Here is a 70,565-nt window from a genome sequence, read left to right as displayed (position 1 = left end):
CTGGGCGGTTTGCCCCTGATGCCAGACCGCAGGGAATTCTGGACACAGCCCGGCCTGTGGCTAAGGGTACCCCCCTCCCCCAGGGTGGGCAGGCAAGGAGAATAGGAGGTGCCGTGTCTGTGGGGGCTGAGAGGAAGCTCCTAGGCCAGCGCAGGGGCTGGAGAGAATTTCTTAGCAGAAGTGATATCAAAACCAGGACCTCTTGATAGAACATGTAGGGGCTGGAGAGATGACTCTGGTCACGAGCACTGTGGCTCTTTCAGAGGACCCAGGTTCAGTTCCCAGCACTCACACGGAGGCTCACAACCATCTGTAACTACAGTTCCAGGGGCCCTGACAACATCTTCTGTCATCCCTCAGCACCAGACACACATGTGGTATGCACACATACACGCAGGCAAAACGCCCATACACATAAAAATAAACTGTAGAGACTAAAAATGTTTAAGATAGCATATGTGAAGGGTGTGTGTGCAAATGGCCTCTCAGACTTGTAGCCATCCACGCACGGGTGTCTCTGCCTGCACCTTGATGAACCATTCAAGTCATTTCAGGGAGAAGCTGGGCCGGACTGGAGCTCCCATCTCCCTGAGCCTCCTTCTTGCCACCCTGACCTGGTACTCGGGGCGGACGTCCAAGGACAGTGGCCACAGCGAGCAAGGCGGTGAGCATGAGCAGCAGGAGCAGCAGGAAGAGCGAGAGGCAGGCTCCGCGGCGTGAGCAGCAGAGGGGTCCACAGCCTGCGGAGGGAAGTCAATGAAGAGGTGCAGGGACCCCCAGGATGCCCCCCGGCCCTGCAGGCAACCCTCCCTTGCCAGGGAGCACTTAGGAGGCATTCCTAAGCCCCCCATGACACCCTCTGGTTCTGTCTGTCCTCCCCACCACCAAGTGCCGTCAGGGGCTAGCCGCTGCTCCGCAGTGACTCTCTCTCCTTCCTGTCCTTCCTAGCCTATCCTCGTGACCAGGCCGATAGGAAAACAGACATCTCTGCACCCAGCCTGTACCATGAAAGAAATGACCATGGGCTCCATGCAGCCGTTATTTCTATTTCTCACATAAGTCCTTTATTTCCGTGGGCGACAAACTGAGGCTGAAGGAAGCAAAGGCCCCAGTCACCGTGTTCGGGCTGAGGCATGATACCTGCTTGCTGCCAGAACCTGGACCCTTGCCTCACTCCCAGCTTACCATCTGCTTTGAAGCTGCTTAGAGTTCCTGCTCTAACAGCTCCCAGCTGGGCCACACAGCAAGCCACTCACTTTTTCTGAGCCTCAGTTTCCTTGAGTTCTAAGTGGGAACCATGACGGTTGCCGTAGTTTGCTAGGGGCTGGTTTACTGAATGCTTATCCTAAAGCAGCAGGTGCTAAGTGTGAGCTAAGCATTTATTGGGGTCTCCCATGTGTCAAGCTCTCTCTGGGCATTGTGGAAACAGCAGTAACGGAAGCAGCTGGCAGATGTCTCATACTCTAGAATCCTACTTGCCTCCCCTAATTCTTCTTGCTGTTGTTGTTTTAATCTGTTCTGTGTTGTTTTCAAGACAGGGTCTCACTATACAGCTCTGACTGTCCTGGAACTCACTATGTAGACCAGGCTGGCCTTGAACTCACAGAGATCTGCCTGCCTTCAACCTGCAAATGCTGGGATTAAGGGTGTGCACCGCCATGCCTGGCTTACTTACCCTGATTCTTGCTTGCTTGCAAAATGAAGCAAAGCAGCTTTATTGGAGACCTCCAGGGTGCCTTGCTCTGTGGAAGGCATGGAAGGAGTTTCCCCTGCCCTCAGTTCACAGCTACGCTTGGAGGGCCAGACACAGTCAAGTAGGAAGGGGTGGGGACTCTGTCCCCTGTGCCAGGCCACAGAAGGGCAGGGGCAGGTTTGCTTCATCCCTTTGGTCAGGCTCTGAGGCAGCCATAGCTCTCACTGGTACTATGTGTGTGTGTGTGCAAACTAGATGCACAGAAAACAAGGGAAGGATCCTGATTCGGGTCATTTAATTATGACACATTTCTAGTCACCTGCCAGCAAGACCTGTGCCTGCAGTATCAAATGAAAAGTGGCTGGGGATGTATGGACAGGGCTCTAAGCAGCTCCGGGGGGCACAGGGGTCTCAGAAAACCAGTTGATTTATAGGGGTAGGGCAGTGTCCTCAGGGAGCTGGCCTTCCAGGCAGAGGTTATGGGAGGAAAGGTCTGGGGGCTGGCTGGTGAGGATGAAGGCGCGTGGGTGGGGGTTGGTAGAGGGGACAAAGGCAGGCCTACAGGACACAGGGTTCACATCTAAAACCTATAATCCTGTAGCCCTAGCTGCTGGCTCCTTGTGGTCAGAATGCATAGGGTAAACTTGGGTCACTAGGGAGACTTGAAACTGGGCAGCAGAGACTTCTGGCCTGCCAAGTGGCAGCTCCTCAAATATTTGTGCAGGATCTCTTGTGTATAAGGTGGGGTTGCAGGCAAGGCTGGAGCAGTGGGCAGGGCTCTGGGCCAGAAGATGACCGAGTTAAAGTCAGAAACTCCTTAGCTGCTGCCCACTCGAAACAAAGAAGAAAAGCCACACCTACTCCCAGCCTCGCAGATTGACATCTTGGGAGACAGCCACCAGCACGGGGCACGGAAGGCCCCGAAGCTTAGCAACCAGGGGCCTCCTCTCCAATGCAATGCCTTATTACCGTGACCTGATTACCCAACCTCTCTTAGCTTCAGCTGCTTCTGACATCCCACCCGCCCAGCGCTGTCCCGAAACCGGGGTCTGCAGCTCCGGGCATCTGAGGGTTAATCCTTTAGAGCAATTCTTGGCATCTACCTGTTTCCTCCTTGATCAACTGTGGGCCAAGAAGGGGCCCAGGGAGACATTCAGTGAGCCTGTGCTCCTTCCTCATCTTGTGGAGGCCCTGGCTGCTGAGGAGGTAGGGGAGCGTTAACAGGTACGCGTGTGTGTCCTGACCGCATCTGAGCTCAACAGAACCGCCCAGACCAGACATGGGGTCCAAGAGGCTGATCCGGAGGCCCTTGGTGTTACAGGTTCAGTGTGGTGGCCCAGCAGGTAGAAGTCACATAGTAGGCATTCAAAAAATGCTGGTAGCTGGAGAGAATGAACCGTTCTACCCAGCCAGTGGCTGTCAGCGTGGCCGGCCAGGAAGCTGGGGGCAGGTATCCCCACCCACATTGGGGCAGAAGGGCTGTGGTAACCTTGGGCTCAGCTTCAAGGTAGTTCACGTGGGGGCGGGGAGGAGGGAGAGCTCAGCCCCCAGCCTCACCTCTACCTCTGTCCTTACCTTCTCCTCCAGGGTGGGTTTTCCTTCCAGCAGCACCGCTGCTCTCTGCATCTCCCTGTCCAAGAGACCAGAAGCAGGCTGGGCAAACCTCTGGTCTCTCCCGGCCCAGACTTACCCTGCCTGTTTCAACTTTCAACTGCCCAGTCGGGTGGCTTCTGCCCAAAACCTTTCAAATTAACTCAGGCAGGTCTTCCTGCCGACAATGCTCAAACACCCCTGGGCTTCTGTCTACCACCCAGCACTCCTGTTTCTCACTCGAGTCCCCAGGGCAGATGAATGTGGCTGGAGGTGCCAGGGTACCCCTCCCCAGAGCCCTTTCCACTCGAAGGATGCTCCCCTAGGTCAGGAGCAGTTCTTCAGCAGCTTTTACCTGGGGGGAGACCTTGTTCATGGCTCCAACACTCATGTCCAGGAATCGGGGTGGCGTGGAGAGAGCTCAGTTTAGAGTCCTCTGTCTTGTCACTAAGGGTAACTGGGGGAGGGAGGGACAGCACAAGGCTTTGCCAGGACTGTGCCCTCCCCTGGGGCACTCCCCTCCCAGGCTGGCCTCCCCAGTGAGGAAGACAGGGGGTACCTGCTCCTACCAAGGCCTTTCCCTAGATGCAGTTGGACAGTGACAACTTGGGGTCGGAACCCTCATCCCATTCCACCAATGACAAGCTGCTGTTTCTGAAAGGGAGAAAGCGCCTTGTGCCTCAGGTCGCCTCAGGTCCCACTGTGAGTGGGAGAAATGAGCCCGGGCCTCCGCACACTTTTCTCTTCTGCACCAATGGACTGCGGGATCTCAAGGCCCTCGGCTGTAGGAAACTCAAAGCTGAAAGGCCATGAGTACTTGGTTCAGTGGCCAAAAGGCGATGCTCCTTTTCTCACCGAGATGATCTAGATCAGAAGAATAAGCGTTTCTGAGGGCCAGCAGGATAGCTGAATGGATCAAGGACCTCTATCCCTGACTGAATGTGAAGGTGCAAAGAGAGAACTCACCCCACAAAGCTGTTGTGACTCCACACACACCCAAACATCTGCATACATTAATAATACAAAAGAAGGCATAAGCATTTCCCGCTAAAGCTAGAATGTAAATAGATCCCTGAATTGCCAAAAACATGCTGTCCATTTTTAACTTTTTTTGAGATGGTGCCTGTATGTGAGTGAGTTGCTTTCCAGAATATCTTCCATCCTAGCATGGAGCAGATTACTTTGCAATCTTGTCCACGGAAGAAGGCCCTGGAAGCAGAAGTGGCTCCTCTGAGGCCCAGCCCAAGGGTGGTACCCGCCTCCAGGTGTTCATGAGTTCCCATCAGGGATTCCCTGCTGGCCATTTCTCCTCCAGTAGGAAATAAGTGACAAAGCATGGGGCAGGAAGCTAAGCTGGGGTTCTCACAGGGCCTTCCCTTCACATGCATGAAGATGCAGGGGTGCTTGAGCGTAGGTTCTTCAGAACTGGGCCCTCTGACAAGACTAGGGGACAGTGGGGCTCAACGGGAAGGCTCCTGGACATGCTGCTATAGAGGGAAGGTGAAAAGGGAAGGCTCCTCTCAGTGAGGGGGCCCGCACGGGACTCTGTAAGGCATTCGGGGACACTGGTGAGGATGCAGCTCTACAGTACTCACCTGAGGGAATGGAGCACTTACCCCATCCTGCCAGCCATGGGTTGAAGCTGTTGCCAACTGTCTATCCCTAGCTCCACTGGCCTGTGGTAGGCGAAGGGGAGCCAATGGCACTTGCAAACCAGGCTGATAAGCCCCCCAAAAAGAAAGGCTGAAGGGGATGAACATAAACAAAAGATGCTTCATTTCTTTTTTTTGTGCCAGCTATAGTCAAGCAGTAGAGATTACGTGGAACATGATTTCAGAAGGATGCTGAGGTCAGCGTCTATGATTGATTAGTAATGCCTGCCATGGATGTCAGAGTGGAGGGTAGAGTACATTCCTGGGCCAACACATGCCCTTTAGCCTCTGGCTTTCAGGGACTCCTGTTTAGTGTCCCTTTGTTTGTATGTAGCATGTATGTATGTATGTAGTGTGTATATGTGCAATATGTATGTGTGTATGTCTGTATGTATTGGTGTTACTCTCGCTTTTATTTATTTTTTTTATTTTTATAACAAGGATGATTTCATATTCGCGGCAATCCTCCTGCCTCTGCCTCCCAAGTCCTGTGAGGACTATGACGGGCATGAGTTACCACCTCAGCTTTGGTGTTCTTTTATAGGAGCACTCATCTTGTTCAGCGCCTCCTCTTGGACTCCTTCAGTGCAGGTAGGGCTGTGTCACATCTCTCCAGGGCTCTGCCGTGACCAGGAACCCGTGAAGAAAGGGCAGCAGGGTCCTACATATCATTTTAGTACATGTGCTTGCACATGCCCCTACCTAGAGTCCTCCTGTAGGCGGCTGTGAAGTCTTGGGCACTGGTAAGCTGTGTGATGGACCAGGCTGCACTGGGCAAACAGTCCGTGAGAAACCCTCTCCTCAGCCCTGGAAAACCCCGCGGTCTTCTGACACCAGCTGGTCCGGTTCCTCCTTGCATGGTATCATTTCCCAAGCACTGGCTTTTGCCACCTGCTGTGCGGCAAGCTTTCTCTAAGTTAACCCCCACCACAGGAAACAGGCCATCCCTTCTCCATCCCTTCTCCATTTTCCCAACGAGGAAACTGAGGTCTAGAGGCATTATGCTGCTTGCTCAAGGCTCTCATCTGAAAGGACAGAGCTCAGATGGCAACCTGGCTGGCTGAAAAACATCCTTATTCTCCCACCCACAGGCAGGCCTCACTTCAGACCACAGACCAGAGCCTGCTGGTTCTCTTAAAAATGCACCATGAGGATTTTCTCTAGTGGACTGGACTGCTTGTTTTTGTAGGCTGCTCTATTTTCAGTAAGTGCTCATTTTTTCTTATTTATAGAGCTGTTTTGTAGATTTTGCACATTTTTAAAAATCTTTTTTGAAATGTATTTACCTTTATTTTATGTGCACTGGTGTTTTGCCTTCACATATGTCTATGTGAGAGTGTCAGATCTTGGGAGTTACAGACAGCTGTGAGCTATGCTACCATGTGGGTGCTGGGATTTGAACCTGGGTTCTCGGAAGAGCAGTCAGTGCCCTTAACCACTGAGCCATCTCTCCAGCCCCAGAACATCCTCCCCCACCTCACCCCCATTTTTTGAGACAGAGTTTTTCTGTGTAGCCTTGGTTATCCTGGACTCGCTTTGCAGACTAGATTGCATCGAACTCACATCCATCTGCCTCTTCCTCTTTGAGTGCTGGGATTAAAGGTGTGCATCACCGTGCCTGGCAGAACATAAACTTTGTATATTCCACGCATAATCTCACTTGACAATGGTGCAATTAACCAGGATATAAAAGGCAGGCTTCACCAACAGTTGGGACCCAGAGGCAGGGAGAAGCAGTCTTGTTCCAGCCGGGTCTATTCTTCCCATAGTTGACCTGCAGGCTGTTGGGATAGGCTAGCTGCCAGCCTGGAAATGGGACTCAAGCAGGATGAGTGCAAAAGGAGCAGCAGGATGGAGAGCCCTGCCTTACCCCAGGGCAAACAGGTTAACTGTTACTCAGTCCCAGGGAACAGCTCATCTGTGGTCAGCGAAGCTACGGAAGCTGAACCCTAGGCCAAGTCCACAAACATTGTAGGGATACTTGCCCAGGACCTTCACACTGTTGCTACTGGTTATGGGGGGGGGGGGTTGGGGGCAAGTCAGGAGATTGTCACGGATGTCCATGCTGCTGCAGATGTAGGGTAGGGGCCAGTGGGGTGTGAGATGGATGACCTTGACATTCTATAGCATGATAATCCATCAGAACCTCCATGACTTTGCTGGTCCTGTGGAAACCGGGCAGCTCCTGCTTTGGCTATAGAGTCTCCCCATCTCTCCCTCCTTCCTTCTTTTATGACTATTTGTGTGTGTTAGTGTATGCCAGATGTGTGCTGTGCCTTGGGAGCAGAAAAGAGTGTGAGATTCCCTGGAGTTAGAGGTTGCATGAATGTTGGGAACTGAATGTCTTCTGCAAGGACTAGTGCTCTTAACCAATGAACTCTCTCTCAGCCCCTTTGTTCTTTCTTTTAAAAAATATTAAGCTGGGCGCAATGGTGCACGCCTGTAATCCCAGCACTCAGGGAGGCAGAGGCAGGAGGATCTGTGAATTTGAGGCCAGCCTGGTCTACAAAGTGAGTTCAGGACAGCCAAGGCTACACAGAGAAACCCTGTCTCAAAACGACAACAAATCTTTGTTTGATGTGTTTCAATGTTTTGTTTGCCTGTATGTTTGTCTGTGTACCAAGTGTGTGCCTGGTGCCTGCAAAGGCCAGAAAAGGGATTCTTTTTTTGGAGGTGTGCGACCCACCTTGAACTCATGGTGATCCACCTGCCTCAGCTCCCTAATGGTGAAGTAACAGATACGAGCCACCAGCCTGAACTGAGCAGCCCCACTGTTGGCCTAAGCCCAGTCAAGGGCGAGATGAATTCTGCAGGCTCCCTCTACCTTCCTAAGTGTCTTCCCTGCCCAGGCCAGGCAAGCCTCCCTCCATGGAGCGCATCAGCACTCCTCCCTCCTGGTCTGACTCTTCCTTCATTCCTTAGCTTTGGGCCGCATCTTAAGTTTGCAGAAGCTAGGACAGACCACTGGACCCACTGGCCAGCAGGACAGACCTGGTTTTCCTCCTGACTAACAAGTTATTACCTAAGGAGACAGGCAGCAATCTCTAAGCCTCAGCTGTCTCAATGGAAGAATGGGGTAAGAACTGGTAAGAGTTGTGAGTGGGATGGGGTCCACCCCCTGTGGGTTCCATGCACCTTATGTGTGTCCTGTCAAAGTGATGTTTGTTTTGTGAAAAAAATTCAAGAGCACAAATCCATCTTTTTTAAAACAAAACAAACAAAAAAACAAAACTCTGCTCTATCAAGTTAGCATTTCGCATCAACTCAGGGAGCTTCACAATCTTTTGTTTAGATGCTGCCTCTCTATGGGCCTTGGCAGCGGCCATTGCTGACTTCTTTGATGCCTGCTTAGCCTTTTTTGCTTCCCTGGCAGCCCTTATAGCCTACTCTCGCTGAGATTTCCTAACACCTGGTTTCTGATTCCTCCTGGCCATTATATCAGCAAGAGATGTAGCAGTGATGGCCCGCTGGACTTTGGTTGCATGGCGGGTCTCCTCTTGAGCTCTCCTCGCAGAGGACAGTCCAGTTTATCTGCTGAGGATTCCTTTTGGAAAGGAAAGCGGACTTGCATTTTTTCTGTTAAGAAACTGGAAAACCTTCTTGTCGCTTCTGGCGTAGCGCCACCCATGTCCAGGGAATATCTTGTACCTGCTGGAACTGCCCAGCTCAACCTTCATGGTGATAGCTTGCCGGCCTGCCTAAGGAAAGATGGTGAAGAGCCACAAACCCACTTTTATTTATTTGCTTTTCATTTTTACATCCAGAGAGGGCACGGCATCACACGGATTCCGTGTCCAATGGTCTTCACAGGAAGGCTGCTTCAGAATTTGGCTTGAATCATGCCGCTCTTTCCATGGGCCCGAGTTACTACTCCCCAGATCACTCTGGTTTTGAATGGTTTGCCTTCAGGAGTCACTGTATTGTTTTTTGCTTTATACACGTAAGTGCATCTCTTGCCTAAGTAGAATTCAGTTTCATCTCGGGCATAAACACCAATTTTGGAAGAGCTGTGTGCTCTCTTTGGTTCCAGAAACCTTGCTTGCAGCCAGCAAATATGGCCTTGCACCATTGCTTTCCAGACATATTTGCTTTTTAGAAGTCCTGTTCCCAGTAGGCCTCCATAGGCACCAAGATGGCAGAAAGCAGAGATGTTCCTGAGAACTGGGCTTAGCAGTCTAACTAGGCACTCCCAAGGCCTGGGAGTCTAGAAAAGTGGCCCTATCCCCATCTTGGCATTTATTGCTCCCTCAGGATGCTTTCCATAGCCCTGGGATTGCAGCATTCCTCTCCCCTGAGACAGCTCTGTCAAGTGTGAGACAGAGAGGGTCAGGCCCATCTGCTTTCCTTACAGAGATGTTAAAGGACTCTTCAGCTGCCAAAATAGCTCAGCTGGGAGAGCGTTAGACTGAGGACAGATCCTGTACGTAGACCCAAGTCTGCTGTGAGGGCTGTCAACAAACCAACCCTACTGTGAATTAGCTAAGTAGACACTTGCTTAATTCAGACCCTGCAAATGCGATTCAAGTCCACATGCCTGAGCACTGTGCACCTAAGAGGCGCGGTGCTCCAGGCAGCACCACCCTGAGGAATCATCATCATGAGTGTTTGTTGAGATCTTTCCCTTACAATCGGCTGCTGACTCCTTTCTACCCAAGTCCTCAGTTACTGCTGACACTGAAAACGGTTCGGGCACAGAAAGCACACACAGAAGCGGTAAGTTGATCTAATAACCTGAACTGAGCAAGCAAACAAAAACAACTTACTCTTAACGTATCAGAGAAAATCAGATACCCCTCAGCCGGGGTTAGGTGGTCTTGGTTAGGGAAAAAGTTAAGTCAATGTTCACTAGATTTTAACTGAAGTATAGCAAGCCTGTGACATCATCACAAGTAGAGCCCATATTGTTGCAAACATTACTTTAAAATACTGAGATCGGGCTGGAGTTCAGAGCATTGACTGCTGTCCCAGAGATCCAGAGTTCAATTCCCAGCAACCACATGGTGGCTCACAACCATCTATAATGGGGTGTGATGTCCTCTTCTGCAGATGTATATGCAGATAGAGCACCTAGAGAAACAAAACTTAAGAAAAAAAATCCTGAGATCATAGGAGTGTTCCAACTACCTTTCAGTGTTATTTTGTGTGAATGGATATATATACATTATTATACCAAAGTCTTGAAAATATTTTGAAAAGCATTTAATTAATTTCCTTGCAATTCTTTGTATTTAGTTTCATGCATTTGAAAGCATAGTTCTGAGATGGGGTCCATAGACTTCAGAAGCTCTCCAGAAGGTTTGTTTTCCACAGAACGCCAGCTTTCCACAAAGACAACACAGTTCCCATGCCTCAGCCCTTACTTCAGGCCACACCTTTAACCCAGGCTAGCGCAGAACAACTAGTCAAGGAAAGAAAAAAGAGGAACTGGAGCTGATGGTACCCAAATAGGACTTAGCAGCTGGAAGCCTGGGGGAGGGGCTGAGAGGAGCCAGCCTGCCCAAGACTGAGCTGAAGGCAGCGGTAGACAGACTGGCAATGTGGCTTGAAAACAGCCCAACAGGAAGCAGGTCATGCTTGGATCTGTGCTTCAGTCTTTTGTTTGTTTGGCATCACATAGAGCAGCGGTTCTCACCCTTCCTAATGCTGTGACCCTTTAATACAGTTCCTTATGCTGTGGCGACCTCCCCAACCATAACATTATTTCATTGTAGCTTCCTAACTGCACTTTTGCTACTGTTATAAATATGTAAATATCTGATGTGCAGGGTGTCTGACATGCCACCCCTAAAGGGGTTGTGGCCCACAGGTTGGGAACTGCTGACGTAGATTAGACCACAATGCGGGGTCCCAGGCTTGCAACGACATTGAGGGGAACAAAGTCTAAACAATGTGAGTGAAGAGAACAGGACTGTACCTCACTTAACAAAAACAAGTGCGGAATAAAGTCTACACCTGTAAGTAATCCCAGCTCTTGGGAGGCTGAGGCAGGAAGACCTAGTTCAAGGCTAGAGTGAGGTACACAGACTGTCAGAAGTCCAAGGGCTGGGATATAGCTCTACTCTAGGGCACTTACCTAACATAAGCAAGGCCCTGGGTTGGTCTACAGCACAAAACCAACAATGGGGCTAAGATATGGCTGTCTCTGCATTTGCTCCCATTCCTAGGCTACTCCATACAGCCATCTCAGCATCGTCCAGAGACCCATTCTACAATAAGAGCCTGCGGCTTACCCTCCACTATGCTCAGGGTCAAGATTTAATGAGGTCTTGTTTTCAGAGCTGTGTCGTAGCTCAGCCCGCTGGACACTCCACAGTTCCTGGCTCCTTGTCTCTCAGCGTAAGCCCATTGTCCCTCTGCCTGGAACTTTCCCTGGAGCTTCCGTGGCTTCCCACTTCCCTCCAGCTTGAAGCTGGGCCACGGCTTCCTCCCAGAATCACTGATCCTCCATGCGCTCCCACAGTTCTCCAGGTTCATGTGGGGTTAGACGTTAAATGCCCATTCCATAGGCTCATGTGTTGAGACTTGGCCCCGGCCTTCTGTCTTTCAAATCTGGACACATTATCTTAAAAAAAAATAACTAATTATTTTGTAACCAAAATTTTATAATTTTGGTAATAACCAAAAATTTACCTGCTAAGCTGTTAAGCTGTCAACTGTATTTTCTTTTCTTTTTTCTTTCCTTCTTTCCTTTCTTTCTTTCTTTCTTTCTTTCTTCCTTTCTTTCTTTCCTTTTTCTTTCTTTCTTTCTTTCTTAAAAAAAGAATTATTTCTTATCTATCTATCTAATCTATCTATCTATCTAATCTATCTATCTTATCTATCTATCTAATCTAACTATCTATCTAATCTATCTATCTATCTATCTATCTATCTATCTATCTAATCTATCTATCTAATCTATCTATCTATCTAATCTATCTATCTTATCTATCTATCTATCTTATCTATCTATCTATCTATCTATCTATCTATCATGTATACAGTATTCTGTCTGCATGTACGCCTGCACACCATTAGAGGGCACCAGATCTCACTATAGATGGTTGTGAGCCACATGTGGTTGCTGAATTCAACTCAGGACCTCTGAAAGAGCAACCACTGCTCTTAACCACTGAGCCATCTCTCCAGCCCTGTATTTTCTTTTGAATTAGAGAAACCTGACAACTGAGCCACAGAGTGAGTGAGTGAGTGTGAGGCTTTCTAGTGACAGACTACTACTGCAGCTCTGAGGTCAAGCATGTGGCTTAGCAAAGGCATTTACCACTTCCTTTGTGCTAACACAGAACCATAGTAAGAGCTGAATAGACGGCATCTGATAGCACCCTGTTTTAAGTCTCTATTACTAGGGGCTGGAGAGATGGCTCAGCAGTTTAAAGCACTGGCTGCTCCTCCAGAGGACTGAAGTTTGATTCCCAGCACCCACATGGCCACTTACAAGTGTCTGTAACTTCAGAGATCTGATATCCTCTTTTGACTTCCATGGTGCACCTATAGGTGTACACACAGGCAAAACACCATACATACAAAATAAATACAAAAAAGAAACTAAATCTCTATCACTGATTATAAAGGAAGGGCAGTAATGTTAGTTTCTACCCAGTCAAATCCGTATTTAACCCTACATCACAAGAAACTAAGTCTTACGTTAAAATGACATTTTCTGGGTGCTGGAGAGATGGCTCAGAGGATAAGAGCACTGATTGCTCTTCCCAAAGGTCCTGAGTTCAATTCCCAGCAACCACATGATGGCTCACAACCATCTAAAGATGAAGTCTGGTTCCCTCTTCTGGCATGCAGGTGTACATGCTAACACACATTGCATAAGTAATAAATAAATAAATCTTTAAAAAAAATGACATTTTCTCTAAAGTATCTTGCTGCTATTTTAAAGAGGACAAACATCTTCTTTGGAAAAGTTCTCTCAGCTCTAAGCTCACATTACATGGGAGCTTGGGAGAGACAGCGGCTGAGGGGCTGAAGCACAAGCTTCAAAAGCCCGACAACCTGAGTTTGTCATCTGAGTTTCTGGAACTCCCATGAAAACGCTGAATAACCCGGATGCTCTGCAGCTAGCCTGCCAGGAGCACACAGATCAGCAGGAGAGGAAGAGGGCCTGTCACCTGCTGAGGGAGAACGACTCCTGAACACTGTCCTCTGAACTCTGCACACCTGCTGTGGCATGTAAATGTCCCCCACACCCACAACTCCCCACCACTTTCTCATACATACATACATACATACACACATACACACACACACACACACACACACACACACTTTAAAAATCATATCAAACACCACTCCTGAGAAGGCAACTTCTGCTTTAACCGACCGCAGCCATCAAGCGGCAGGCACACAGCACCTCATGGCTCTTTGCTCCACGAAAGGGTGAGAGGGCAAGAAAATCTGACACTTGAGTTTCAGTACATAATTATTCAAATAAATTTTAATGATTTCAGTTCAATACAACTGAAAATGTAGTGTCATTAAATAACATTTTCTGCTATATTTCAGAGTACAGTTTGGAGGCCATTTCCGGGCAGAAGCATCACATCCTAAGTATTCAGCTTATTAAGTGACATGGCTGACAGTGTCATGGCAGAGGTGGGGGACAATCATCAGCTCATAGAATTTGGCTAAGAGAGGAAAAAAACCAAAAAATCCAATGCAACTAACAAAGTAGCTACACATATTAGTAAAAAAAAACAAAACAAAACAAAACAAAAAAACAAAAAAAACAACCCAATGTCCATCTTAAGTGACTAGAAAAATACAGGTAAAGTCACAGCAAATAGTCTTCACTGAGTTGGGTAACTTTATTTGCATTTCATAGTGATTTCTTAAGGCCTAGATCCAATGAAACCATTTAAAAGCTCTATGAGGAATGGCAACGACACTTTACAAAAGCTCAGATGTCTGAGTGAGCAAGATTCACCTTGGTGGGCAGAGGCCCTGCTTCTTCGTGATCTTCAGTTTGAGATCTAACAACCACAAGAGAAGGAGCTGGGTATCTGCTCAGCTTCTGTTCATTCATAAATTCCAAGTCGCCATAGATACTCAGCTTCTAAAAAAAAAAAAAAAACCAGCACGCACGTTAATTTGGATGCTCAGGAATCTCTCCAACTAAGTTTCCAAGCAACAATTCAATCTCTAGAGCTGCATGGTGGCACACTCCTGGCACTTGGGAGGCAGAAGGAGGCCCATGTAAGCTGCAGGGCAGCCAGGGCCACCCAGTAAGATACAGTCTTAAAACACAAAAAACAAAACAAACAAACAAAAGCAACACACAATTAATCTATGGATATTTGGTTTGAAAATTCTATTCATATCTTTGAGACTGGAGCATGTTTATGGATGAGGCTAGGTCCCCTGCACATGGCCCGAGGGAGTGTTCCCACAAGTCCTATCTTAATCCTTAGAGGAGAAAAAATGAGTACCAGGTAAATACGCTGCAGCTTAAGGGAAGTTTACATGGCCACATCAAGAACTTTAGTTCTGGAGTTTTGATGGATGTCAAGTGACCAGGTCCTCTGTTGGGAAATGATTTGCTGCAGGTGTCTAGATTGTCATGAAGAAAGTGACACCCTCTGTTTAACCATCTCTAAGAGCACAGAATAAATGAAGCATTCTAACACTAGTAGAAAGAGCTTCATAAACATGCAATTCCTCATGTGTTACTTTCAATAAGACACTAAAAAGCAGGAGCTGGTGAGATGGAGACTGGTTAGGAACATTTGCAGCTCTTGGGTTCAGGTCTCAGCACCCACACTGGGCAGCTCCTAACTGCCTTTACGTCCATCAGGAGACCTGAAGCTCTCTTTTGGTTGCTGTGGGTCCTGTATGCACACGGTACACAAGCAGACAAGAGGCACACACACACACATACATGTAAGTAAAATTAAGTAATTTAAAAAAGAGAGTAAAATAAAAGAACGAAAGCAGAAAACTGCATCAATTTACGTGAAGTGTTCACCAAAGAACTTAGAAAAAAGCAGAGAAAAATGTGCCACAGAATTATACAGTCCAAACAAGAGAGAAAGATCAAGTCATCTGAGGGGCTGGAGAGATGACTCAGCAGCTGAGAGAGAATGCTATTGCATAGTGTCAGCTCCCAGCAGCTAGTGCTCACTCACAACCAGCTGTACTCCAATTCCAAGGGACCCAATTCTGCCCTCTGCTGGCCTCCTCGGGCTCCTACACACATGGTGTACTCACACAGGCCTACACAAATGCACGTAAAACACATCTTTAAAAAGTTATCTGAGGACTGGAGAGACAGCTCAGAGGTTAAGAGGACTGGCTGTTCTTCCAAAGGTCCAGAGTTCAATTCCTAGCACCTACATGGTGGCTCACAGCCATCTATAATGAGATCTGGTCCTCTCTTCTGGCATGTCGGCACACACACAGGCAGAACACTGTATACATAATCAATAAATAAATCTTTAAAAAAAAGTTATCTGAATGGGAGGAACTGCTATGTGAGTCACCCCCAGCAAGTACTTCCCAATTGAGTGAGGCTATAGGAGGGCAAAGCATCAAGCACCTGATCAAGAGGTGACCACCTTCCCAGTGTCAAAGCACGTGCGGAGGTCAGCAGCTAAGCAATCAGAGAAACATTACCTAGATTTTCTAAGGCTGCTTATTCATATGCAAACTAATATAATAAAATAAAATAAGACCCACTATGTGAGCCAGGCACAGGGGCTGGAGAGATGATGCAGTGGTTAAAGGCACTAGCTTCTCTTCCAGAGGACCTGGGTTTGATTCCCAGCATTCACCTGGTGGCTAACAACCTTCTGTAACTGGAGTTCCAGGGGATCCAGTCTTCTTCTGGCCTCTGTGGGCACTGCACACACAGGGTATGCATATATACATACAGGCAAAATACCCGTACAGATAAAATTAAAATAAAAAAGGGGTCAGGGATGGTAGTGCTGGCCTGTAATGCTAGCCCTGGGATCTTGTTTCAAAAAGCAAACAACAAGGGGGGAAATCATGCAATAGAATATGGCTTGTCACTAGGTTGACGTACAAGAAAAAAGTCTGCAAATCTTGAAGAACGAACGATATTGAGCTAGTTAGCACCCTCCCAGGAACCTTTACCTGCTGTATCATGTCAATGGCTTACTACTCATTCTGTTCCATTTCTTTACTGCTTTTTTCCTATAGTATTTGAGGACACAGAACTCTCACTTGTTTCAGCTGGATTCGATGTCAATAGAGATTATCCTACATTTAATTATATAAATAACTTCTTTTCTTGAAAACTAAGTTGAATCCGCAAATTACAGCTTTTTCTCTAAACAAACATCTTTTACCTTAACAATTGTTTCTTGAGCCAGTTAAGCCAGTTCAAATTTAATTACCAAGGAACTAAGTAATAATCTCTTTGAGGTTAGCTACCAGAACACAGGAACTCGGAATCAAAGACTGGTTTTGAAGTTTCTAAAACAGTATTTACAGCAATTGATTCACAATTTTAAGTGGTTCCACAGTTGTCTCTCACATTTCAGCTTAGACAGTGGTTCCAGCAGCTCTCTTCAGTCTCAAAGAAGCAGAGAGGGCACTGTGCTCAAGCCAATCAACACATACATCAATGGAGAGGGGAGCCACTGTCCGGGCTTACAAACCTGTGGTTTTCACATGTGCCAACCTCACCTGAGTAAAACCATCACATCTCTCATTCTATTAGCAGGGCGTTATTTCTCTAGTTAAACAAGGCACTTAAAATGGTTATTCACTTGGCTCTGGCTTCAAGTAGCCCAAGGGTTAAAATGACATTTACCTCAGGGGGAACATACTGTTCCACAGCTGTAGCAACAGCTGCACAACAGATCCAAAGCAACACCATCACTGAGAGGACAAGAGTCGTGGTCAAAATCCACCCAGAGTTCCTGTAAAACAACACAACAATCAGTCACACTGCCCTACACACTCATGCACTGTCCTTAAAATTACTTAACAACACAACCTGGTCTCGGTGGCGCACACCTGTAATCCTAGCACTTTGGAAGGCAGAGGCAGGTGGATCTCTGTGAGTTCCAGGACAGCCTGGTCTACAAAGAGACTCTAGGACAGTCAGGGCTTTTTACACAGAGAAACCCAGTCTCGAAAAACTAAAATAAAAACAAATTACTTAACAATACATATTTATTACAAGGATATATTATCTCTAGTTTATGAGGATGACTTGATGCTCTTTCCACTATTTCTAAAATTTCTGTAGCATGACTACATAATTCTTACAATAATAACAAATAATGATGAAATCAGACATACATATTTCCTACTGTGTAGATAAAATTACCTCAAACTGCTGGGCTTGATGACACAAATCTTTGCTCCCAGCACTCCAGAGGCAGAGGCAGAAATAACTCCCAACAAATTACTATTAAGACCATTTTTGTTTTTATTTACTTTTGAGATAGGCTTCATGTAGCCCAGGCCTCATACCTGGTATGTGATAAGGCTGGCCTGGACCTCCTGTCTTCCTCCTTGCTAGGATTGCAAGTTTGGACTACCAAGCCTGAAGAATACATTCTAACTACTAACTTAGAGAACGCAAGCAAGTATCCTATGAATTGAACACAGTGTTTCTTAATTTACAGGTTAATGCAATGCTACTCATTTAAGAAAATACCTCTACAAGTTGAGGTAAATTATGAAAGGATTCATAACAAACTCCCAGGAGTCAGTTTTCTTATAACATTTCAAGGATGTAAAGTAAGTGGATTATCAAGCATTTTGTGACCATTATATTTTCCTTATGATTAGAAAAAAATCTTAAGGTGGGAGAGCAGTTCTTAATTCTCACGTGTCCATTCGTGGCCAAGGACCTATACTATAGGCCACCAACAATCCATTCACTTTTTGCCGCAGCCTAAGGAAATGGCATTCCTGCTACTGTTGTTTTGTCTCCCAATAAAAGAGAGACTGGGCTGTTGGAGACTGGGCTGAGCCTGATCCCAGGAATCTACATGGTGAAAGAAACTTTTCTTCTGACCTGCATATGTGTTCTGTGGCATGCTCATCCATATTCAAACAAATAAAGTATTTTTAAGTTTACTTTAAAAGAAGTAGACTTCCAGAAAGCATACAATTCTCCTTTGATGCTAAAATTCAAATATTCCAATTTTTAAAAGGTAACAGAGTAAGAAATGTTGTTAATAAAAGAGCATTCACTCTCCTTACATGGTGCAGTCCTTTCCTGGAACTAAGGAACTCACTTTCATGAGGGAGGACAGATCTCCTATCTGCACTGCAGCCATTAGTAGAGACAGAAAACTGGGGCTTATCTTCAAGTCAATCTTTTTCCTCAACCTCCACAGCAAAGCAAAGTAGATCCTGTAGATGCTCAACCATCTCCATGACCTCCTGGCTTCCCTGCCCACTGCTTTAATCTGACCCATAATTTCCTGCTCACAGCTCTTCAGCCTGACCCCTTTACCTATTTATTATACACAGGATTCTTCTTGATACTCTATATCAAATATAGGATATAATAATTCATGTTTGTACACAGACACTTCTAGAGAATAAACTTTTCGTTGAAAGTTATTTTCTAAGTAAGACATTACTTCTAAATTGTTAGGCCTTTAGTGAGATGGCTCAACTGGTTAGGATGCTTACTGCCAAGCCCTGATGACTTGCGTTCCCTGGAACTCACACAATGAAGCAGAAAACCAACTCCCACAAGCTGTACAAACACACATGCACACATATACAAAATAGAATTTAAATATTTCACTGTAGTGTCAAACGCAACTAGAAGAATGTATTATGAAACAGAATGGCTTGTAGCTTTATCAAAATGCTTAGTCTAGTACACAATAAAGTAGAAAATAAAATGCTTGGCCCACTATCTTTTACCCTTTCCTTTCTTTTTGTGAGGTGAGGGGAGACAGAGGGCTCATATGGGTACTCTTATGATGAGCAGAAGCATATACACTTTGCTAAAACCCTCTTCACTCCATCTGAACACCTGACAGTCCTTCCTAGGAGGGAGGACATAGGCAGCCATGACTCCTGCCCCCTGTCTCCTGTCCCCCTAAGAATCCCTGGCACAGAGCTGACATCCCCTAGCCATTCTTTTGTTTTGTTTTGTTTTTGTTTTTGTTTTTCAAGACAGGATTTCTCTGGTAGCATTGGCTGTTCTGGAATTTGTAGACCAGCCTGCCTCTGCCTCCCAAGTGCTGGGATCAAAAATGTGCACCACCACACCTGGTTCCCCTGCTCATCTTAATCTATTGTTCTTACATATCTCTTCTGTTTATCTGCCCATGCAGATACAAACCCAATCCTTAAGTAATTCAGATTATACTTTAAAGTTGAGCTTAAGTAATTAATTTATTTTTAGTTTAGTGTGTGGAGGTCAGAGGACACCCTGAGGGTGTTGATTTTTTTTCCTTCCACCATGTGGGGTCCTAGGACTGAACTTAGGTCGTCAGGCTTGGTGTTAACTACTAAGTCATCTCCAGGCCACAGTGGAACTTCACTTAAATGTTTGGGTAAGACACTTCTTAGCACAAATCAAGGAATTCTAACAAGAATGCCTTTGTACTACCTGTTCTGTTTAGGGTCTGTAGAAGGAAGAGGAGGTTGGAGAAGAGGCTGGATAAAAGATAAAGTTACAGTGAGAGAAAAGTGATTTCAGTCCTACTGTGTAGGAGTGTGACCACAGTTAACAGTAATGTGCTGCTTCAAAATGGCAGAGAGAGGATTTCCAATGTGATTTCAAAGAAACAGAGATATCTAAGGTGATATGGATGCTAATTATCCTGTCTGATCATTACATGATACATACACGTATGAAAACAGCACAGCACACCTCATATATTTGTATAAATATGTGTCAGTTTAAAAAATAGTACATGTATTACCTTCATCAGACTAATCATTCAAAAGTACAAGTTGGGAAAAGAAGTTGAGAAAGACTTTTTTTTAACTATTAAACTTCTAATTTAAAAATAACAGAGCAGAATGACTGACATAAACTCGAATTTATCTTTTATGTGTATTAAGAAGAAATACATACAGAGATAGGCATCTTAAAAAGCCATCGCTTTCCTCATCTTCAAGGTAGCTCTTGTGTGCTTGTGAGTTTCTCATCTGCAGGTCTGAAATAAGAAGGCACATGCACATGAATACACACACTGAGCACGAGCCTCTCTCCTAGAGGTGCTCATCTGCAGGTCATTTCTCTGAGTGTAATCTGACACATTCTACGTGTTAAAATGTCTTTGACACATCAAAAATCAAATGAGTATTCTACCATACTGTGAATTTCCTGCCTCACTTTCAAATCTTTGTTTTGTAGCCCAAGGTAACCTCAAACTCACAGCCATCTGCCTGCCTTTGCCTCTCAAATGCTGGGATCCAAGGTGTGTGTTCTCCTGCCTGGCTCAAATGTTTTTGATAATGATGTTTTCTGTTTAACTACATGTGGACTTGAGTAAGAGAATTTGTTTTATTCTATTCGAATGAAAAGAGTGTTATTTTTTCATTTCCACTCAACAATAAAATCAGTAAGTTAATTATATCAATAAGTAAAATAAGTTAGTAGATTTTCAAAGGTAAACTGCTTTAGCCTGATGTCTAATGGTCCTATGATTTAAAATTCATACCTAGAATGGAAATAAGAGAGAACAGAGAACTCACACTTTCCAGGTAGCGCCACTATTCAGCTTATTGGGGAAAAAACCACTGCTTGCTTTGTTAGCTTATATTCAAAGCATGCTTTGAAATCATGTTTAGGACAGTCCAGGCGGTCCCCTTGCTAGCAGCATCACAAGGATGTGGAACTTGTTGGAAATGCAAACCCCCAGATAGATTAGATGACCCCCAGATGACCCAGTGAATTAGAAATCAGAGTAGGCAATTACAACAGATTTGACAGCTAATGTTTATCCATCTACTTAGAATAAAACTTACAGGACATTTTGCTTAAAGACGATTCTCTCAAGTTTGTAGGCTCCTGCTCCAACTGCGGTGCATACTGAATTTCTGGCTTAGACTAAAATGGTAATGAGAGCAAGTAAATCATTTATACCTTAGACACTGTTTTTAGTAACAAGTTCTAGAATACAAAATCTATACTAACAACATTTAAGCCAAAAAATCCAGCAACAGAGAAAACACATTAATTATAATATTTTAATATTACTATCTTGTGAAAATGAATCTCAATTTTAGTTGATCAGAAATAATTCAGCAGCCTACCTAAATTTTTAACAAAATATATATTATGTTATCCTGATTATAATATAATAATATATTTTAACAAAATATATGTTACACAAATGATCTCTTTTCTCATCTGAAACATCCGATTCTCTTAACTCTAAACAGCTGGCACACTACAGGCAAACATTCTACACTTTGTATCCTTGTGCCTCTGGTATCTCTGTGCCTCTGGAAAGGACTTTCTCCATCCAAGTTACAATTGAGTTGACATAAACGAGAGAAAGAGATAACCTCTCAGGCTGGAGAGATGGCTCAGAGGTTAACCAGAGATGGCTCTGGTTGCTCTTCCAGAGTTTCTGAGTTCAATGCCCAGCAGCCACACAGCAAATCAAAACCATCTGGACTGGGATCTGATGCCCTCTTTTGGCATGCGGATATACATGAAGACAGAGCACTCATATACATAAAAAAAAATCAATAACTTGTTTTTCAAAAGGAAAGAGACAACCTCTCCTCCTCTGATGAATCAATAAGGACTCTACCCTTGAGTTATTAACTTATGCATAAATAAAAAGAAAACGCTTGTTTTTTCTTACCATTAAATTAAGTGCAGAGGACCCACACTCAGAAAAATGCTAAAAATCACAAGGTAGCCACACAGTAACCCATTCAACTAGCAAGAATAATTAAAAGCTGTGGCTTACTTCTTGAGAGGAAGCCAGTGTCACAATACAATCTGACGACTGATAAATATGAGGAACTTACTGAATTAAAGAAAATAGGATGTTAGGGTACCATATGGGCATGGAAGCTAAAGTGCCCTGAGTTTCTGCTAACTACTTAAACTGATAGCATGACTTTAAGCAAGCTGGATACTCAGCTTCCTCACCAATAAGCAGGGGTAATACAACTTCACGAAACTGTTTGAAGATTTCAGATGATACAGTTTTGGTTCTCTAGATTCACAGATTTTTTTTCGAGACAGGGTTTGTGTAGCCTTGGCTATCCTGGACTGCTCTTCCAGAGGTCCTGAGTTCAATTCCTGATTCAGACCAGGCTGGCCTCACAGTGATCCGCCTGCCTCTGCCTCCCCAAGTGTGGGATTACTGGCACGCTCCACCACAGCAGGCTATCCATGGGTTCTATGTCCATGCAATTCATAGCCACGATCCAATCACCATGGGGAGAATCTGTACTGAGTATGCACAGGCAGCTCCCTGTTATTGCACGTGCAGGATAACAGGTGTTCATGCAGATTTCACACTGTGTTAGGTATCATAAGCGGTCAGTACTGATGTAAAGTCCCACAGTGCGTGGCCTCTCAGTAGCTGACCGGATCCTCGACGGTAATGCTGTAGTAACATTTCCACCGAGCAATTCTATGGCCAGCTCAGTTTAAGAACACTACATTGTTAAATGACCCATAACTAGAGGGGGGGATTTGTAGGTTATATGCAAATGCAATGTCATTTTATATCAGGGAATTGAGTATCTCCAAATACTGGCATCCTCAGAAGCCTGGAACAATCCCTCACAGGTACTCTAAGATAACTGTATGTAATTTTCTAGATTAGCACCTAGTAACATCTTATCACACAGTCAATTATAACTATATAATTCTTATCTTCTCATCTAAATTTCTTACTTAATCAATTTAGTCACTATAAAACCAAGAGGACCAAATATCCACTGAGCTTGAGGTGAGGCTTTCAAGGTAATTACACTGTGTCCTGCTGCTCAATGTTTCCATGAAGGCCAGTTAAGCAGCACTATCTGACAAAGTACTTAAGTGATTGATTACATGATTCTACGCCAAAACACTCAGGTAAGAAATGTACATTGACTATTGCTGTATTTGGGTCAAGTGTGAGACACAGTTTTCACCTGGAATATAACTATTTTTCCATCATCGGCTTGAAGATAAAAAGTCCATGAAGAGGTTATGAAGCTCTGTGCAGAGTCCATCATGTCACTCCAGAACGACCTCACCAGAGTTAGAGGGAAAAGGAGATGCATTCTTGGCATCAGGGACATGAGCTAAACAAACAAACAAAACCTTTTAAGTAGTAAGAAATGCATTGTTTAAGTACGTGTATGCAAGAGAACAACATAATGAAGATGACTTGAATCTTACTGGAGAGGTTACAGATAATTACACCAACAGTTGCCATCATCAGCATTAGACCAAACTCTGTTGCTCTCCAAGTAGGAGAAATCATGACTTAATAAACATCAAGAGAAAAAAATGTATGCAGAAAATAAAGAGAAATGCTCAGGGGTATTTTTTGTGGTATTAATATGTATAATGGGTTCTATTGACAAGATTTTAATACCAACTGTTATCGTCTTGATCTACCCTAATTCTGACTTAACTTACTAGACAGCACTGACCCCAGAGCACAAGTTTGGGATGCGGACTGCTTAGAATGCTTTGACTTGATGTCAGGAGAGACATTATCAAGAGCAAAGAGAAGCCTTTAGAACAAGAAAATCTGCATCCAACATCCAGCTTTCCCATGTAATAACTATGAAAACCATCATAAATCCACTCCACAAGTATTTATGAAGGTTACAGATTTCTGGTTTTAAAAGACCAGAAATCAGGTGTTTGTTTTTATTTTTGAGATAGGGCACTGCCATGTAGTCTAGGCTAACCTCACTCTTATAATTCTCCAGGCTTAGCATCCTGAAAGCTGAGCATCTTATGCCTACATGCTACATCTATTTTAATCATCAGTGTACATTTGTGTTTAAGAGGACACTTTATATAGGAAAGAGATTAACACAGGGAGCATGCTTATCAAAGGAGGGGAGCATACTATAAGCTGGGGTGAGGGGAGTTGGATTTCACAGAGAAAATCATCCTTCCCTAGAGGCCGAGTCCTGTTCCTGGGGAACCGGAGCAAAAACCAAAAGTGCCACACGAGATTATAAAAATCAACTGTTCTGCACATATAACCAAGATAATGGGAAGTTAAAGAACTAAGTTGTTTAATGGTCCCTCAACATTTGAAATATGTTTACTATTACTTAAGAAAACACAAATTAGAAGAAAAATGATTGCTAATGGGTCTTGAGATCTCATTTTGAGGTGATAGGAATGCATGGAATTAGATAGTGACAATGATTGTGCAGCTGTGATTTATACTAAAATTCACTGAAGAAGTGTGGATTTTTTTTTTAATAATATGTGAATTATTTGTCCAATTAAAAAATCTGTACAAATTCCATGGAGGGCAATTTTGTTCTATTTCTGAAAACTGTAGAAACTTTATCAATTCTAGTCCCATGTTCTTATTTTATAGGTATATTAAAAATGTATAAAATATATAATACTTATAAAAGAAAAATATTAGAAGGCACCTTCATGTTCACGAATAAGAGACTGCTTTAGTTGGGTGTGATAACTCAAGCCTGTAACCCTAAAATCAAGGGAGAGAGAATCAGGAACTTCAAGTCCCCCTGAGCTACTTACCAAGTTCAAGGCCGAGCTAGGCTATGTGAGATCTTGTACCATGATACATCCACATGGAATATCATATAGTGAAAGAAAACCTCTTAGATTAACAGAAATATTTTTGCATATCTTTGTATACATATAAAACACTTCAGTATCAATAACCCTGGTTGTGTAGTGGACGGAGAGCTAATGTTTCAATTTTGAAAATTATTGAAAAATTACTGTCTAAAAATTAACAACTTTTTTTTTTCCTAGAAATTAAAATCCAGCCAACTGTGCTGTAAACAGCTTTAATCCCAGCACTCCAAAGGCAGAGCCAGGTGGATCTCTGTGAGTTAGAGGCCAGCCTTGTCTACAAAATGAGTTCTAGGATAGCCAGAGCTGTTACACAGAGAAACCCTGTCTCAAAAACCTAAACAAACAAAAAGACAGAAATACAAATTAAGATCCTCTCCCCAGAATACAGTTCACGAGGGGTAAAGAACTTTCAGAGCTAACACTGTAGAAGGTCTCAGGAGCTAAAGTGTGAGAACAGTTTGTACTCATACCTATATGTAATTGGGAATTACTGGATTATGCAAGAGAAGGATGAGAAGGGCTCCATTTAGAAAGAACGCTTTCTCCACCCAGTAGAAAGGGAAGAGCTAGAAAGGGTTAAAATGCACAGGCAATCTAGAAGTTAAGTGAGCAACACAGTCGACAAATGATGCTGCTCTGACTCCATGCAGAGAGAGGCAGAAGGGATGGAGAAAGAGACACAAGTATCAATTTCTCCTAGCCAAAACTTTTTTTTTTTCACATGTGAACTAGAGATTATCTTACTGGGCTGTGAAATGAAAAACAAAATAGGATTATGAATGCATTTTAAGAAAGCATTCCATTAACATCTGCAAGCACAGTTTTGATAGATGCAAAATAAAGATAAAAGCTAACAGTAAAACGAGACCACACTGACAACAGCCATGTCACATGACACAAGTCTAAGCACAGAAGCAGGCAGCTGAGAAAGGCAGTATTGTCTCTTACTTGTTCTTGTCTCAATTCAGCAAATGGCAACTGATCCTGGCAGCCAAGATGGCAAGCATATTGCTCATCAGATTGGGAATATGCTTCTGTGCATGCTGAAAAAGAAAAATGCAAATTCTTAGAAAGAGGAGAAGGAGTAGAAAACAAACAGGACAGGAGCCTACTACAGAGGGCCTTTGAAAGACTCTACTATCAAAGCAGTTGCTGAGACTCATAACCAAACCTTGGGCAGAGTGCAGGGAATCATATGAAAGAAGGGGGAGTTAGTATGACCTGGAGAGGACAGGAGCTCCACAAGGACCAAATATATCTGGGCACAGGGGTCTTTTCTGAAACTGATTCTCCAATCAAGGACCATGCATAGATATAACCTAGAACCCCTGCTGGAGGTAGCCCATGGCAGCTTAGTATCCAAGTGGGTTCCCTAGTAAGAGGAACAGGAACTGTTACTGACATGAACTCAATGGCTGGCTCTTTGAGTCCCCCCCACCCTCTGAGGAGAAGCAGCCTTGCTAGGCCACAAAGGAGGATACTGCAGCCAGTCCTGAAGAGAAGAGGAGGAGGACCTCCCCTAACAGTGGACTTAGAGAGGGGCAGGGAGGAGATAAGGGAGGGCAGGTGAGACTGAGAGGGAATGAGAGAGGGGGCTACAGCTGGGATACAAAGTAAATAAACTGTAACTAATATAAAAAAATAAAAATTTAATTAAAAAAAAAGAAAGAAAGAGGAGAAGGGCAGTAAAGAGGAAGGCTGCAGAAGAAAGGGATGTTATAGGATCCCTTTACCTAAGGATGTAAAGATACAAAGACACACCAGTGTCCATGAATTCCCAAACTTGGGAATAGCAGGAAATTCTTTAGTGGAACTCTTTCATCTCTCTTCTATGAGCTCAACATCTTGCAAACAAGCCCATCATTTCGTACCTGGACTCTGGCTATCTGAAGCCATTCTCTAAGGAACCCTCACAAGTAAAGGCTATGGAGTGGGCAGAGCTGGTCTGACGTCTGGGAGATGCCACTGAAAGTTGAAACCCATCATTTACTGGCTGTAGCCCCTAACCTGGGCTGACGGGCTAAACATCTGACCACTGATTTTTCTAGGCCCTATATGAACTAGACAAGTATTCAACCACTGAGCTATCTCTAGCTCTTATTTTTTGAGACAAAGTCTCCCCAAGTTGCCCAGATTGGCTGTAAACTCACTCTGTAACCCAGACAAAGCCTTGAACCTTCCTGCCTCAGCCTCCCAAATAACTGGTATTACAAACCTTTGCTACTAGGCCCAGGTTGATTTCTATAAGTCTGATATGGAAAAACCACCACCTAATTTAAGAGCTTGAACAAAACAATGTATGTTAATATTTATTTAAATATTTGGGCTCAGCCACTTGAGAAACAAAGATATCAACAAAGCAAGGGGTGAGGAGGGGTGGGAATAAAGCAATTATGTTGAATTCTAAGAAAATGGAACCAGCAAGTGTTCTGTAATAAGGAGTTTTAAAGGCTGAAATAGAGCTATAGTTCAGTGGCACAACACTGGCCCAGCATACACTAGGTGCTGAGTTCGATCCTCAGCACTCCCAAGACAGAAGAAACTGAAATGGGCTCTATCAGATACACTTACTTCCTTTAGGTCACTGGCCACATCTTTCTTGTGATGTAACCTTTCACCACTGTAGCCATTTTATTTTCTTCTCAACTCAGGTAAGTACCTGTAACATACTTCTTGGGGGCTCTAGATAAACTGGGCATGACACTATGAATCTACAAGGATGGCCAGTGAGCAGACTGAGCCATAAAAATTAGGTCACGATATCACAGAATAGTGTGCGAGAGTCATGTCAGGGGCATGTGTCCAACTACACTAAGTACACTAAAGAAAAATAACAATACAATTTAGAAGGACAAGATTCCATTACAGTTGTTGACAAAGTTAAATGTTCATTCGGTCCTGATTGTAGGTTTCTTTTATTAAACTCATCTCTTTCACCAAAAGGTAAGAATAGTGGTTAACTGGTGACAGCCTCTGGTTATTTTCACTGGCAGGATTGATAAACGATACTCTACCAAACACTTCAGACTCAAAGGCCTGATTCAGTTAAAAATCTTGGAGCTATGTCAACTAGCCGACTGACTGAAAGGTTCAGGGAAATTGTACCACCCATGAAAAGGTAGCGGTGAGTTATGAGTTGGATAATTACCTCTGCATTTGTCTAAACAGAATGCCTGGTTAAACAAAAGAATCCTCTCCACAGCACAAACTAAACACTGTCTCAATGCAGATGGATTAAAGCCCACGACAATTTTAGCAGCATCTATTCAAACCCTAATTTTATAATTACAATATGGTGGGTGACTAGTATAAACAGGATGTCTGTCATTTTCTAGGAAAAATACATCAAAAGCATAACTCAACTCAAAGAAAGCCCCAATGGTATGCACAGCTGATGTCATTAGCAGAGTATCTTACCAGATTCACATTCCAATTTGGTCCGATTTAAATCAATTCCATCATCCACAAACTGGCAAATTGAAAACAGTCTGCAACCTCTCTGACACGCATATAACTCCTCTTCCTGGGAAGAACAAGAATAAAGAAGATTACCAAAAAATAAGAATTTTCTTTCAGCTGGAAAAAGATCAAGAAGAAAGCAAAGTTACTGTTTATTTTAAACCATACAGTAAGTTTTATACAAAAAAGGAAAAAAGTTTTAGCTCCTAAATTGAATTATTTGGTGACAGACATTCTCTCACATACTAGGCTAGTTTCTAACACTATACAATAAGCCATGACCTTGTACTTTTGTTTTTAAAGAAGTATTTTATTTTTATTTTAAATATATGCAAGTATGTCTGTGTATTACCCACATGCAGCACCCACAGAGGCTAGAAGAGGAACCAGAGTTACAAACACTTGTGAGCCACCACGTGGGTGCTAGGAATTGAACGTGGGTTCTCTGGTAAAGCCGCCAATGCTCTTAATTGCTGAGGCATTTCTTCACTCCTGAGCTTGTATTTTTGATCTTCCTGTCTCTACCTTTGGGATGCTGGGATTTCCTGGGCCACCACAGCTGGCATTTGTGATGCTAGAGATTGAGAACCCAGAGCCTTGTGAGCCACATTCCCCAGTGTCTATTTCCGTATTTTAAAGTGAAAAAAGCCTACTGACTAAACACACCACCCTTTTAGCGTATTCTATGGCCACAATTTATAGGTAGAAAAAGAGAAATAACAACAATCTTTGGAAATGGGAATAACAACAATCAGGATCCTGCACAAAGTAGAAAGGAACCAGGGGTCACTGGCATGCTTTTGCTACATCCAAAGGCATAACCATGAGCTCATTAGCAAAAATATCAGGACCAGCTTCATAGAGCAACAGTAAAACAAATTCTAGAACAACGATGGGGTGAGGTTATCTATACAAATATTCATATGGAAGAATTTTTATATGTTTAAAAGTTGTTATTTTTAAATTTGTGTGTGTGTTCATGTGGGGGGGGAGCCCATGTGAGTACATGTGTATTATGTGCATGCAGGAGTGTGGGAAGGCCAGAAGAGGCCATCAGAACTCTGGTACTGGAGTTAACAGGAGCTTGTGAGCTGCCACATAGTTACAGAACCTGGGTCTTCTGCAAGAGCAATAAGTGCTCTTAACAGCTGAGCCATCCTCCAGCCCCACGGGTTTTTATTTTAATTTTTAATTGGCTTACTTTAACTGAGAATACAAACAATAGCACCACGGTGTCATGTGGGAACAGTTACTGCAATCAGCTAGACCAGAATCAATTTTTCTGGTTAAAAAACAAAAAAGAGGTACTAGTTACTTTACCTATTGAAATCTCAAGTTTTCTCATCATGAAATAAGACAATACTATTCTGGGAGACTGTTAATCTTACCAAAGTGTGTATGACATATGAGGTGATTAATAAATATTAGTAGTAATAATCATAATTTTTATTTTTTATAAATGTCTTAAAGTAGACAATAAAAATTACATTAGCATTCAGAGCTACGTGGGAAAATCAAAATAGGATTTTTGCCTCTGTGGGATAGTTGTTTACACTTAGAAAATCCTAACTGTATAATGAGACTATAAGCAATGAGATCACAAGCTTTTCTCTCCTTTGACGAATACAGTACTTTAAACAAACTAGTGTCTGTAAGAAAGCCCCGTAACTTCTGTGTGATCCACTGTGCACAAACTGGAAGGCATCTAACGAGGAAAGGTGTATATTCCGGTTAGCAACTGTGGAAGACAGCAGTGGGCTGTTGGGGTGATCCTTTTGTGCACTGTATAAAAATGTCTTTGCATTATTCAAATGCTGATTTCTGTACCAGCAGAGACCTGAGAACAGGACAGACTTTGTATTATCAGTCTTTGGCTGCATCATATTTTATAAACACTCCTCCAACACCTTCTAATTAGTTTAGTAAAGAGCTAAACGGCCAACAGCAAAGGCAGGAAAGGGAGGCAGGATTTGCCGCAGAGATAGGAACTTTGGGGAAGAATCAGGAAAGGAGTCACCAGCCAGACATGAAGGAAGAAACAGTGCTGGGACTAAGATTGAGAGGCAATGGGCCACGTGGCAGAACACAGATTAATATAAATGGGTTAATTAAGATAAGAGCTGGTTGGGAACCAGCCTAAGCTAAGGACAAACTTTCAAAATGAATAAATGGTCTCTGGGTCATTATCCCAGAACTGGCAGTCTGAGAGTCCCATTACTACCTGGCACCCAAATATAGTGTGGACTTCTTTTCAGAAGAATAATTAGTAAAGCTAATGTAGCAGCAATAACCTATATGAAGAAACGCCTGTAAGTCTAACGTGAAGTTTTATTACACAACTTTGAAGGGGCACATTCTGTGATCTTGGTTCTGTCTTCATTGCTAAGGTAAAAGCTACATTTCATACATGATCAACAGTTACAGTTTACACTTTGCAACACAGCTAAGAGCTCTCCTGTTTTTGGAACACACACATTTCCTTATGCTGCCCACAGGAAGCAGGAAGAATGAGTTCATTACCATGAACTGTACCAGATGACATTTTATTCAGATATGCTTGCTCTGTATCCCAAGCTGGCCTGGAACTCTTAATCCCCGTCAGGCAGCTCTGAACATTGGGACTGCTCACATGTGCCAATACACCCTGCTCAGATAGGAGTTAAACCAACCCCAACAGACCACCCAGAACCAAAGTCAGAGAACCATATGGCATGCTGAAGAACCCAGTGGGTCAAGATTCAGCCCTGAAAGCTTAGCCTTTATACTTATTCTGTAGAGCCATGGGCAAGTTACTAATCTCTCTGATTCTCAGTGTCCTTTAGGCACACTAGGGGGCCTACAAATCCACATGATGCTGCACTGATAGATACTACATTAATAATATGGTTAATAAACACCCACAATGTGACAGGCCGAGTTAACACTGAATGTATTATACACCCGTAGAGTAGGCTGGAGAGATAGCTTAGCAGTTAGGAGCACTGGCTGCTCTTCCAGGGAACCCAGGCTCAGCTCCTAGCGTCCATATGGCAGCTCACAACTGTCTGTACCTAATTCCAAGGGATCCATACCCTCTTTGGTTTTTGTCAGCACTGCAACTCACAGCGTGTACAAATATGCAGGCTAAACACGCATACACATGAAATTTAAAAAAATCTTTTATTCAAAGCAAAGAATCATATCCTTAGTTCAAGTATTGTGTATTCTACAGAACATAAACCCAAATACGATAAACATTTCATGCTTTTATGTATCCCAAGTGATTGGCAAGCTTCTAGAAAATAGAACACAAGAAAAGAGTGCCTCCTGTCACAATGAGTATCAGCTACGTAACTAAAGGCCCTTTAACAACAACGCTACCTGGATTGCTTCCATATATATTTTCTTACCTTTAGGAAACTGAGCTAAGTCAATCTATCTATCCTTCCTTGCTTTTGCCTTACTTTGTTTGTAGCCCAGGCTGGCCTGAAACTCACAGCAATCCTCCTAACTCAGCTTCCCAAGTGCCGGGCTTATCAGCACGAGCTACATGTCCGGTTTTGAGAATTCTTCCTAAGGAGTACAATTCAAGTGTGCACAAACCTGACTGCACAGTATGAGAAGAAACAGCTACCCATGGCTGTGTTAGGCATTACTCTAAAAGCATGAAATTATCTGCAATCTTCTCACTAGCTCTGCAAGTATGTGGTTTTCCTATAGTTCACAAAATGAAATTCTAAGAGATTAACTGATCAGCGGGATCAGCACTGTTTCTTCCTTCATGTCTGGCTAGTTAACAGTGGAGCCAGAATAGGCTGCTGGCTCACATGATTTGGAAGTGCATACCCTGTAAAAACTGACCGCACTGACTTTAGTTTTGTTTTGACGTCTTATATTCCTTACAGTGAACCCAGACATCACACAACTGGACCTTTTGAGAACAAAGGGAAAAATGTATTAATTTAAAAATATCTACTTACAAATTCTATGTCCTTACAATAAATAATTGTAGTCATTAAAATGAGATTTCCACCTGCCAGTTACAGTATCAAGAGAGACAATGTGAGATTTTTGAATGCTTGCTTTCTTCTAACTTTCTGCTTTTACCCTGCAATGCAATGCACAGTAACTCAGTGAGGGCCTCTAGAAACCAGCGAGGTAAGTGTTCTTAACGCAACTTCATTATGTGGTGCCACAGCATACGGTGGCCAGCTTCAAGACTCAATTTCTACTCCACTACTTCTTATTTATAGGATCTTCAGGAAGACGCTTAACTTTTAATTCATAGCCCCCTTCTTTTTTTTTTTTTTTTTTTTTTGAGACAGGGGTTCTCTGTGTAGTCCTATAGATCAGACTGACCTCAAACTCAAGAGATCCTCCTGTCTCTGTCTCCCAAGTGCTGGGATTCAAGTGGTACCATGCCCAGAAAGAGAGTAAATTTGAGCTGGGCGTGGTGGATCAGCCTATAATCTCAGCCCTTGGCATTTAGGAGACAGAGGTAAGAGAATATGGAGTCACATGGGAGCCATCTTAAGCTGGATGTCAAGATATTGTCTCAAATAAACACTCCCAAATATGCATCTGATCTCAGAATTTGGAGGGTGAGGCAGGAGGGTTGCCAGGAGTTCTAGGCCAACTTGAGATCCTGTGTCAAAAACAAAATAAATTTAAGTCCAGGACAGACAGGGAGCCAATGATTTGGAGTTCTGGTTAAGAACAGCATTAACAAATGACTGAAAATGACTTATCAATATCACATCAACCATTAGAAACTAGTGACTATTATAAAAATACCTAAGCCTTCTGATGTGATGATGTATATCTGTAACACCAGTAGCACTGGGGAACCTGAGGCAGGAGGATTGAGAAAAAACAACCAACCTAAACTACAGGGAAATCCTGTCTCAAAAACAAACAACAAACACATCCAAGAAATAGCCAAATATTGCTGGTAGATAGATCTTTCAAATTATGTACAAATTTGCTGGGGAAATCTTAAAAAGAGGGAACCAAACACTAATATTACATAAAGCAAATCTCAGCCTAATTCTAGGCCAATCAGTATTGATGAACTTTCTTGTAGAAGCCTTTTAATGATGCGAGCTTTATTGACTGAAGCCTGAAGTCAGAATCCTCCCTCCCCAAGAGTGACCATGGCAGGCCTTAAACTCTTGATCCTCTGACCTCAGCCTCCTGGAGGCTGTAATTACAGGTATCCATTACTATGCCCAGCTCTTCGGTTCTTTCAATTATTTATTAAGTTCTGACTTAGAAAATTTAAGGCTAGTCCCACAATAATTTTGTGAAGCCTTTTATGTTTTGTTTGTAAAAGATATGTATGTAAAAGAAACAAATTTCTGGAAGGTACAGAATTTACAATTCTTCCTACAAAAGACACGAGAGCACTTGTCAATACGAAACACTCTAAAGAAACCGGAACTGACATTCTGGCCACTTTGTAGCTGAAGAAGGCAAAGAGGGACAGCCACAATGGTTAAGCAAATAGCATACAGAAGACCAAAGAAAACAAGGATAAAAAACACCAGCATCAGTGAAAGCGCTTACAAAGCAAGGTGGGGAGAAGTATAAACCCTAATTATAGATGGGAAAGGGGTGTGTGGGGGAACACCAAGCAATTTAGAATGTTGAGTAAACAGAATTCACAAGAAACTGAAAAACAACTTAAGGAGGCAGAATTAAAGGCTAGGCGGCGGCTGCAGAGAGGGCCGGGGGCAGGAATCCGGCCCTCCTCTAGCTACACAGTGTGCATCTTCCGTGAGGGCCGCGGAACTGCTTGAACCGCTCCACGGATCCCTTATCTTCTGCACTGAGTGACGACGTTTGCTTTCCTTCATCTCTTTTGAAGGCAGAACCCTTACTGCTTGCCCCACGAAGGCAGCAAGCAGTCTGGCCCACAGTCACTCAACCCAGAGGGGAAGTCCCCCTTTCTAGTGCCTCTCTCACAAGCACCGAGGCCGGCTTCACACTACGGGGCACCGAGGAACCGTCAGCTCGTCCCACTCCCGGGACGGACCCATAAACACGAGCTGCAGTCAACGTTTCGTGCAGGCGTGCACCCGCCCCTCCGTCCCCACCCCCGCGCTGCTAGCAGGTCAGGACCACGCATCCATCTTCAGCCGAGCCCCGGCAAGCGCAACCCTCCCTAGCGGCGCCGCAGGCTCCCACGGGCTCGCCTGTTTCTCATCTTTGTGTCCCCCCTCCAGCCTATCACGGAGTCCTGCAGCACAAACTTCCGGCAATTCCAGGACCCGGGTGCAGGCAGGAGCCGGGAGGCAAACCGCAGCCACACCGAGGGGGGTGGAGAGCAGCTGAAGCGCACATTCGCCACCAGGGTCCTCGGGCTGACAGCGCCGTGGACGCCGCGAGATGGGCAGCGAGGGATGAGGGGAGCTCGGCCGAGACGGGCCCTACTTACCTTGGGGTAGGTGTGCAAGGGGTAGGTCAGCTGACAGGCCCGGTGACAGGACGCCGTGTCCCCCAGGACCGAGTCAAACGCTTCGGCCGCTGCAGTCCCCGAGCCTCCGGCCAGCGCCATGGTCAGCAGCAGCAGCGGCGGGAGCCCCAGCTGGGCCTGGACCCAAAGCTTCCCCTTTGGCGCCGCCATCTTGTTCCTCTCTGTCACAGCGGCTGGGCTTGTTGCTGTTTTCTTTTCAGGGTTTCTCCCTCTTCCGGGCCAGCCCCTTTCCCCGCCCCTCCGGCCGGCGCTTCCGCCTCCGAGAGCTCCGCGGCCCCGCCCCGGCCCACCCAGGCGACGGATAACCTCTCGTGGGCGGGCCTGCCGACCGGGCCAACCATCTCGGCGCCGGGCGCGGAGCGGCGCCCGCCTCCTTCTACGTGCGAGGCCGACAGACGCCTGTAGTTTGCGGCGGCCGGGAACGTGCTGAGGGGTGTCGCCGCGAGCAGCCACAGCCTCCGCGCGCCTCGCAGTGCGTTCTGGGAAGCGTAGTTCTCGCGGGTCACTGCCGAGGACCTGGGCCCTGGAAGAAGTGTACGAATAGTTCCGACGCGTGGCGGGACCAGGGGTCTCGGGGTGTCTAGAGACCAAGCTGTAGGCAGGCTGATTTTCTCGGTGGGTCTCATGACGAGCTGTGACTGGGTAACCCCTTTCCAGGCCTCTGAGTGCTGGGGCAAGGGAAGGATGGGGTTCTTGCTCTTGGACGTGTTTGGGGTCCCCTGACCACCGAGCCGTGGTATCTAGAGCTGCTACTGTATTGTGCCGAAGCCTGGAGATGGTCATTGTGGGTCCTGGTGTTGGGATCCGGGCTGCCGTGGAATGTTGTAAAGAGGACTTCACTAAGTCCAGTGGAACCCTGACTCCGGCACAACCCAACCTAAATTGGAAAAGGGTTTCAGAAGCCACCCCACTACCCCGAGTACTGCAGTCCTCTTCCCTCCGTAGCGTGCCCTTCTGTAAGCTAGGAACCTAACCCGGGAAGTAAACTTATCTGTAGTTTCAGTTTTTGAGAAGAAAGTTCCTCTCTAGAGAGGAAATCTTACTTCCTGTAAGTACCCTCCGAAAGCCCCCATATTTGAGGAGAGTTTAGAAAACCAGGTCGTGTCACTTCTGGGAACACACATTTCAGTCTTAATGAAGTTTCACCCCGTTTCTTGAACAGAATACACCTCAAGCAACTGAAGGCAGTCGGACTCCCCAACAATGGATAAATTCGTCATTCGAACGCCCAGGATCCAGAATAGCCCGCAGAAGAAACAACTCGGAGGAAAGGTTTACAAACAAGCCACGATTGAATCTTTGAAGGTGAGAAGGGTCTGGGACCAGAGGAAATGTGCAAAGGGCTGTGATAAGGAAACAGTGCCAAAGGGTTCTATTGTGGGGGGTCGTGAGTATTTTTTGCTAAGCACCTTTCAGGGACTTTTAATTTTTCTTCTTTTTCTCTCTCTCTCTTTCTCACATACCCTGTACAGACTTTCATCGATTCCTGTACCTCTGCTACCCTGAATTAATTCAATTACTCTGGCTTTAGGGTATAGTTGCTAGCTAATAGAATCACCACCCCCTTGATTAAATTTTTTTTTTTAAGATTTATTTATCTTGGTTTTTCAAGACAGGGTTTCTCTATGCAGCCTTGGAACTCACTATAGACCAAGCTGCCCTCTAACTCTCTAACTCAGATATCCTCTGCCTCCCACACGCTGGATTAAAGGTGTGTGCCACCACCTAAGCAGTGTCTATTGTTATATGTATCTGTGTCTGTGTGTGGGTGTGTTTACTGAAGGCGTTGGATCTGTTTGGAGCTAGTACCGGAAGTGGGTGCTGGAGACTTAACTAGGGTCCTCTGCAAGAGCACTGTGGAGCAGGAATTCCAGTAGAATCATTGTATCTAGGGTAAACATTAGGATGAATTCATTACTTTCACTGTGTCTAGGGTAAACATCAGAATGCATAGCTGTTTTCTAGAAACACTTAGGCCTTGAGGAAATCTTTGTGGAAAACAGTGGTTGTTTTATGTACGCTATAGAGTTGTTTTTCTGACCGAATTTTACAGACTTTTGCATGACTTGGGTCACAAGACAATCCTGGCACACCAGGAATGTCTTGCATTATTGGGTACTGCAAACAGTTCTAGATACAGACCAAAGTTGCGGGGCCGTGATGTTTTTCCTTCACAAAGCATATAGATTAGACAGGGGCTTTGATGTGAGGAACTTGTTTCACCAACAACTTTTGTGTAACAATCAGTACATACACTTTTGCATGGCTGCTAGAGATTCAGTCACAAAGGCTTTAATTAACATCCTGCCTCTCTCTCTTCGATCTTCCTGTGGAACCCAGGACACCGACAGAGCATGCTCTCAACCACCCCTGAGCCAACATCTCTATCCCAAAAGTTTTTGTCAGGAATAGTAAAGTTTCAGGTAGGACACTGTATGCTCTAGACCAGCAGTTCCCAACCTGTAAGTGGCGAATGACCTTTTCGCAGAGGTTTCCTGAGATCATCAGAAAACACAGATATTCACTTTACAATCATAACGGTAGCAAAGTTACAGTGATGAAGTAGCAACAAAATAATTTTAAGGTTGGGGGTCACCACAATATAAGGAACTATATTAAATGGTCTCAGCGTTAGGAAGGTTGAGAACCGCTGCTGAAGACAAACCTAGTACAGAGTGAGTGGTGGTGCTTTGTAGTTCCCTGGTATCTTCATTTAGAGTGCTTTGGCCAAATTGTAGCATATGGCTCCCTGGCTATGAGCTCCACCTGGGACCTCAGAGATTTAAACGTACTGTTTGCTCCCTGGAACTAAGTTTGATTCCATCTAGTTAGGAAGAGGCAAGGAGTGTTTACAAGTAATCGGTGGAGCTAAGTGTGCTGGTGCTCCCTGGGAGATCTTGGCCTTAGAAGGCTAAGGCAGGAGGATGGAGAGTTCAAGAACGTAATGGGTTGCAGAGCAGGACTGTCTCAGGAAAAGGAAAGAAATGTGTTAGGACTGTAACTGAGTGGTAGGGTGCTGTATGTGAACTTCCCCCGACCCCCAGTCAGCCTCCATCACCACATCAAAAACAATGAAAAAGCAACAATCACTAAATGCTGGATGTATTATGATTGTGCTGAAGACACATAGAAAGTCCAGAGAGTCCCCTTGTACTTCTTCTGCATTTCAGACTCATTTTTAGGTTTCCTTGTCCGTTTCTCTATCCATGCGATTCCTGATGTTGTGCTCCCCAGAGCTCTGCCTTGTTGTGTGTGTTTGGCCAGAGTAACCCTATCCATCCTGATGCTCTCTGTGTATGTGGCTGACACACCTGCATCTCCAGTCTAGAGTCCTATGGGTGAGGGCGGATCTGGGGCTAGAAATGGTGGTGGTGAGGCAGCGTTCTGAGCACGTGGCTTAGATCCCAGATGTGTTCTTTTCCTGGGTACCCCCATAGACTTACAGACCTGTATTGGAAAGCAGTGAAGAGAGGCCGCCAAGATATTTTTCGGGGTGGGGACGGTGCTGGGATTAAACTGCAGGCCTCTTGAATGGTGGAGCTGTATCTAGATCACCATCCCCCAGATCTCTGTTCTTTTGCATCTACAGTCCTTTTGTCAGGAATGTTCTTAGCCCATTCTCTTGGAAGCAGTTACAGTATAGTGATTAAGAATACGCTGCAGCCAGGCAGGCAAGATGGCTCAGCAGGAAAAAGGCGCTGGCTGCCAAGCCTGAAGATTTTAGTTCAGTCTGGGAAACCACACGGTAGCCGGGAGAACTGGCTCCCATAAGTTGCCTTTCTGTCCGTCTCCTGGGCACAGTACCACTCCGATCAGAGGAGGATGGTCTTCGTGTCATTCGTATGACTTAAGTGCGATCCTCTTATGCTTTATCAAAATTGCTTCTTTGCTGTCTGTGTCCTGCTGCGCTCTGAGCTTCTTGAACACATGTGTCCTAATGGTTCTGCATCCCTGCTGCCTGGCACAGGTAGGATATTTTCCTAAACAACCAAGTCATCTAGAACTCTAGAAGTCTTGGCGTGACACATGAAACCTTTCCTGTTTGGTTCCAACATGACTTATGTTTGTGGCTCTCCATTTAAGTGTAGACATTCCAGCCACTCCCCTTTTCTTTCTTCCTTCTTTTATGCTTGTCTCTTTTAAGCTGTTAGGGCTTTCTTTTGACTTGATGCTGGTTCCTTTTCCTGTAAAATCTTTCTCTTTGTTTTTACAGAGTTAATTTCTACCCATTTATCTACCCAGTCAAGAACTGCTTTCCTTGTGCAACTTAGCTCATAAGTGACATGAATGTAGGGACTCTGAAATATTTAGCTCTGTGCCCTTGGAATACGTTAGTGCCTGCTACATATTAAGGAGTCGTTAAAATTTTTTACATTGAATGTTGACCTATTTCCTGCTCGCTTTAAGGGAGTTAGCCCTTCCACCTTTAGTTCCCTTTCTCTTTTAAAAATTTTATTCATTTTTAAAATGTGTCTTTTGCCTGCATGAATATATATACACCATGTGCAGCCAGGACCTGTGGAAGCTAGATAAGGGCATCAGACCATCAGGGATCTAGAATTACAGACCACTGTCAGCTGCCCTATGGGTGCTGGAAACTGAACACGAGTCCTCCGGAAGAGCAGACAGTGCTCTGAACTGCTGAGCCCTCTCTCCAGCCCCTGAAAAGGGTTGTGATAGGAAAATGTTCTACAATTGTTACTGTGAAACAACTTTATGCTCAGTACTATATGGGGTACTACAGGAAACATAAGAGAAATCTGAGATCAAAATACAGGCCCCATGAGACTTCCAATAAAGGCATGAGAGATAATAACAATATGAATGTGATTTATTATACAGTTGTCGTATAGGCAGTAAAGAAGGGAGCAAGTCAGGTATGGTGACATGTCTGTCATCTCCACACTTGGGAGATAAATGCGGGAAGATCAAGGAGCTTAAGATCATCCTAGGCTGCTTAGCAAATTCAAGGCCAGCGTGAGCGATATAAGACCCCAATCTAAAACGACTGTTTCAGTGGTTAGAGACGTCTGTGTGACCAGTGTCTTAAAGTGTGGAAAGGAAGACTGGCCTGGGTAAGGAAGGCAGCAACACAAAACCATGAGTGTCCTTGCTGTTCCGTTTCCATGTGCTTCTGTGTGTTTACTTTCATATGTACAGTGACTAAGTTTTAAAAGGAAGTGGGGCTAAACTACATGTGATTTAGAGAATTTGCTAGATCCACTCTCTTATTCCCCTCCACCAGCATCATGCTTTAGCTCTAGTTTTTATTTGTCTGGAGACAGAGCATCACAGTGTAGCCCAAGCTGACTTGCGGTCTCCCTCCTGGCCACCCGTGTTGCCATGGTGGCCAACTAGCGGTCTGGTTTAATGTGAGAATCTGCTGGAGGTTGAGGCCTTATTTTCCTGACAACTCCCAGTAACATCCAGTCTGCAGAATTGTCATAGGAACACAAGTAATGCGTGGTGGGGGGCTGACTGAGCTCCATGCCTGGGATGTAGGAAAGATTCACAGGCTTCCCCCCCCTGTGCAAAAGGCACTTGCTGCCAAGCCTAACTAAGGACCTGGGTTTGATGACCCAGGACATAAATGGCGGCAGGAGAGACCCAACTTAGAAGCTGTCTTCTGACCAACGCATATGCCCTGTGACCTAGGCATGCACAAAATAGATGAATAATATATATATATATATAAAGTTTAAAGGCTTGGATAGTAAAATGAAAGCTCAAGTTGAGGTTATTGTGGTGATGATAATGATGACATTTATTGAGACTGTTTAATAGGCCAGACGTTATGCTAATACTTTACAGATATTAACTCTTAAGTCTTAGTAACAGCTCTGTAAGGTATGGTTTTATCCTTTAGGGATGAAGATTCCTGGGGCTGGAGACATAGCTCAGGGGTTAATGTTGTTGCTTCTTTTCAAACTCTACTTTATTTGGGGTTCCTAAAGCCTCTACCTCCCTTCCAAACTCCCAGTCCTAGGTAGGAGATAAAGAAGGTTAGAAGGGAAAGGGGATGTAAGGGTTGTCGGGTCCTTTTGGGGGCAGTACCCATCTCAGTCATCGGGGTACCCAGCAGTCAGGTAACCAGCAAAGGCAGCAAGCAGCGTTCTCTCCACCACCACGCATTCTCCCTCTGGGCTCTCATGTTCATATCCCTCCGAGTCCTCAGAATTCAACTAACTCCAGCTGGCAAAGACCATGACCCTGCACTAGGCAGTTATCAGCTGTGGGCAAACCAAAGGACAAACTAAAATCCCACACTTGGGATTAAAACAAATACATGTTTTCATAACATAACTGAGTTTTTAAAGAAACCAACACTTCCATTACAGGTTAAGAGTACTGACTGTTCTTCCAGAGGACTGGGATTCTATTCTCACCACTTAAGACAGCTGATGCCGTCTTCTGGCCTCTGAGGGCACCAGGAATATACAAGGCGACCAGGCAAAAATCCATACACATTAAAAAAAAAAAAAAAAGAAGAAGAAAGAAAGAGAAAGAAAGAAACCATAGAGAGATGAGGTGGTTTGCCTAACACCAGTACAGAATTAAGTGGCAGAGCTGGGATTGGAACTTGGCAATCTGAGTCCATAGAGTCTGCCCACAAAACCTAAAAAGAAAGTACAAGTTTCTGAATGCCAAGCTGGAGAGGTATAAAAATCTTAGAATCGTTTGACTTCTGTTATCAGCGTATTACAAGTAATTTCGCCAGTCTTATCTCATTCAATAAAAGGGATACTTGGTGGAACTCATGTAGAGCACATTTAAATGGTAAAGGTTAATTTGGTTAATCTCTTTTGCTCCTTTAGGAAGTGATTTCTTCTATTAGTTCCAAGAACACTTTTTTCCCTTTTTTTACTATTATTAAACGATATAGAATATGGCAGTTCTTTCCGGTTTTGCATTTCAGAATGCTTTATGAACCTTTCCCATGTAGGATTGACCAGCTAGTGTGTTATCTCCTGCCCCAGCCAGTGGAACGGCACTCACACTACTGCTTGTGAGTGATCATTTTTTATGGTCACTTTTGTTTAGCCTGGCATTGCAGCCATCCCCGTGTGGAGGACCAGATGGAAAGCATTACCTTTCCGGTGACAACTGTCCGGTACTCAGATTAGCCTTCCCTGGTATAGTCTGCACCCACTTCTCTTGTGTCTGCTTGCGTTCTAAGTAATGCCCGTAAGCATTTGCAGTGCCTCTTCATTGGATGCAGTGAGGATGGTGGTATAAGCTTGTAATCCTGTTACTCCAGAACTCAGAAGGTCATAGTTGAAGATCATCTTCAGCGCTTAGTGAGTTCAAGGCTAGGAGCCTGGCTGCATTAGCATATACTCTGCCCTCCAAAAAAGTAAAACATAGTTATAAGAAAATATTTCTTTTTTTCCCCCCTCTCTGATTTCTGCCCTTACTTTTTAGACCTGAGATTATTATACAATCGTTTTTGTTTCATTTTACCTCCTGTGCATTGAGGTTGGGGAGATAAACTAAGAATAAATTGTTCTGACCCTCCAGTTGTAGTCTAGTGGGAAAGACTAGACTACAACTGGAGGATAATATAATAACGAGTGGATAATAAATGCTACACAGAGAGGAGCGTGGTCAGAGGCAGCGGAAGGCCTGTTTCAAGGAAGACTGGACGCTGACGAGACTCTTTAAAAGGTACATGCTTATCAGGCAAAGGAAGACTGTCCTAGGAAGTGGGTGTGAAATACTGTTTGGGCAGTGGCTGAAAGGATCCCATGTCCTGGAAGATCTCTTATGTCAAGCTTAAGAGTTTTAGAAGAATTTAAACTAAGAATCTCTTAGTCAGCAAAAGTGGCAGACAAAAAGTAAAAAAGTATAGTTGCTTTTATAATTGAAAATTGAAGCTAGGCACTGTGGCTCACACCTGTAATCCCAGCACTCGGAGAGGCAGAGGCAGGTGGATCACTGCAAGTTCGAGGCCAGCCATGTATACAAAGCAAGTCCAGCCAAGGCTACACAGAGAAACCCTGTCTCAAAAAAAAAAAAAAAAAAAAGAAAGAAAAGAAAGAAAGAAAGAAAATAGAATATCTTAGAGCCTGAAGTATTTACGCACATCTTTAATCCCAGCACTCCGGAGGCAGAGGCAGGTGGATCTCTGAGTTCCAGGTTAGCCTGTTCTGCAGAGTGAGTTCCAGGACAGCCAGGGCTGTTACACAGAAACCCTGTCTTGGGGGGGGGGGGGGGAATGTTTAGACTTTTTTGGTCCATAAATCGAAATAATCTGATTTGGGATTCCTGACTTGTTTCCAACTATGTATAGATGGTAGATTAAAAGTCTTTGATAAAACAGGCATGGTGGCACATACTTTTAATCCCAGCACTGAGGAGTCAAAGGTAGGCAGATCTCTGTGAATTCGAGACCAGCAAGGACTACAAGAAAGAAAAATCCTAAGGTTCCAAGAAGAAATAGGAAGTTGAAACCTAGAGCCGTAAGTAGAAGAGGAAGCTGAGTTGGTTGGCGTTACTGAAAGCAGCTGTAATGCTTAGAGGCTAGATGTTAAAGTCAGAAAAGTTAGCATGAAGTCTAGAGTAAAACCAGGAAACTCCAAAAGCATAGGTGAATGTATGTTTCCTGTTAAAACACTGAACATCCTAGAGTACACAAGACTCCAAAGGAAACCAGCCTTCTTACAGAGAATTCATGATTCAAACACTATGAGACAGTAAACTACAAAGAGAGTGAATGAAAAGGTAGATGTAATAAATTATCTGTCCAAGAAATGGAGATGAGAGAGCAATCTGAAATCTTGGTATTTGTAATGTTCACAAAGATTTATCATGTTCACAAAGATTTTTAAAAGGAAAAGAATAACAATAAGAATGAAAAGAGAAGCAAACTGTCCAGTGAAAACTACATGTTTGTTGAAGCAGAAACATCGTGAACAGGTTAAAAGTAGACAAGATGTAGCTAAGGAGAAAAATGGTGAATTGGAAGCTTAATAATAAGGAAATAATTTAGAATACATCACACAGAAATAAAAGAAATATGAAAAGACATAATAGGAGTTTTTGAAAGACATATTCTAAAAATGGCAACATTTAAATGAAAGAAGTATAATCACTTTTAAGGTGTGAAGAAAAACAAGATTAAAGAACACTCAGGGCCAAGGGTGATGGTGCGTACCAGTAGTCCCAGCACTCTAAAACTTCAGACAAGAGGATGGAATATTTGAGGGTACACAGAACCTATCTCCAAACAAAACAACAACAATAAAATTCAGTCTGTTTAACAGAAGATCAGAAAGGAGACAAAAAGTAAGGGGAAAAAATATTTCTGATGAGTAACAAATACAGATGGGCTAAATAAAGATGTTGGAAAATAGATCCTTAGTATACACTGCAGCAGAGGAGTCAGAGAATAAAGCAGAACAGCAGCCACCACTTAGACCATGAAGACACAGAGAAGATGAAAGTAAGCATGTGGGAGATAGTATACAAGAAAGTCCGGAGTTTATTAAAGCAGCATTTATAAGAATAAAAATACATGGGGGAAGAAACCCCAATACCTGTTAGGGTAGTAGATTTCAAGATTCTGAGATATTTGTGTAGAATAATAGGATTACTATTCAGTACTTCCTAGGTCAGCTCTAGCTATGTATACCACTGTGACTACAGCAAGAAAATACGGTTGATGAGAAAAGCGTGACTTTTTAACCATTTAACTCTTAATAGTAGTTTATACTGCAGTAGCACATAGGAAAAGATTTTTCTCTCATTTTTGATTGAGTTCCTTAGGGCTGAGAACAAAGAGTGGATATAAAATGGCATTCCCAAAAGAGAATCTAGACCATCTCTTTGGAAGTTATGCAGGCTGTACATGAAGACTAGTTTCAGAATCCTGAACCCATGACCTGCTGTAGACCATAAGGAAGGTGGAAGTGAAAGGAAAAGAGAGGAACATTCCTCTCTAAAGTAAGAGCTCTGTTGTAGTTTCATTTGGAGAACTCAACTCTGTCCCCGGGCTTAGTCAACACCTAGGCCAGATCCATGCTTGGGAAAGTCCAAAAACAGTTGCTGGCTGATGCCAGAGCGGAAGTGACGGCCGTTATCTTGGGAGTTTTTTTAAGGAGAAGGATGTGGGCAATCCTAGGAGAGAATGCCGAGTGACCTGGGTTCAGTACAGGGAGTGGGTACATAGGAGGACTTGGGGCCCCTACAGAAAAAGTCTGTGAAGGAGGTTGCCCAAACTGGAGACTTTGTTCTTTGTTGTGTTTAGAAAGCAGACAGAACAGTGGCTTTTGTTTTGACTTTTTTATGTTTATTTATTGTGGGTGTCTAGAGGTCAGAGGGCAGCTTGCAGTTCTGTCATGTAGGTTCTAGGGATCAAGCTGAGGTGTTCAGGTTTGACAGCACCCATATCCTCTGAAACATTTTTCCAGCTCTTTTTATGACATTTCATACACTTCATTACATTTTCTTACATCCCACCGTCCTTTCCCCACAGCCAGGCCCCTGCCTCCCTGCAAACAGTCCCCTCTCTGTTGACATGTCACATATATTCCATTACTCCCCTTTGTTCCCCTCCCTGTAGGTCTCCTTCCCTCTCTCAGTCGTGTGTGAGTGTGTGTGTGTGTGTGTGTGTGTGTGTGTGTGTGTGTGTGTGTGACAGCCAGAAGAATCATTACCAGCATAGCAGGTGTTCCAGGTGAGTTCTCAACAGGTGGCTCTCCAAGGAGCTGCAGAAACGTCCTACCAGAGGCTGCCAGTTTAGAGGACACTAAAACCTGGTCAGCGTTGAGTCTTTTCCTTGCTGTCCTCCTAGCTTTGAACCTAAAAAGTAAAACCAGGAGCTGGGAGCTGGGAAACAGGGAGGCAACGTATCCTCCTCTCACCCTTTGCTTCTAGGCCAGAAGCAGACCCATGTTGTCCCTCCAAGGGCAGGAGATAAGGTTTTTACGGGGGTTTTTATAACATGGCTATACTGAAGTTTCTCAGAGAAAACCGCACACATGCGTGATGTGAACACATAAGGACCCTCAGAGCTCTGAGGCCCCTCCTGACCCTACCTGCCCACCTCGGCAGTTAATAGAAGCCAACGTAAGATAGTTGATTTTCTTCGGTTTTTAGATGCCGGGTTTCTCTGTATAGCCTTGGCTATCATGGAACTCCCTCAGTCGACCAGGCTGGCCTCAAACTCAGAGATCCATCTGCCTCTGCCTCTGCCTCTGCCTCCCAAGTGCTGGGATTACAGGTGTGCACCACCACTCCTGGCTCATTCAATATAAAAGCTATTATACGTTTTTACTTTTTGTCTGTCACTTTTGTTTACTAAAAGATTTTTGGTTTAAATTATTCCAAAACTACAAAAAAAAAAAAAATCACATGACAGTACAAAAGCTATCCTATCTCCTCCCCTATATTCCTAATCCCTCATGTTTTACACTTAATGGAAGCATGAAAATCAGCTTTAAGGTGGCAGCTTCTTCTGGGAAGGAAGAAGGGAAGGGTGTAAAGGGACTTAAAAGTTTATAATGCTTTTTTTTTTATGGAAATGGCAAAATAATAATCTCTTTAAGTAGTGGGTTGCTCTCTCTACCTTTCGGTGTGTTTGAAGTTTTCAGAAAAAAAAAATTCAGAAAAAAAGTTTGCGTTTTCTCCTTTGGGAAGCAGGGAACTGTTTGTGTGATTTGTCGTTGAAGGTAACGTGGTTTTACGATGCCCTGCTCTGCGCATGCAGATGAAGAGCTCTGAGGTTCATTCACCTTAGCACCGTTGTTCTTCTTCCCCACGCCTGCTCAGTACCTCTCACCACTAAGTGCCCAGTGGTGCCTGGCATGGCGAGATTAAAAGTTGCACTTTTCCTAATAGATGCAGCTCTCCTCCTGATTTGCAGTAAGCAGGACCTGCTTTTAAGCAATTACCCATCATTTGGGGCCATCCAACACACTGTGCTTTGGTTCAGGTCATAATCAATAATTCATATGTCAATAGGAGAGCCATTAGCTCAGGTGAAGGCAGATGTCTTTCTAATGAAAATGTTCCATTTTCCAAATGACTTTTCTTTTTTGCAGAGAGTTGTGGTTGTAGAAGACATAAAAAGATGGAAAACTATGCTGGAGCTTCCTGACCAAACCAAAGAAAACCTAGTTGTGGCCTTACAAGAACTGAAGAAGAAGATACCATCCAAGGAGGTGTTGAGGTCAACGAGAATAGGTGTGTTCCCATGCTCTGTGAAAAGTCCTTTTGGTGTGTCTTCCTGTACAACACTCTCCAACCGTCCAGTATTTTCACACTGAAGTGAAAATACACAATACATAGTCTTCAATCTTCTAAATTTTTTGTTTGCATTTTCTTGTATGTTGGGAGTAGGGTTGGGTGTGTTTGCCGTAGAGCACATATGAAGGTCAGAGGACAGCTTGGTGGACATCAGTTTCCTCTCTCCAACATGTAGGTCCTGGGGATCAGACTCAAGCTGTCAGGTTTGGTAGCAGGCACCTTTACCCACTGAGCCATCTTGCCACACCTTCCCCTCACCTTTTGATTAGCGTTACCAGAGCTGCTCTGTTTAGTTCTTAAATAAGGTTTGAAAAGCCTGTATTCAATTTCTATAGTTACCATTTAGGCTGGTAAGTGATAGTGACATATAGGAAACATTTTGAGTGTGCTCCATGTTGACTGTGCAAAATGATTAAGACTTGGTTGTGACCTCGCGGAGCTGAGGGTTTGGTAGAGGTGGTGGTATGCACCAACAGGAGCAGTGCCCTACTGTAGCTATAAAAAGAAGCACACAAGGCACTCTTCTAATCTGGAGAGTCTGTGTGCCGTCCGAAAGAATAGAGCAGTCTCTGCAATCTGGGGACTTGAGAAAGGCTTCCTAGAGGAGGTGCCAATTCAGTTAAATCTTTGAAGAAGCTCAGCTTAATCTGTCATCAGGGGCAATAAGTGGCAAGGCCTGCTTGAGAAAACAAAACGATAGCAACATTTGTCGCCGTGTCGTTTATTAGAGCTTTGGAGATGTTACAGAGGTAAGGGAGGGACCACGTTGAATTGCCATTTTAGCACAGCACACAACTGTGGAGAATATGCAAGGGAGGAACAACATGTGTTCCTCAAGCTGCTCTCGGTTCCCCAGGGAGTGCAGGGCAGTGTTTCACAGCTGCTGCTCCTGCCCTCACTTGTGCAGCCATCGCCTCCTCTGCCTCCCCTTGACCTCTTGTTCCTGAGACGCAGGAGAGAGCAGCGTCACACTGGCACGAACAGCTGGGAAGAGCTGTGCAGAGTCCCCAGGGAGCCCCAAGAGTCTTGGAGTTGCACCCCTGTAATATAAACCAGAATCTGAGGAAATTAGATGCTTAAAGAACATAAAACCTATCATTAGAGCCAAGGAGATGCTCCCATCTGCTGCAGGATTTGCTGTCTTTATAGGTTGTGGTCGCTAGAGGGCAATAAGACCATTCACATGAGCCTGTGAGGGCTTTCCGCCAGTAGAGGGTACTAGTGCTTAATATTTTATGACCTGTTTATTTACGCAGATATATATATGTATGTATGTGACCCTGTTGAGACACATACCATAGATGCCAGACACGATCAGAACCTAAATCTCAACAGAATGAGCTAGAACGGTCCTAAAAGGCAGAACAGGTGACCATTTTAAAAACCACTCCTATTTGACTTTTGCGTGCAGTTGGGAACGCTTTCAAGAATGGTGTTTCAGGTATCCATGAGGTTTGACTTAGCAGGAATTGGAATCCATTCAACTTTTGAACCCTGACCTTACTTAAGCCTTCCTTAAACTTGAAATTGCATGGCATGTAGGGAGTTCTTGGTTTCTTTACAGCTGCATCAGATGAAAATCTTATTTGCATCATTTCCTGAGAATGTTTATGCTTCAACTTTTAGCCTTCCTGCCTGGCCCTACCTTGCGGGATGAAAGCAGCAAATATCTGCAGAGTGTCTTCTGTGTGCTGGGTGCAGTGGTGTAAAAGGGAGACAGGAATTGGTCTCTTCGTTTTGGAGCTTTAGGTCTTACAGAGTGATGGGCGGTTTAGGAAGGCTTTCTTTGTTCCGTGGTGTAGTACTCTGACAGCGGGGAGAACTTGGCCAAGTGTAGGGAAGTAGGAGAGAAAGTGTTGAAGAATGTGTCAGGCAGAGGACGCATCGTGGAAGCCGCATAGAGCGTGGAGGTGGGAGCGAGAACACGGGCGTGTTCCAGAAGCTCCGAGTTGTTAGGTGTATTTAAGATGTAATATGCCAGAGAGTGTGGCAAGAAACGTGGCTGAGAGACGGTCTGCACCAGATGGAGAAGGCTTTTTGTAAGCGATTCAGAACTGCTTGGTTTTGGCAATATATTAGTTATCTATTACTGTACAAAATTGCTCTAAAATGCAGCTGCATCAGAGAGCATTATGTCACATAGTTTCTCTGACGGTCAGCAATCCAGGAGCCAATTGATGTGAGTGGTTCTGACTCAGGGTGGGTTTAGTTGGTTTGGTTTGATAGGGGTCCTTACAATGAGCCTGGCTTTGCAGTTTAGAATGACCTTGAGCTCCTGATTAGAGATGTACACCACCCATCCTGGCTGTTCATTGTCTTCTAAGAGCTGTCGCTGGGCTGTTGGTTGGAACTGCAGTCCTCCGAGGGGCTTCTAAGACAGCACACTTCAGAGGGCTGCTCAGAGAAGGCTTAGTTCCTCACCACATAAGATCCTCGTGGCTGCTCCTCGCAGTAGCTGACTTCCCTGTAGCCAGGGATACCACAAAGAACAAGAAAGTGAAACAACCACCAATTCAGAAGCCGTAATTTGCTGTTTGTTTCTTTGGTTGATTTTTTTTTTTTTAACAGTTTTACTGTGTATCCCAGGTTGGCCTGAAGCTCGCTGTGTGCCCGAGCTAGCCTCAAACTTGTGATTGTCTTGCCTCAGGCTCTCAAGTGGCAGTTTTACAGGCCGAGCCACCATGGTTTGCAACCATTCTCTCTTTTATTTTCTATTTCCTCCTGAGATTCTATGTTAAATCTGTTCTTCATATTTTTATGTCATATTCTTTATTCCCTTGTCTCTCTCAGCATCCTAGCTAATTTCTTCAGATATGTGTCTTCCAAACTACTAATTCTCTTTTCTGTTGACTCTAACTCATTCATGTGCTCTTTATTTCCTATTTTCTCTAAAACCATAGAACATCCCAGAGGAAATGTCCAAAAAAAGATGTTGGATGCAGCCTTTAATCCCAGCAGTCAACAGGATCTCTGAGTTTGAGACCAGCCTGGTCTACAGAGTGAGTTCAAGGGCAGTCAGGGCTACATAGAGAAACCCCATCTTAATAAACAAAACAAACAAACAAAAAAAGTATTGGATACATAAAGCTGAAAGTGAAGAAAGATTATAGCCCTTTTAGTGGGAATCATTTATTATAAACATATAGCTAGGAACCGAGGAGATAGAAATAGATAAGCCTTTACAGGGAAACTGTAAGGAAAGCAAAGAGCCGAGTCCAAAATCCTGACACACACAAATATTTAAGGGATTTTAGGACCGTACTGAAAAAGTTGGCTAAAGAGACCAAAGAGAATGTTGTCATTGGAATGAAAAGAAAGAGTCAGGGCTTGTGAGGAGGTATGGTCAGTCTTATCCATGGTTATCACTGGGCCAAATAAGCTTAGTCTAAAAATGGCACTGGATTATAAAATAAAGTCATTAGTGATTTTAGGATGGTCTCAAAGGCAAGGTTGGGGGCAGGAACTTGAAGAGCAAAGAAGGGGTACAGAAATGACCCTGAAAAGGGAAAATGCTTTTGAGGAGTTTGGTATTAAATGAGAGGTGACAGAATGAGACAGGGAAAAGGTAGATTAGTCCAGGGTTTTAAGATAGGGGAGACTCGTCACACACTGAACACTAATGAGAACTCTACTGGTGGGGCTGAGCGGGCATTGGACAAAGCCTACAGGGTGAGGTCTGTGCTGAAACTAATGAGCCGCGTGGAGATCAGCGCGGGCCGCGCATCCTTTGATCTGCGTTTTATTTTCGATCTACACTAATTCATTCACTTGACGCCTATGGAGGACCTTGGTACTCCATGCCTTACACTGTGTGCCAGAGAGTGACGCTGGTCTGTGTTTGTGAGATCCACATAGCTCTTGCTTACAGAGTAAGCATGTGAGTGCGTGCGTAATTATAGTTGACCTTTGCAAACATGAAAGGCAGGGCACGCACCAGAGCCTGTGGGGGTGCAGTGGCACCCCCGTCTCTCAATGGGTCGGGAAGGGTTTTCACAGAAATATGGTTCGCCGAGTCGGAATGAGCTCCTGTTCATTCCGGGCAGAGGCATGGGGAAAGAAAGGAAAGCCTGAAGACTAACAGTGCATTAGAATGCGGCATGGTGAAGGTGGCAAGGGCAGGGCTAGTGGGCCTGCATGAAAGGAAACTGGGCAGCTGGGCAGCCAGCAGGGTCTGGACTGTATCTCCAGCATGTGTTTTCTAGGGTCTAGTTCCCAGATCTGGTCCAGTAATGTATGTTTTAAAGAAAGGGTGCTGGCTTTGGGTAAGCTTAGAAAGTGCTACATTATTATCTCCTCTCTCTTGGAGACTTTCATCATAATTTTTCATGTACCCAGCTGAGAGAAACCTAGTAAGAAAGAAAAGTGGACGGGAAGGTAGTTCTGTGATAGAGCACGGGTCTAGTTTGCACAAGGCCCTAGGTTCTATCCCTCATACTGTCAAAATGAATAGACAGACAAACAAGCCTGTGCATCTTTGGTTTTGGTTTTGGTTTTGGTTTTGGTTTTAACTCTGGGTCACTCAGGAAAGTGTTTAGTAGAATTTCTTATTAGCAACCTATAAGGTTACAAAAATACACTGTTGTAACCATTTGATGCTCCTTTTTTTTGTTTGTTTGTTTGTTTGGCTGGTTGATTTGGTTTGGTTTGGTTATTTTTGAGACGGGGTTTCTCTGTATAGCCTTGGCTGTCCTGGATCTTGATCTATAGAGCAGGCTGGCTGTGAACTCGCAGAGATCGCTTGCCTCTGCCTCCCAAGTGCTGGGATTAAAGGTGTGCACCACCACATCTGGCCCATTTGATGCTTGTAAGCCGTGGGATGTATGACTGGAGCTTCTGGTGGCTGAGAAGAAGGTAAAGGTGAGGGATACCTGGGCCACGGAGACCACGTGGGCAGCCGTGCCAGCGTTTGCTCAGCTGGTTCAGTGGCTGCTGTGCTGGCCACTTTTAAACTGTCAACTCGACCTAGAATCGTGGGAAGAGAGCCTTGAGGGGGAATGATCCGAATCCACTTGTCTTGTGGGCGCTTGTCTTGCAGGCATTTCTTTGGGAGATTGTCTTAGCTGGTAGAGGAAGTCCCAGGCTGCTATGGGAGGCCCCAGTCCCTGGTTCGGGGCCCTGCAGTATATGATGGACTAGCTAGAGAGAGCCAGCCGAGCGAGCGTAAGCAAGCAAGGGCTCTGGTGTTCATGCTCCCTCTGCTCTTGACTGCAGTTGTGCGGCTTTGAGTGCCTTCCTTGACTCCCCAGCAGCAATGGTCTCTTACTTGGAATCGTCAGCCCGGGAAGCCCTTTTTCCCTAAGTTATTTTCTGCCATAGTATTTTATGACATCAGCCAGTGAAGCTAGAACAGCTACCACGTGCCAGGCACTGTAACGGATGCCTATGGTCAACACCAGTGAAGATCTCTACCCTGCCTGGGCATGGTGGCGCAGACTTATAATCCCAGTGCCCAGGAGGCTGAGGCAGGAGGGCCATGGGTTGGAGACCTTCCTGGACTACATAGTGAGTTCCTGGCTACAGAGACCTTGCCTCAAAAAAACAATTGATAACAAAAGGAAGTGAAGTACCGGAGAAGAAACAGAAGTCATTTATATAGTGGTGTATGACAAAAGCTCATGGAAAAGTAGGACCGGGAAGGTAGTTCTGTGGGTAAAGGCCCAGCAGTGAATGTGTCATCTGAACGCATGAGGGAACAGTGTGGCTCTGGTCGCTAGGGTGTGACATCATGAGAGCATGGAGGACTGACTGAGAACGGAGCAGAGACACTGCTTCCCAGAGAGCCCTTAGCTGGACTTTACAAGGACCGACTGTGGAAGCGGGGAAAAATGACAGCCCAGCGCCTCTCCTTTGTCACCAGAGCTGTCTCCTTCTTACTGGCCGTCCTGCCTGCACAGGGGCACAAATCTCCCTGCCACCTTTCCCTTGATGGCTGAATTCCTCTCAGTGTTCATTTGCACGCACAGTGCCCTTCTGGCCCTCTCACCTCCCCAGCGGGCTTTTCCTTCAGTCATGCTTCTCTCTCAGGACACAGTGATTTTGTTCTGTCCAAATCCAATGGTCTTGTCTCGGTTCTCATCTTCCAGACCTGTGACTTGAAACCATTGGTTATTTTCCTTTCTCTTGACATAGCGACACTGAACTGGCCACCACTTCGCTATTTTTAACCGGTTTCCCTCCCGGCCCTTATCTCAGTTCGTAATTACGTATTTAATTATTTACTGCTTTATTTTCTGTTTGCTAGGCAGTAACTCCTTGGCAGCAGGACCTTGCTGTTGGATGTACCAGAGTGTGTCTGGCCTTGGGAGTGCAGGACATGCTTGTCCCAGAGCGGGAAAGGACAGGTTTGGGCAGGGGTTCTCCATGGCTCTGCTCGCCTGCCATCTCTGTTTCTTGCTTCAGTCTGTTTTTCCTCAACAAGGAGGCTTCAGAAAGGGCGGCTCAGCCTCTAGCTGCTGCTCCAGCACACTAAGCCATGTGAACGGCTCAGTCTACCAGAGGCCTTCATCTAGACTGCTGTGCACCTCCTGTCTTCATCTGTTTGGGAATCTTAGAGCCTAGGAATGTTGTCCTCATTTGCATTCTGAAACTTTTCTTAAAATCTCATTAATCCAAAGGGCCAAAAAACAGATAGGTCAGAGAAATAGATTCTTATTTTCGTTTCCTGAGTGTTTGTAACATTATAAGTGTTTTGCCCTTCTTCCTTCCTTCCTTCCTTCCTTCCTTCCTTCCTTCCTTCCTTCCTTCCTTCCTTCTTTCCTTTTTCTTTTCTTTGTGTAAATTATTTGTGTTCTTATAAGTGTTTATCATTTTGGTTTTTCAAGACTGGGTTTCTCGCTGTAACAGCCCTGGCTATCCTGGAACTCACTTCTTAGACCAGAGTAGCCTTGAACTCATAGAGATCTGCCTACCTCTGTCTCCCAAGTGCTGGGATCAAAGGTGTGTACGACCATGCCCAGCCTGAGTTTTAAATTCTAACATAAACCCTTTTAATGGAAATGACCAGCTCAAGCAAGACTGTTAGACTAGAAATACATATTTGGAAGTAGTTTTCTAGGAAATTCTGTTTTGAATCACATAAGTGAATTAATTCTCTGAGTTAAAGAAATGACTAAAAGGTCAAAGGATTGAACCTGGAAGAAAATTCATGGTAAGGAAGTGGGAAGAGGGGCAGCTGAGGAGAGGCCAAGAGAATTGAGGGAGCAGTAGCAAGGCAGGGCAATGAGTGGCATGTGGGCGGGGGACAGTGTCTTCAGAGGCATTAGAAGCTGAGGGCCAGCTATGAGAAGGCCCTTGAGCCTTGCAGTTAGTCCTCAGGCCTCTGTGAGTGGACTCCTTTATCAGAAAACCAGTGGGCAAGGAGCATAGAGCAAGAAGGGAGGCAACCGAGGGCTGGCAGGCAGGCATGGGAGTCCAGGAAAGGCTCTGTCCATTGTGTTGACCTGCTTTCAGAGACACCTCAGCGCTTTAACTCATGATTGGTTAACTACAGTAAATAGCTACTCGTATTTTTATAGTGCTGTCACATCCGTGACCCATTTGACCTATGTAACAATCCTGTATAGTCACAATAATTATTTTCTCTATTTTGAAAATGGGAAAATTGGAGCTTTGCGAGTTTAAAGTAACTCGCTCTGAGTCAGACAACCAAATGATGAGCAACAGTACAAAGATGAACGTTCTTACACCAGGTCCCCCATGTCCCGACACCTGAAGGCCTGCCAAGCTAAAGTAAAGATGCCGGCAGGGTCACACTCCTGGAGGCTCCAAGGGACAGCTCCAGTCCTTCCTATAGGCTACCTGCATCTCCGTCTTCAAAACTACAACTGAAGTAGAACTCTCCTTACACCCCATCTCTGTGACCCTCCCTTCTACACACATACACACACACACACACACCTTGTCACAAATCAAGGTTATCACGTGACTACATTGAGCCACTTTGAAAAATCAAGGCTAATGTGATCTCAAGGCCCTTAGCCTTAAAATCACACCTAGAAAGTCCCTTTAGCCATATAAAGTAATGCAGTCAGTCACAGAGGTAATGTGGGCATCTCTTGGAACATCATTTTGTGTACCGTCATCCTCACTTCTGCCATATTGTTTCAGGCTTGCATGTTCTCCCTTCTTAAGCTAGTCTCACCTCCTTAAGTAATTATCAAGAGTGGGGAACACTGCCTCTTTTGCGGCGTTCCCTGGTCAGTTGAATTGACTTGTTTGTTCTTCAGGGCCCTTGGAGACCCTCTTGAGTAATGCTCTATGGCCTGTAACAGCATCATGTGTCAGTGTGTTCAGCATGTTGGTGGTCCTTAGCACAGGGTTGTGTCTTGCCCAGCATTCTGGCCAGTGCCCAGCCTGGGCCTGGGATAGACTTGGTATTTGGTAATGTTTGTTAAATGAGCAAACAGCTGCTTCCTGTGGGGAATTTGTCTTAACAATGTGTTAGGATGCAGAAACCCTTAACCTTAAACCCAGGGGACCTGACCCAGGTCATAAGACCAGCGGTGACACTGCTTACTTTAAAACATAAACTTCATGGAGCAAATAATGACTTTTTGCAGATCATTAACTTCCTTGATGTAGCTACTGACCAACTTGTAACCTTGGGGAAAGGTCATGGAACCTCTTTTTTCCTTTTTCTTTTTCATTGAAATCGAGAAGGTAGGACTGTTTGATCACCAGAGGTGATGGAATAGGGCAGAAGCTGGGCTGCTTAGCTATGCTCTTGACCAGCGCTGCTTTGCACCTGGCTTCCTAACCTACTCAGCCCTCAGTACCTCAAGACAGCGAATTGTAGCACCAGCTAAGGTGGTTGTGGGAGCATGCAGGAGTTAAGTTCGCTACTGTGTTGGTCAGCTCTCCATTGCTGTCACAGTACCTAAGCATAGCAGTCCAAAGAAGAAAAGAGAGATGCTGACCACGGGCAGGGCTTCAGCCATGTTCACTTGGTGACAGAGCATCGCGGTGGAGACTGCGTAGTGAAACAGAGCTGCTCACCTCACGTGGTGGGAAAGCAGAGAGGCAAGGAGGAACGTACCTGTCAAAGGTGCGTCACCAGCCATCCTCCTGTTAGCCCCACCGTTTTCCGTAGTGCCACCAGCTGGGGACCCAGCCTTTGCTTCATGAACCGTGGGAAACACATGGCTGCACCACAGCAGACTTGTCCGAGTGCTAAGAACGGAGCTCAGAAACATCACTCTAAAACCCCCTTTGGGTTCTAAACTGTGGTTCCGTCTCCATTTGTCTAGAAAGGAAGGAGTCACACATGTTCCCTTCCCGACCCACACCAGATCGCCCTCCTCTGTCTCACTCTTGTGATGAGAGTCTTACATCTTGTCAACAGTGTTGTAACCCTTCCCCCACCCCCAAGCTGGCTTTTAGCCCTGCTTTTCCTTCATAGCACCCTGAACATGGCCTCTGTGGGAGCGCTGTGGGATATACTGGCCCCTATAGGCTAAAAGCAGGGACTCCGTGCCCGTGGCATGGTTGTAAGCCTTCTGCCCTTTAGCTGTTTCTCAGAGCTGTCCTCCTCTGGTTAGAGACTATTAAGAGGTGCCTTGCATGATCTTAGCCTTGATGATACTGGGTCGGGCCCTAAAGACAGAGCAGTGCAGGATGTTAGAGTTATGAGTGGTCCCAGAGTCACATTGCTGGGTTCAAACCCTGGCCTCAGGACTCCCTGGCTGGGAGACCTTGGTAAATTATTCTGCTGAGCTTCAGTTTACCATTCATAAAGGATGCACTAGAGCTCTTTAATTTGCCGTGAAGTAAATGGGCTAATGTGAATAAAGCCTGGTGATATGTATGAGCAGGGGGAAGCAGAGTCAAAAACTTCTTTCCTCGCACCTTTGAATTCACTCTGTGACAGCAGAGCTTTTGCGGTTGTGTGCTTTTCTCACTCAACTGCATCCGTGTCTAAGTGTTAGTGTAAAACTTATTTGGAAGCCAAATGTATGTTTTAAATTTAACTGTTTGAGCCAGGTGTGGTGGTGCCTTCACTCCCAGCACTCAGGAGGCAGAGGCATGTTGGAGTATGAGTTTGAGGACAGACTGGTCTACACAGGGAATTCCAAGACAGCCAGGAAACCTTGTCTTAACTTAAGGACATTTGTGATTCATATTCATAGAGAAACCTTGTCTCAAACAACAACGGACACACAACAGACAAAAATGGTTTGACTCAGTTCAGCAAACACTATCTCTTTTGCAATAGGCCTGTGCTGAGGCCTGAGAATATTCCTTTTAGAGTAAGGTATAGATTCTGCCCTCAAGATGTTTACAATTTAGAAGAGAAAGAAGTGTTTAATTATCCCAGGCAGGGCTGGGATTGAGGTCTGTGGTAAAACATCTGGCCTGCAAGTGTAAGGACCTGAGTTTGATCTCCAGCACTACCAAAATAAAAGTAAGAATAATAAAGAATAAATATTTCAGGCAGAAGGAGCCATTTGAGCAAAGACTCAGAAATGTGACAAGGCCAGACAGCGTGACCCAGAGCAGACATGCGATTTTAATTTCCGTGGAAGAGCTAGAGTGTTAGAGGAGGGTGACAAGGGGGAGAGGTAAGGGCAGAGTGGCTGGGAATACCCAGCCCTTTAATGCTGTGCTTAACTTAAGGGCATCCTGTGGTTCATGTTCTCTCTCACTTTTTTCTCTCCCCTCCCTTTTTCCACCCTCCTGCTTTCTCTGTCTTTCTCTCCCTTTTACCAGGAGCTCCACCCCTTCCCCATCAGATTACCTTAAAACAGTATTATGGCTTCAGGGTAGAAGGTGAATTTGGAAAGAAGCAGATTAGGGACAGAAATTGCCCAAGTTCTTACACACGCTGGGCAAATGCTCTACCCCTGAGCTATGTCTCCAGTCCTGCCTAGAATATTTAAATACCTTTGGATTCACTTTACATATTAATTGTATATTAATTGTATTTAATTAATTGTAATTAATTGCATATTAATTGTAACTCTTTCAGTAGACCCAGGGAGAGGTGATGAGAACAGGAGTCAGAGCAGTAGGAGAGAGAGAGGCAGGAAGAGGAAGGGATGTAGGAAGTGTGAAAACACGGACCTGTGTCCTGGAGTGAGAGAACAGGGGAGCATAAATGATGGTGGATGGTGTTGCTATAGTGTGACCAGAAATGCTGAGTCTGGGGTACTTTAGAAGAAGGACGTGTCCACTAAGATACAGAGGGTGCGGCCTCATGCCCAGGGCACCCTTGGCTGGAGACACATACTTGGAAGATAACTGCTTGCAGGCGGAGGCTAGACTACTGGAGTAGGTTGGATTACCTGGGAAAGGCAGGTAGAGAAAGAAGGCAGGACAGTGCCCAGGCTAGGATCCTCAAGTAATTAAGGGGAAGTCAAAGAGAGTGCAGTCAGCAAACCCTTCAAGGTGACAGGCAGTATCCAAGAAGAAGGACTGGAAGAAAATAGCTCAGAAGGAGGAAGGCCCCAGTCTCTGTGCCTCAGAGAAGCTCAGCAGTGCCGGGACAGAGGGCGCCTTGGATTTGATACGGGGCACTGCATCTCGTGTTCTCATACATGGAGAACGGTGCTTTTTCTAAGAGAGCAGACGATACAGTGGGAACCGGGTGGTGGGAAGGACCCAGCCCCGCACACCGCTGTTGTTAGGGCATGGTGAGCCGCCTCTTGGCGTGTGAGCCGACCTCCGTTAATAATCTTCCTGTAAATTCCATGAGACTCTTCTCTGCATATAAACAAATACGGCGTTGACATGTATCTACGAATGTAATTTTACAAACAAATATTGGCCCGCACCGAACATACTCTCCTGCTGTTCTTACTTGACTTGAGAGAAGCAATTCTCTTTCCATGGCTCTACCTCTAGAACTGTCTGAGTATTTGCGTTTTTTGTGTTCAGTTGTGTTTGGAGTTTTGGTAGTGTGGCTTTTCTTGAGACACGCGCTCACTGGCTAGCCCAGGCCTGCCTCACCTCCGAGCCCTGGGTTACGGGCATCCACTGGCCTGTGCAGGGTACTTACTCCAGTTTGTAGCAACTGTGCGCTTGTTGTCGTTGGAACGGACGTAATTTTTAGTAAGTTGAACCCTTGCCGGTAAGCTCACAAGTCGTTCCTGGCTCTTTGTCAGACATCACTAAGGTGAATGTTTCCGTTCATGTGTGTTCCTTGCACACAGTGACAGGTGAGTGAAAGCTAACCTCTGAGGACTGTCCCCTGTTCACCTCTGACCCCAGGGCCAGGCATAAAGCAGATTCTTGGTAGCTGTCACAGTGCCTTCAGTCAAGGTGCCTGAGTCTCGCAACGTCTTTTTTCTCTTTGTATTTTTATGTGTTTCTCATTTTGGTGCTGGAAACCGTCGCCTCGAATTCTAAGCACATGCACACACACCCTCGTCACACTTGCAGCCACCATCTGTGTGTGACCAGCAGCCTCGGGAACTGCCAAGTGAATGAACTCAAGGACTCCGCCTTTAGGAAGGAGAGAGTGCAGAGGGAGCTCTGCCCTTAGCCGTTGGGAAGCACTTTCCTGAGCATTTTGTAGCTGGAGAACCCCTTCGGCCGTGTCGAAGGACTGCTGTGTTCTTTCCTGCTATGAGTGATGAGTGCTCCTGTGCTACTCTCCCTGGTCAGTAGAAAGACAGAGAAGAACCCTTCATAAATAGCCATTTAGACTGCGAAGTTACTGTTACGTTGCTGTGATCTTCGCTCATCTCCAGGACTCTGCTCAGAGAACCTCTTAAACGGAGGATAGTTTCTGCATCGCCAGTGCATGGCGTCGAACCTTGTACGGACGGCCTTTTGCAAATCCAGAGAGTAGTGAATCGAGCAGTTCTGGGCTGTGCATTTGGTAAAACTGGGGAAATGGTTTGACTGCTTCCCAAACTGAAATCTCTGCTTCCGTTTGTCCAGTAACTCTCGTATTGCGTATTAAACCTGTGCTTCCCCTCTCTTTCACATGGGATCTTGCTATGTCACCTAAGCTGCTCTCAAACTCGGGCTGAAGTGAACCTCCTCCTGCCTCTGCCTCCTGAGTAACTAGTAGTAGTGACTAGTATGTCGACGCTGAAATAGTTACACTCCTGAGCCTTGTTTTTATTTCACAGATTCATCCGTGCATTCTAGTGGTGCTCTGTGTAATCTTAAGAAGTGTTGCTTTATAATGTGCTCCGATACCTTAGAAGGCTGTTGGTTTTGTTTGTTTAAGATTTACTTATTTATTTTCAATACAACATTTTGCCTGCACACCAGATCTCACTATAGATGGTTATGAGCCATCCTGTGATTGCTGGGAATTGAACTCAGGGCCTTTGGAAGAACAGCGAGTGTTCTTAACTTCTGAGCCATCTCTCCAGCCCCCAAGAAGGCTATTTGTAAGCCAGGTGTGGTGTTGCAAGCCTGTAATTCGAGCACTCAGGGAGGCAAAGGCAGGTGGATCTCTGTGAGTTCGAGGCCAGCCTGGACTACAAAGAGTCCAGGACAGCCAAAGCTACAGAGGAATCCTGTCTCAAAAAACAAAAAAACAAAAGGAAGGGTATTTGTAGCAGGTTAACCTCTCTGTTTCAGAATAGTACTTTATGCTCTGTGCTGCATAGTTCCACAGTTAGTTTAGAAATACTTGGTTGTGTTCTCATGAAAACCACCTCTTGTGGTTTGTTTGTTTTTAATTGCGATCCTGTTAGATCTACAGTATCTCCTTTTGTTTTTCGTGTTTTAAAATAAGGTCTCGTGTAGCACAGGCTGGTCTCAAGCTTGAGATGTGACCGAGGGTATGCCCTTCTGGTGTCCTGCACCAGCCCTGGGTGTTAATGGCACCAGATTGCCTACCACACTGGAATCAGTTTCTCTGCTGGTGTTTCGTGTGTCTCTTTCCTGTGTATGTTCCCCTTCATTCGGCTCTTCCGTTGTGTACTGTAGTCCCATCCATGCAGCTCTTCCTGTGGGTCTCAGCCAGCGTGCCCCTGCCACTGTGCTCACTGATGGAGGCCCAGATAAGAGCGTGCCCCCCGTAGCAGATAGGTATCGTGTACAATAGTGGTCACTGTAGTGAGCCCAAGGCGCAGGGCAGAGTGCCTGCAAAGCCCTGGTAACTGAGGAAGACTTCCCAGAGGAGGGGACCCTGAATGAGTCTTAAAGGCTGAAAGCTAGCCAGCTTCAGGGATGAATGTGTTCTAGGCAGGCCGAGTGCCTATAGGGGTGTGTGTTCCAGAGTAAAGAGACAAGAAAAAGGGTCAAGCATTTTAAGAGCTAAAAGTAGCTGGTGTAGGATAACCAGAAGGGGGTAGCTGGAAGTGAGGCTTAGGAAGTAGGTGGGAGGGTAGCAGATTATAAAGGGACTCACGTGAAAGAGTGTGTAGAAGAGTGAAATAATTAAATTAATGTTACAGGGGAAACATCTTTAAAATAGAAAATACAGGGTAGAGATGGCTCAGCAAATACAGGCACTTGTCACCAAGCCTGACAATCTGAGTTCCGTCTCTGGAACCTGCATGGTGGAGGGAGAGTGCCAGCTCCCACAGGTTGCCCTCTGACCCCCACGTGTGTACCATGGTACACACACACACACACGGTGCACACAGACATATGAACATAGGCATAAATAAATTAACTCATAATGATTAGATGGAGAAGCAGTTGAGAAAGGCATCCTAACGTCAGCCTTTAGCCCCGTGCACACGCGACAACCCAACCAGCCTGTCCACTTCTGCAGATAGCACCCACACCCACGCAGGAGTATTTTTTAATAAATAGGACTAATTTTTTTACTTAAAATATAGTAAGACTCCAAGGAACATAAATGCTTAATTCATTTGCTTTTATTGCAATTTTGGAAACCTACTCTTTTGTTGTTGTTTCTTGAGACAGTGTCTCACTTTCTGGCCTGAAACTCAGGATGGCTGCTCTTGAACTCATCGAGATCTGCTGCCTCTGCCTCCTGAGGGCTGGGATTAAAGGTGTGCATCACCACACTTGGCCTTCTTTGTTCTTTCTGACTCTACTTTATGACTGGCTACCTGGGCCAGTTCAGTTCCCCCCAGAAATTGTCTCATTTCACCCGCATGAAACAAACCTTGCCCGCACAGAAGTCTTTGCATCTTTGAATATGTGAGTGACCCTGAGGGCCACACATCAGCCTATGGAGCCCCGTATTTTCCAGAAGGCAGAACTGTATCTCCTTCTCATTCTCTCCTGTTCTAGGCCACGTTGTGAACAAGACGCGCAGGCACTCGGACCCAGAAGTGGCTTGTCTCGCCAAAGAAGTTTACACTGAATGGAAAACTTTCATTGAAAAACATTTGGATAAACCTTCTATTGAAGTCCGAAGTGATCCAAAAACCGAGTCGTTTAGGAAAAATGCCCAGAGATTACTTTCAGAAGCTTTGGAATTGAAGGTAAGGCTCTGCTTGGAATGTGACTGTGGGGGCTCCTGATTAAATGAGCCTGTCTTTCCAGGGTGAGCCCTCATCTCCATGCAGGCCTAGTCTGCAGGTGTTCTTGGAGCTGGAGGGGGCTCTACAGTTAAGAGCACCCGTTGATTTTCTTGCAGAGGACTCAAGTTTGCTTCCCAGCATCCCACTGGGTGGCTCACAACCAGCTGCATAACTACAGATCCAGGAAATCTGAACCCCTCTTCTGGTCTTTTAGGAACCCACAGTTCACAGGCACATGACCACAGACACATGCACATGAGTAAAAGTTTGTGTTCTGGATTTGTAAGCATTTGAGGAGACACGGTTGCGTGTTGGCTTCGGAAATGCCAAGACCCAGACGCCAGCTCAGGTGCTCGCTGTGGGGCTCAGGCCCGTTCCTCAGCGTTGCCAGGGCTGTTCTCACCTGTGAGAGGAGACCCCGCCACCTAAGTTCCTGGGAAAGTCAAAAGGACTGTTTACATTAAGGAGGAGTCTACGGTGCCTGCTGGTTAGAGGTCATTTCATGATTGGGAGGTGATGGTGCACTGGAAGGCAGAGGCAGGTGGATCTCTGTGAGTGAGGCCAGCCTGGTCTACAGAGCCAGTTCCAGGACAGCCAAGGCTACACAGAGAAACCCTCTCATGAAACAAACAAACAAAAAGTCATTTTATGAATGTTGGTTTCTTTCAATTTCAATTCTTTCTCTTCTACTGAACTAAAAATTTGAAATGCTGTAAAATATCAGTGGCAAGAAAGAAAATTCCTTCAGTATTTGTCCTGTCCTTTCAGATCTGTGGCATAAAATCAACTCAATAGGCATATTCTCTATTAACCCCACAGCTGAAAGCCCAGGTGATAGTATTGGTTTGAGGAGTACATGCTGGAAAAGATTTTGCTCATTAATAATAATAATACTAATTTTGAACCAGGGATGGTGGCGTACACCTTTGATCCCAGCACTGTGAAGGGAGAGGCAGGCAGATCTGTAGATTCAAGGCCAGCTTGGGCTACATAGTGAGACACTGTCTCAAAGCAATACTATGAGAAAACAGATAGATGGTTCCCTGGGTGAAGACACTGGCGGTCCAAACCTGACAGCTTGATTTGGATCCTGGAAATGTATCTAAAGATGGAAGGAGAGAAATGACTGCATAAAATTGTTCCCTGACCGTGGCATGTCTTACCATGTGTGCCCACACACATCACGCACACCCTTTCCATTCGGGCAAATGGCAGCAAAAACTTTCAAAGGAAGCAATTGAGAGTATACCCTAAGTGCTAGATCTGTTGCTGCATTTCCTCTCTCTCTGTCTTAGTTATGAAGGAAAGTAAATAGATCTACAGTGTATTATTTACACTTTTAAAAGAAAGACTTGTTTGTTTGTTTTTTTAATGCAAACTTATATCAAATGAAAAAGATGCAGGGGGAAAAAATAGTCGCCACGGAATGTCCCACCTAGACATCACCTAGACATAGTGTTGTTAACAATTGGGTCCACTTCCTTTTCCGGTGAATTATTACAGTTTTTAATGAAATGTCAGACAAGCTGTGGTTATCCAAGATTTATTTACGGCAAATTATTTGCCAAATGTCCCATAAGATATTTTTATTGATTATTTAAATAACATCCCAGAAAATTGACATAATTATTTACATTTGTGTTGTCTCTTGAACCTTGCTCAATCTCAATTAGTGTCATCTTGCATATCCTGTTCCGTACATCTTTATTTTTCGTGTGTGTGACTTTTGCTGTCTGTCTGATAGAGCAGAGACCATGCTGTAAGATAGCTTAACTTTTCCTCAAGGAAGCTTTGGCATATGAATCAAGAAGAGAGAAAGTGTGGAAGTTGTAAGTAATTTTCCAGAGTATCAATTAACCAACGGACTCGATATTTTAAATAAAGCTAATTTTTTAAATAAACCAGGATTACTGCCGAAACGTACAGTGCCGTCTATAATGCGTAGTTAATGTGGTGGTAAATACCAGCTCCCTGTGGTATCTTTTTAAGTAAATGATAATAACGAAGCCATGCTTGTAAGGATTAATGAGCAGTTTGCCTGCTATATTAAACTCCATAATAATTATCCTTTTAGTTTATCCATTAATTATCCTTTAAATGGCACATCAAGTGGTAAGCACTCAAGTGTTACAAAGCGAAGTTTAAAAAGTGATACATTCGTTAGTGCTTTTCCAACATAATCGGAAAAAATATATCAGGTTCAGTATAGCTGAATGGTTTTGTTCCCAATGAGTAAATTTCAAAAATTTAAAGTATGTATCCTGTTGTCTTCCTTGACCAAAAAAAGAAAAACAAACAGCTGTGTACCTTGTTAAACAGTCTTTGTTGGTATTTTTGTTATTTTTATTATGTCCAAAAAATTAACAGGAATTCTTTTACAAAATGACATAGGCTAACCCTCGCACCTGTCGTTCCTGTATTGAGGTGAATCCATGACCTACCTAATCCTAATCTTTGAAAGAAATGGCTCGTGGCTCTATAAATGCGCTCTATCACACACTAGTATAAAGCTAAGTTCCCGGCCCACTGACTGAAACTTTTCCGATTTATCCTAGCATGTGTTTTTGCAAATCCCGAGTCTCCCATGTTTCTGTCTCAGTTCATGCTTTAACTGTGAAAGTCATGTGTGACGAGTGTGCCCCACCAAAGGATCTCTCTTTATCACCCTGCAGAATTTGCTTTCCATGTCCATGGATTACTTCCTTGTTCCTGGAATAATGGGCCAGATGAATAAAATGGCTGTTGTCGAAGCCCAGACCCCATCCCTTTATGCTCTCCCTTCCGGGTCCTCTCTGCTCATCCCTGTCCTTCAGATCTTCCCTCGTGTGAGCATCCCTGCAGTGTCACTCTCTTCCTTCCCCTTCCTCATTATCCACTCTCCTTCCTGCCTCACAGCCTGGGCTCATTTTCCTATTATGTCATTAAAAAAATGAACCTGATTCTAAAGTGAGCCATGTCATTAAGAGTTGGGACACTGGTTGGTGGCCCGGTTGGTCGCAGATGGTGCTAATGAGGTCCAGCTCAGGGGTGTGTTCTCACACGGGACTGTTAAGGGTTTTTTTGTTTTGTTTTTCTCTTTCTTTGTTTCATGGGTTCAGACTGCTCCCCTGGCTCTGGCCAGCGCTCTCACAAATGTATTCAGTGGTCAAAAAAGAAGCGTGGGGACCGTGCACAAGTGTAAGCGAATGCTCCGTTCAACACTGTGGATCTGCCACGCCACGGGGAGGACACAGCCTAAAGAGCTGCCTCCCCGTCCCGCACAGCTCGCTGTCCCCCAGCTTAGTGTCTGTGAGTGGCCAAGAAAACTCCAAGGCAGGCGGAGGTAGTGATCCTTGGGAACAGTTGGTGTACTCGCAACAGTCTGCCCTGGGAATTCAGGAAGGTCGTGTGAAGGAGATGGCAGGTGAGCTCCATGCTGTAAGAGGGGAGAATTTTATGAACTAGAAAACACAAGTAAAATGAAACTGTAATTTACTTTTTTCCTTTTTTTTTTTTTTGTTTTTTTGTTTTTTGTTTGTTTTCGAGACAGAGTTTCTCTGTATAGGCTTGTCTTGGAACTCTGTAGACCAGGCTGGCCTCGAACTCACAGAGATCCACCTGCTTCTTCCTCCCAGGTGCTGGAATTAAAGATTTGTGTGTCACCACCGCCCAGCTCTAAGTTACTTTTTTCTGCTGTGGGAATGATACTATGAAAAGAGCAGGAGAAGAGGGAGGTGTGGGTGGGGAGAAAGGGTAGTCACTCAGCAGATACTGCTTGAGCACTTACTACATGCCTACCCCTGAGCGGGGCACAGAAAGTTAGGAAACAAGTCCTGGGGAAGAGGTCCGCTCCGGAGGCGGCCTCAGTCTGCTGGGAAGTAAGCCGGTACACAGTTACAGTAGCGTGGGGAGGTTTGCACTAAGGGTACACTCGGGAGTTTGCAGGCGTGGCGATGGATTGTGGAGCCGTCTCTTGTCACGCCCACTCCTCAGAGCACCGCTTGCTGTCTGACATAGGCCCCCAGCGCTAGCCGGTTGCTTCAGAATTGGACCACTGAATAATACACACTCCACCCCAGGTGCACAGAGATAGGGCAGCAAATCAGATTCTCTATCACAGAAATGGCAACAAAGAAGTGCAAGTTGTGGGTAGAGAGAGAGCTGTGTGGAACAGGGAGAGAACTGAGCGCACGGTACAGGAAGGGCACGAGTCCCGTGGGTAAACACTACGATGAAAAGCAACTTAGAGAGGCAGGGTTCATCTGGCTTATATCTCCCAGCCTGGTGGAGGCATTCCCTCCACCAGGGTTCCCGCTTCCTGGTCGACTCTCGCTTGTGTCGGGTTGACAGCCAGCACAGAGACCAGGAGTGATGCAAAGACAGGATCCGGTGACTGCACACGGCACCTCAGGTTTTAGGGCCGGGGTTCTTGTTCCCATTCTCATTCAGCAAATATACCTCACAGCAAAATCTCTTTTTCTTATGGTCCCAAGAGACTGAATCGTTCACCCAGAAGCACCCATCTTTCACTTAAAGCACCAGGCTGGGACCCGCAGGAACAGGGTCAACATTAAGCAGGTTTGGATCAGTCAAAAGTACCCTTCACTCGGTGCGGTAAACCTGAACAGAGCAGTGAGTGATGGGCTTTATCTGCGGGTGGCAGCACAGATGTCTTCTTTATTTCTTTCCTCTGATGGGCCTGGATTTAGCAGAGCATGAGAATTGATGCTCCCTGCTTCCCATCACATCCTGCCATGGCACCTGTCATGCTACCCAGGTCTGGGGGTTGGTTTTCTGTTTGCTTATATTTTGATCTTTCAGTGAGGCTCTGGGCAGTCTTGAACTTAAGCTTGTCCTGCCTTGGCCTCCTAAGACTTAGGATGTACACCACCATGCCTGGCTCTGATGCCCTATGGCTATATGTCCATGTGTGTTACATGCATATTTCTCTCTCTCAATCTCTATCTGTCTCGGGTATGTGTGTCTGTGTGTGTTTTACAGAGTGCAGTACCTACCTGTGCTGGCTAAAAATGACCAAATTCACCTATTCGGTATGGGCAAGCCTACAGGGCATTTTTTAAATGAGTGATTGGTGTGGGAGGGCCCTGTCCACTCTAGCTGGTGCCGCCCCTGGGGCTGTCGGACCTGGTGCTAGAAGAAAACAGGCCGAGCAGGCCAGTAAACAGCACTCCTTCGTTCTCTCTGCATAGGCTTCTGCCTCCCAGTTCCTGACTTCCTTTGATGATGAACAGTGATGTGAAGTATGAGCCAAATAAACCCCTTCCCCCCCAAGTTGCTTTGGTCGTGGTGTTTCTCAGAGCAGTAGAGACCCTTACCAAGCCCAGCGTTAACTCACGCTAAGTGCCGGGGAAGGACTGGAGAGGATGTGAGAAGCAAAAAAGTGTTCTGGGCTATGAACACAGCCCAGTGCTAGAGCATATGCCAAGTATGTGTATGGTCAGCATGCATCAATAAATTGGTAAATAAATAGTATTCCTGTTTTGAAGAACTCACATATTATAACAAAGGGACGCGGAGGACATTGTTGCAGCCTAAAGAACTCTCGGTCTTTTGCACTAATATTTTTTTTCTGCGGGTTAGGGGCGGGCTATTCGCTTAAGCGTACCAGGATAGCGATGTGTCTTAGGGTCACTGTTGCTGTGATAAAACACTGACCAGAAGCGACCTGGGAGGGACGGGTTTATTTGGCCTCCCTGGCCTGAATCACAAGGCAGGAACTCAAAACAGGCAGAAACCTGGAGGCGGGAGCTGGTACAGAGCCCATGGAGGGGTGCTGCTCACTGGCTTACTCATCATGGCTTGCACAGCCTGATTCTTTATAGAACCCAGGACCACCAGCCCAGGGTGGCACCACCCACAGAGGGCTGGTCCCTCCCCCATCAATCACGAAATAAGAAAATGCTTTACAGCGAGGTTTGGTGGCACACCCCATTAATTTCTGCACTTGGGAGGCAGAGGCAGGCAGATCTCTGAGTTTAAGGCCAGCCTGGTCTACACACTGAGTTCCAGGACAGCCAGGACTATACGGAGAAACCCAGTCTTGAAAAACCAAAAAGAAAAAAGAAGAAAAGTAAAGAAAATGCCCTGTGGGCTTGCCTGCAGCCTGCTGTTATGCTGGTGTTGGCTTCATTACAGTCGCCCCTCTCCCCGCTTAAATTAGCTTTTAGATTAGCTTGGGTTAAATTGACGTAAGCCAGCCAGCACAGAGTGATTCCTAGGGAAAAGCAGTTTTTGCCACTAGGAAGTGGGCCTGAAAAGGTGGGTGTGCCTGGAAGACCCTGACCAGCCACCTAGGCTGGCCTGGATCCACATGGGACATGGGTCCCTGGCTTGCTTTGAGAAGGTCTGTGACCTCAGGCTAGCCCGGACCTGAGGCAGATCCCCTCCACACTGCTACAGGCCCTGTCCGGCCGGCCTGCCCTGCTTCCAGCCTCGGCCTCCTGGAAGTGCCTCTGCGCTCAAGTGCGCGGGCGCTCTGCTGAGCCCTGCCCTGCCTCTTCAGCTTGACCCCCTTTACCTGGGAACCTTCTCCTCTGTTGTACGCCGTGATCATCAGTTACGGATATTAAATGTGAGCGTGATTTATCAACTGCTCTATATGCATCTCAGGGTCCGGGGCGCATTTCTAAAACGTTAGAGAAAGTTAAAAGGCACTTTTAAAACAAAGAAGCATGCATCGTTACCCTGATTTATTATCCTTGGACCCCGTTTCCTGGTTGGGAAGGCACCGGGCCTGGTGCCGGTTGCTTAGTTCAGGCCGGTTTCCTGTTATAATGGCAAATATTACCACCCGGCAGGGGTTGTGAATGAGGTCCCTGTCACAAAGCACATGGCCTTGTTCCTTAATTGCCAGGGTGGAATTAATTTGCTCTTCCTGTTTCTCTTGTGACAGGAAGTAGATGTCCTTGAATTTCAGTTGATTAATGGAGGCCCCAGAGCAGAGCTAGCCAGCCTCTCTTGCTTTTAATTCTTATGCAACGCAAGGCCCTAATTTGATAATTTTGCTGTTTTTCAGATGGATCACCTACTGGTTGAAAATATTGAGCGGGAAACGTTTCATCTCTGCTCCCGGCTCATTAACGGGCCATACCGGAGGACGGTGCGCGCTCTGGTCTTCACATTAAAGCACCGAGCCGAGATTCGGGAGCAGGTGAAGAGCGGGGCTCTACCGCTCGGCACGTTTGTACAGAGCCACAAAAAGTGACCCGAGCACGGGCCCAGCACTGGGCCTCGCTCCGCCATTCAAAGATTCTTTTGAGTTTGGGTGACGCGGGTGTCGGCTGTGCTGGATATTCCCATGGTGCCGTTCCTTCAGACAGAATGTGGGGGGTCCTGGGAGACGGGCCTGTGGGAGCGGCTTCATTAGCTGCCTTGCGCTGGCGCTGCCTGATGGGACGCACAGGGCTGTCACTAGGAAGCGCCATCCCGTTGCCGTCACCCAACACAATGGAAGGGTGACAGGTTTCACTGTGAGCTTGCCAAGGACACCTCTAAACTCCCCCATGCCAGGCAGATGAAGTTACCACTTTATTTCGCCACCCTGCAGGTAACTGAAACTCAATTACCGCTGCTGCTCACTCAGGTCCATCCCCCTGAGTTTAGACAGCTCCGATGCCTCTCAGAACTCCCCTGTCTGTTCTCTTTGCTCTACCCCAGGGGTGAGCCCACTGGAGCCTGTGACTGGCCCTGCTTGCCAGCGCTCACTTATCTGAGCCTTTCAGCTCTCCCTGGAAGACCTTCGGGATGGGCTCCCGAGCCCCCATGCTGAGGCTTCTAATGAGGAGCTGGCCTGAAGCTTCCCTGCACCTCAGGGTTTATTTGAATACGGGCTCTGTAGAAGATGCATAATGAAATTCCTCTCGCGGTGACTTACTGCAGTAGGGGAACAAATGCATACGTGAAGATTTTCAATGAACTACGTCTACACAAGTCTGCTTGGGTGATTATGTAAATGGCATTTGCTTTTTAAAACGTATTAATAAACTGAGACATACCAAAACAAGAAGTCCAGTTTCCTCATTGAAGAGCTCTACAGAGCTGAGCGTGGTGGCCCCTGCCTGTCATCCCAGCCCTCTGGAGTCAAGCAGGGTTGCCATGCGTTTGAGGCCAGTCTGGGCTGCGTAATGAATACCACAAATACCACGCCATAGCAAGACTCTGTGTCAAAACAACAAAAAAGGGTGGTTGGGAGGGGAGGAAAGAGGAGCTTGGGAGCAAAAAAAAAAAAGGGGGGGGTGGGTGGGCAAAGCAAATGGCATTCTGGGTTAGAAAACCGTACAGTTGGTAAGGTTACTGATGGGACAAAAATTGAAGGGAGGCATATGCCTTTCATCCTAGCACCTTAAAAGCAGAG

At 45.2% G+C, this 70,565-nt stretch overlaps 3 protein-coding genes and 2 pseudogenes across 5 annotated transcripts in view; 1 reads left to right on the top strand and 4 right to left on the bottom strand.

Moving 5' to 3' along the window:
• Positions 1–3,735, bottom strand: part of Ldlrad1 (low density lipoprotein receptor class A domain containing 1) — a 9,284-nt gene extending 5,549 nt beyond the window's left edge. The window contains exons 1-3 of the mRNA XM_060365252.1: positions 3,639–3,735; positions 3,269–3,323; positions 615–740 (exon numbers count right to left, since the gene is read on the bottom strand). Coding sequence (XP_060221235.1) covers positions 615–740; positions 3,269–3,323; positions 3,639–3,674 — 217 coding nt within the window. The 5' untranslated portion in view covers positions 3,675–3,735. The remainder of the gene's footprint in view (positions 1–614; positions 741–3,268; positions 3,324–3,638) is intronic.
• A 1,008-nt stretch (positions 3,736–4,743) lies between these two features.
• On the bottom strand, positions 4,744–8,612 carry LOC110547631 (large ribosomal subunit protein eL24-like; annotated as a pseudogene).
• Positions 8,613–8,689: 77 nt separating this feature from the next.
• LOC110547630 (large ribosomal subunit protein eL33-like) lies at positions 8,690–9,018 on the bottom strand (annotated as a pseudogene).
• Positions 9,019–13,353: 4,335 nt separating this feature from the next.
• Positions 13,354–34,804, bottom strand: Tmem59 (transmembrane protein 59). The gene is made up of 8 exons (XM_021635272.2): positions 34,530–34,804; positions 28,073–28,178; positions 25,604–25,698; positions 23,002–23,154; positions 20,866–20,947; positions 19,970–20,051; positions 16,721–16,829; positions 13,354–13,999 (listed from the first exon to the last, which is right to left on the bottom strand). Exons 1-8 carry the CDS (start codon positions 34,716–34,718, stop codon positions 13,844–13,846), a joined length of 972 nt encoding a protein of 323 aa, XP_021490947.1. The 5' UTR covers positions 34,719–34,804; the 3' UTR covers positions 13,354–13,843.
• Positions 34,214–70,207, top strand: Tceanc2 (transcription elongation factor A N-terminal and central domain containing 2). 3 transcript variants are annotated; one of them, XM_021635274.2, is made up of 5 exons: positions 34,214–34,535; positions 35,731–35,873; positions 46,610–46,751; positions 61,980–62,173; positions 69,228–70,207. In XM_021635274.2, the coding sequence occupies exons 2-5, from the start codon at positions 35,772–35,774 to the stop codon at positions 69,414–69,416; spliced, it is 627 nt and encodes a 208-aa protein (XP_021490949.1). In that variant the 5' UTR covers positions 34,214–34,535; positions 35,731–35,771; the 3' UTR covers positions 69,417–70,207. The 3 variants fall into 3 exon arrangements, with proteins under 3 accessions (XP_021490949.1, XP_021490950.1, XP_021490948.1); XM_021635275.2 differs by lacking the exon at positions 34,214–34,535 and adding an exon at positions 34,935–35,102; XM_021635273.2 differs by lacking the exon at positions 34,214–34,535 and adding an exon at positions 34,935–35,183.
• The last annotated feature ends 358 nt before the right edge of the window (positions 70,208–70,565 follow it).

This window comes from Meriones unguiculatus, chromosome 12 (assembly GCF_030254825.1).
Source record: "Meriones unguiculatus strain TT.TT164.6M chromosome 12, Bangor_MerUng_6.1, whole genome shotgun sequence".
NCBI lineage: Eukaryota > Metazoa > Chordata > Mammalia > Rodentia > Muridae > Meriones > Meriones unguiculatus.
This window is presented reverse-complemented; position numbering and strand designations above follow the sequence as displayed.

Bases quoted from the DNA above. Each gene is read 5' to 3' on its own strand.
- Tmem59 (XM_021635272.2), bottom strand. From the start codon at position 34,718: ATGGCGGCGCCAAAGGGGAAGCTTTGGGTCCAGGCCCAGCTGGGGCTC. The intron at 25,699-28,072 runs GTAAGATACTCT...TTTCTTTTTCAG, and splicing joins CAAATTGGAATGTGAATCTG to CATGCACAGAAGCATATTCC. The intron at 14,000-16,720 runs GTAAATGTCATT...TTTTTTTTTTAG, and splicing joins AACAGTATGTTCCCCCTGAG to AAGCTGAGTATCTATGGCGA.
- Tceanc2 (XM_021635274.2), top strand. From the start codon at position 35,772: ATGGATAAATTCGTCATTCGAACGCCCAGGATCCAGAATAGCCCGCAG. The intron at 35,874-46,609 runs GTGAGAAGGGTC...TCTTTTTTGCAG, and splicing joins CCACGATTGAATCTTTGAAG to AGAGTTGTGGTTGTAGAAGA. The intron at 62,174-69,227 runs GTAAGGCTCTGC...GCTGTTTTTCAG, and splicing joins CAGAAGCTTTGGAATTGAAG to ATGGATCACCTACTGGTTGA.